At 38.8% G+C, this 72,089-nt stretch overlaps 3 protein-coding genes and 1 long non-coding RNA gene across 5 annotated transcripts in view; 2 read left to right on the forward strand and 2 right to left on the reverse strand.

Moving 5' to 3' along the window:
- Nucleotides 1–10,122: 10,122 nt before the first annotated feature.
- On the forward strand, nucleotides 10,123–11,016 carry LOC138895734 (uncharacterized). The gene is made up of 2 exons (XM_070180458.1): nucleotides 10,123–10,322; nucleotides 10,434–11,016. Exons 1-2 carry the CDS (start codon nucleotides 10,123–10,125, stop codon nucleotides 11,014–11,016), a joined length of 783 nt encoding a protein of 260 aa, XP_070036559.1.
- A 1,740-nt stretch (nucleotides 11,017–12,756) lies between these two features.
- On the reverse strand, nucleotides 12,757–40,892 carry LOC138896512 (uncharacterized). Its single transcript, XR_011409808.1, has 3 exons — nucleotides 40,316–40,892; nucleotides 25,302–25,348; nucleotides 12,757–13,099 (listed from the first exon to the last, which is right to left on the reverse strand). It is a non-coding gene; the product is annotated as an uncharacterized lncRNA (long non-coding RNA).
- Nucleotides 40,893–67,351: 26,459 nt separating this feature from the next.
- On the reverse strand, nucleotides 67,352–68,632 carry LOC138895735 (uncharacterized). Its single transcript, XM_070180459.1, has 3 exons — nucleotides 68,400–68,632; nucleotides 67,967–68,276; nucleotides 67,352–67,723 (listed from the first exon to the last, which is right to left on the reverse strand). Exons 1-3 carry the CDS (start codon nucleotides 68,630–68,632, stop codon nucleotides 67,352–67,354), a joined length of 915 nt encoding a protein of 304 aa, XP_070036560.1.
- A 2,904-nt stretch (nucleotides 68,633–71,536) lies between these two features.
- Nucleotides 71,537–72,089, forward strand: part of LOC104109478 (ubiquitin carboxyl-terminal hydrolase 5) — a 10,024-nt gene continuing 9,471 nt past the window's right edge. For both annotated transcript variants that reach the window (XM_009618800.4, XM_018775344.3), the window contains exon 1: nucleotides 71,537–71,902. In XM_009618800.4, the coding sequence (XP_009617095.1) occupies nucleotides 71,784–71,902 (119 nt within the window). In that variant the 5' untranslated portion in view covers nucleotides 71,537–71,783. The remainder of the gene's footprint in view (nucleotides 71,903–72,089) is intronic.

Consider the following 72,089-nt stretch of genomic DNA (forward strand, 5'->3'; position numbering starts at 1 on the left):
TTTGCGGCTGCACACAGTATTGTGCGGTCCGCACTATAAGTATTTTTTCCTTGTTTTGGTCTTTGTCCAATTTTATCTCTTTTTTTTAGCTGATTTTCACTTCTTCGGCTCGTTTTCCAATATTCCTGTAAGAAAGCTCATCTCATTAGTTCTCAGGAATACCTTTAAATATTTTTGAGCTAGAATGCAAGTAAAAGAGAGCAAATATGCGGTCAAAATTCCTACTTATCAATGGTCATATTTTTGACCACCGCATTTGCGAGATCATTCTCACTTTTGCGACTCTGGGCTGCTGGGGAAGGGACCTCATATTTGCGAGGATAGCATCGCATTTGCGATTTCTGGATGTTGGCTTTTACAGGATGAGTGTCGCTTTTGTGACGAGCCGCTGGGAGAGGGGGGGGGCTTCGTATTTGCGAAGTATGTTGTCACAAATGCGTCATTAGCAGGGACTGTCAGGGGTTGCTTTTGCGAACCTTTGTTCGTTTTTGCAGAGGCGAACCCGTGATCACAAATGTGACATCTGCAACTGGTTATATATTGTGTATTCCGGAACTTAGTCTCATGTTATCACATTCTGAGCCCTAGACTTGGTGGGAGGAGATTTTCACATCTAGATTTTGGGTAAGTGATTTTGGCTCAATTTCAATATTTTAACTTGAGTTCTTATGGATTTTAACATCAAGATCATGTGATTTGAAAAACAAATTTGGGGATGTTTGACTATGTTTTTAAATACGACAAATTTAAGATTTGAAAGTCGAATTGGACTTGGATTTGAAAACCAAACACATATTTGGACTCGTGGAGTTATGAGTCGTCAAGATCTACCCTTCGACTCGAATTTTGACCCGGCGAGCCCGGGGTTGGCTTTCGTTGACTTTTGAGGAATTGTGTAAATATCTTAACTTTATTAATCGAAAATGATTTTTCTTGCATTGTTTGATGATAATAAGTCATTTTTGGTTAGATTTGAGAAGAGCGAAGGTGAAATTTACAGGATTTGTTTTTTAAAGTATTGATTGAGGGATTTTGAGGTAAGTATCTTTTATAACCTTGTGTGGAAAATCACCCTTTAGGATTTGGCTTATTTGATTAATTATGATATGCGTGAAACAACGTGTATACGAGGTGACGAGTGTGTACACAGTCGTATATGTGATTTTGACTGGATTTGACCTGAGGTTGCTCTTATTGCCTTGTTTTGATTGTGAGACCTCTACACAACGTGTTTCCTCTTTGGATGATTACTTGAATTCATGTTCCATACTAGAGATCATGTTTATAGGATTTGCATTTCCTAAATTGGCCAAGTTGGCCGTTTGTGAGACTGTTGCTAAACTGTGTTAGCTGAATTCATGCTTAAATGTTGAACACCCATTCACATTCCCTTTATTGGTTTGTCCTTACGCACTGTGTTAGCAGATTGTGCGTTTATGTCTTGATGACAATTGTTGGCATGTTGTGTTATAATGATATTGGCACATGTGGACTTATTGGGCGGATTGTTTGGGTGTTTGCACGAGGTTTCTGCCGTGCTATTCTTATTGTTGGTATTGCATATGTGGCGTGACAAAGCAGTTTATGTCGGGTTTGCACATGTGGGCAGATAAGGTGGGATGATTATTAAAACATGTGTGGCGAGACAAGGAAGGCATATTGTTGCGCACACGGTGAAGTAAGAGGCTATATGGGGATGATATGTGATGGCCTGGGGGCGCTTTATTGATGATGTTCGTGTGTTGGTGAAAAGGGGTATTCTTGTTTGTGCTTATAACTTCTTTGTGTGTGTAATATATTTTACGTGATTCGGTGTATTGTTTCAAATGTGCTAATCTGTGTCTCTTTTATTACTTGATGATTTAATTGCCAAGATGGAGTTACCTACGTGGAGTCATTAAATCATATTCTGTTGAGTTGTTGGTAATATAACAAATTAAAGTAAAAGAAGAAAGTTTTTATCTTGCATTACTTTATTTGATTCTTGATAAATTCTTCTTGAACATTTTAATTATAACTGAAATGAGTACGATATTGTGGCACGAGAACCTTGCTGTGCAAGTGTGACTTATATTGTGGTACGAGGTCTTTGCCGTGCGAGGGTGATCAGTAATGTGGGCAAGAGGTACCAAATGAGTACGATTCTACTTGATGACTTGTTGTTGAACTGAACCTTTATCTATATTGAATTGTATCATTTGTTCTGATGAGATTACAACTATTGCTTCTTGTTATTTTTCCCGTTTCTAGCCTTGGTATTATTCCACATGTTATTTGATAAGTGTGTATCTTGACTTGAACCTCGTCACTACTCCACCGAGGTTAGTCTTGATACTAACTGTGTACCGATCGTGGTGAACTCATATTACACTTTTGCATATTCTTTGTGCAGATCCAGGTATTGGAGATAGTGGATCCAGGCAGTGAGAGCTTCTTGATCATGAGGATTCAAGGTAGAGTTGCTTTGCTCGTTGCAGTCCCTTGGAGTCCATTTCTTACATTTATACTGCCAATTCTCTACCCGAACAATATCGTATTTTGAGATATTTTTTTATGTATTCAGTTAGAGTTCGTGACTCTGTACTACCTAGTTATGGGATATGTCGTGATTGTCACCGTGTTGGATTGTATCACCTTTATTTTCACATTTATGTTTAACTCTGTTCAGTATATCATGCCTTTATGGTTTCAAAAATTGATAAGTAATCAGCTCACCTAGATTTAAAGACTAGGTGCCATCATGATCCGTAAGGTAGGATTTTATGTCGTGACATTTTTACATTGCATAATTCTTAAGATTCGAAGATCTGCACATATATTTTTCGTTGGACATAGTTCCCTTTGTGCATAAGTTATAAGAATTGAAGAATACTCATTAAAGTTTAAGTTTCATTTGATTCAACATTTCCTATAGCGTATTAAAGTATTTATGTGAGGCATATTGATTTCCTCACATAAAAAGTTACAATTACAGAGTTTTTCCATCAGTTCTGAAAGAATTTAATTTTCTAGTAGCTTTAAAATGTGTGTTTCGAGTTTAAATCTTTGTACATTTAGTTATAAATTTTTTAATAGTATTAGCTTTCTTTAGTATTTAATTAGTGAAATATGCATATCTTTTGAGATTTTAAATTTGAATAATTCTTTTATCTTTTATATGTAACATTAAAAATGAAAAAAATTAATTTTTGGTTAATTGTTATCTATAACAACCAAAAAAGTATTTAAACGTCAAATAGTATTACAAGTGCATAACAAACAATCACTATAAAAGCCAAAAAATATCGGAATAAAAGATGCTATTATAAAGAGGTTTGACAGTTAACACATAATTTCTGGGGAGTTCTTGCAAGAACCATAAATTCAAGTTTTGGGAATGTTTATCCTTACCGTCAGAGACTGCTTGCAGGAACCATAAATTTAAATTCTAGGGAGTGCTTTCAAGAAACATAAGTTCTAGGCTTACAAAAATTCAAGGTCTGCGAATGTCTAAATTTATCTCCTTGATGGATAATATTTTGCTACAGTTCTTGCAATTTAATTTATAATGTAATGATCCCGCCGATCGTTTTGTGTATTTGAGCCTCGTTCCCTTATTTGATGCTTCCATTATACTTATTTGTATTTATGTGACTTGTGAGGATAGTTGATTTTATTTAGGAAAGGTTTTGGATTGAATTAGAATACTTAGTTCCTAGTTTGGAAGCTTAAGTTGGAAGTGTTTGACCAAATTTGACTTTTATGTATTTGATCTCGAATCGGAGTTTTGATAATTCTGTTAGGTCCGGATGGTTATTTTGGATTTAGCCGTATATCCAGATTTGGGTTTGGAGGTTCCTAGGTTGATTTGGTGCTTATTGGCGGAAGTTGGGAAGTTGAAGGTTTAGAAGTTCATAGTTTTGACCCATAGTTGACTTTGTAGTTATCGATGTCCGTTTGGGATTCTGATCCTTGGATTAGGTTCGTATAGTGATTTATGACTTGTGTGCAAAATTTACGGTCATTGCGAGTTGTTTAGGCATGTTCGGCGTAAGTTTGAAATTTAAAAATTTGGATTAGTTCATTAAGCTTGAATTGAGGTGTGATTCGTGGCTTTGATGTTATTTTTTGTGATTCGAGGGCTCGAGTAGGTCCGTGTTATATTTTAGGATCTATTCTAATTGGAGTGGATTTGAGGAGCCCAATGAGTTTAAGATCATTTTGGCCTTGATTGGAATTCCTGTTTTGATATTTTCGCGCATGCGGACCTAGGTCAGCAGATGCGAGTTTGCAAATGCGGCAGTTGGTCGCAGATGTGGAGTTGGGGAGGGGGGGGGGGACAGCAAGGTTCACAGATGCGAAGGACCTTTGGCAAATGCGATGGTGCAGATGCGCATCCTTGACCGCAAAAGCGGCTCCGCAGATACGAAGTATTGTTCCGCAGAAGCGGAATATGGGGACTTACGTGGATTACGCATTTGTGGTGGTTTTCAGATGTTGTGTCGTAGAAGCGACATATGGGCTGCAGAAGTGAAAGTGGTGGGCAGAATATATCTTGAGCAAGGGTTTAATTTCATTTATCACATTTTTAGATTGGCAACTCAGATTTGGGCGATATTTTAGGGGATTTTCACTATTTGGATTAGGGTAAGTATTCTGACTGGGATTTGATTATTATTCATGATTCTATCTTTGATTTAGCATTTGATTGATGAATCTAAGTGAAGAAAATTAGAGATTTTGGTAAAACTTTTCTAAAATGAAAAATAGGGATTTGAACCCCGATTCGGAGTTGGATTTGGATGAAACTTATATGGTTGGACTCATATCCGAATGGGTGTTCGGAATTTATGACTTTTATCAGATTTCGGGAGGTAGTACCGGGTTAAACGTTTGGTTGAATTTTTAATTTTTAATAAAGATAGGAGCTTTATTAATTGAAATTGATTTCTATAGCCGTGTTTGATATTATTGAGTTATTTTTGGCTAGGTTTTACCCATTCGGTGGTCGATTTGATGGGAAAGGGCTTGTTAAAGCATTGATTTGGCTTGTTTGAGGTAAGTATCTTGTCTAATCTTGTATGCGAGAATACCCCTTAGGATCCAGCCTTAATTGTTTATTCGTGATATGTGAAAAGCAACGTGTACATAAGGTGACGAGCATGTACACGGGTGCTATGAGTGGCTTATGACCGGATTAGACCGTAGGCTATTAATATGTCTTAATTTGATAATGTACTTTATATGAAACATGCTTAGATCACTTTGTGACTACATGATCATGATCATGATCATGATCATGAATGATCACTACATTTGACTTAGCCATAGTCATGCTTTATTTGTTGAACACTCCTCCGCATTTTTATGCTATTGCCATGTCCTTATAAACTTGTTGTTAAGCTATGAGCTTATATCTTGATGAATTTTTGGTATTATTATTTTTTGATATTGTGGTATATGACGACATATTGTGCGGGTTGATTGTTGTTGTGTGGAGTATAAGAGTGCCATTTCACTGTTGATATTGTGCAGAATATAAGGTTGACATTTCACTAGTGATGTTGTGTGGACTATAAGGGTGGCATTTCACTGTTGATATTGTGTGGAGCATAAGGGTGATATTTCACTGTTATTGTTGTTTGTGGCATAATAAGGATGGCGATATGCGCATGTGACGAAATAAGAGAGACATTTCATTGTTATGTGCATGCGGTGAAGTAAGAGTGGATTATTGATGATGTTATGTGATGATCGGGGGTGTCTTTCTTGATGTTTTTTTATTGAAACGAGGTTGATTTTTTGATTTCATACATGTTTCTTAAAAGTTTCAGTCGTGTATTTTTTATGAGTTGTTAGTTGAATTTTACATGCTATTACATGCCCCACTTCTTTCGATGATTTGTTGACTCAGATGAATTTTCTCTTCATTGAGTTGTCATCACATGCTCTATGAGATGGTTGATATTGTTTTTCCTTATACATATTTTGTTGCCGGTTATTGAAATTTTGCACAGGTTTTTGACTAGTGAGTATCACACGACTTGAGCCTCGTTACTACTTCACCGAGGTTAGTCTTGATACTTACTGGGTACCGACTGTGGTATACTGATACTACACTCCTACACATTTTTGTGCAGATCCAGGAGTTGGAGGCAGCGGATCTAGGCAGTGAGAGCTTTTGACCGTGAGAATTCAAGGTAGAGCTGCATTGACCGTCGCAGTCCCTTGGAGTCCTATCCTTATATTTATACTCTCATTTTATTGTCCGAACAATATTGTATTTTGAGATATTCTTATGTATTCGGTTAGAGCTCATGACTCTGTACTATGTAGTTCTGGGAGATGTTTTGATTATCGACACTTTGGCTTATATTTGCTCTATTTCCGCATTTATGTTAAACTTTATCATTTCATGTTTTATTGATTTAAATGTTGATAAGTGATCGGCTTATCTAGTTTTAGAGATTAGGTTCCCTCACGACCCCATGGTGAGATTTGGGTCATGACATATAGATGAAAAATGCCAAGTACCAACTATGAGAGAGAGGAGAGATAGAAGAAGAAATATGGGGAGAGAGAGGGAGACGATAAAGAGAGGTAGAGAGGGGGTTATCGGGAGAGATAGAAGAGGCATGCAATACCCAGTTCTTCCTCCTCCTTTGGTCGTCGTCTGCTATTCACATTCTTCCTCTTATTCATTCTTTTCTTCTCCAATAATGCCACAGTTCAAATTCTAAGAAATTGTGTCATGAAGTTCAGATGTTATAAGTTTTTGCTCATTTTTGCAACTTTCTATTTCTCAATGTAAAATTGGCCATTGTAGGTCCAATGGAGAAGGTGCAACATACGCGTGGACTTATTTGAACATGTGCGGAGCTAGAAGTCTGAGTACGTGTTCGGTCGAACTTAGTAACTTTGACTTAAATAGTATATTTGAGTTAAAAATTTCAACAAACATGTACAACTAACTTTTAGAACCGATTTATTAATACTTGAAGTCATTGTTCTAAAATTAAGAACCCATAAAACTAAAATTCTGACTCTGCTTCTGTATTTGAAGGCTCAGATAAGTCACGCCTTAGTTACACCATAGTGTGACTAAGTCATGCGACATGGTTTGGGGTGGCAAAGAAGCAAGACAATAGTTTGGAGCCATGAATTGCTAAGGCCATTTGGCTGGAAATTACACCACAACACGTCTATTGCGCGAAAGACCTCAAGTACTATAAAAAGTTGGTGTTGGGTAGAATGGTCGAAACCAATGAGAGGAAGCTAGGGCATGATTACTAGAAATATTATTTCAAGATCAATTCCATCCACCAAGGTAAGACCATTAATGAGCTTCTAGAGTACTTATGATCCATTAATGCTAGTCTAACAACAAAATATTATTGATTTTCTTTAGATTTTCATTTCACCCAAAAATTACCCGCCATAAAGATGTAATTTTCTTCTTGGGGATTCATTTATGCGATATAATGGAGTGCTGACAGATGCTTTATGTTGTGTTATTTGAATTGTAAGGGAGTTTTAGATGAACCCTAACCCTAGGATAATAATGAAGGTCATTGGGGGTATTAAGATAGTTTAAATGGTAGTTGAGAGAATTTGTTGATATTGTATGATTATGAATGATGTTAAAAGCCATAAATGGAATGGGTGAGTTAGTACCTCACCTGGGTTATGAAATGAGTTTTGGGTGGCCTAAGACATTTCCCAAAAGATGTAAATTTTTTGGGTCATATATGTCGTGTTTAACATATGGTTGATGTGGATTGAATTGTCAAGACATATTGGGACTAGAGGTGGCAAAATGGTTGAAAAACAGTTATCCACCCATATTATTCATTACAAAATGGTTGAATAATGAACTTTTTAAAAACGGGTCGAATATGGATAATAACCATATTATCCATTTAGAAAATGGTTATCAAATGGATAACTAATGTGTTTAACTTTTATATTTATAAAGCCTCAAATGGGGGTTCCTCAAGTTTGGGAGACTAGGAATTCTCCCAAAAGTAATCATATTCAAGAAGTCATGGATAATATGGATATCCATATTATCCGCCGGATAACCCGTTTTTTATCAGTCTCAAATGCGGGTCGGATCGAATAATTTATCCGTTTTTAAATGAACTGTTTTGACCCGCTCATATCCGCCCCGCCCCGCCCGTTTGCCACCCCCAATTGTGACAAATAACGCTATTTGCATGCCAATGTCGAGCTAAGCGGAGACCTAAAGTTCCTTGAGAATTTTTTCTCAAAATTCATGCTTTAAATGCTTTTAATGAAAACGTGTTTAAATATGGACTCGTGCTCATAAGGGCGAGTGGATGCGTATCTCACCATGTGTTAAGGAATAAATGCATAATCATACGTTAAGCTAAAATATGTTTTAAATAAAAATTATATTTGTTTATTTGTTGATGAAATATTGTACATAATTTCATACTTTATGAACGTATTTGATATGACCTTGCACATTGATAAATGATAAAAAAATACATGGCTTTAAATAAGTTTTCGTATTATTTTGTATGTGAGTTGCGTGAGATCATATGCTTATAAACATGCAATATGCTCATTACGTGTTTATTGTGTGTATGAACGAGTTTTGATGAAAGTTGACGAAAATAGGATGATTTGATGCAAGAAGAAGTTGAGAAGCAAAAGCTGGGAGCGTGTCACAATTGGCACCTCGCGCAAAAAGCAGGCACGCCAGGGCCTTGAACGTGAATCACAACTAGTGAATGGAACTTTGGCACCAATTCTCTGTGCAAGAAAAAAAGAAGAAGAACTGGGAGCATGCCAAGGGGTCTCGTATCGCGCGAGCCCTAGGCATGCGACTTACTTTTCCTGTCCTAAATAGGAGAGCACAAGACCACAACATATCAATTCTATTCTGTATAAATACAACTTGGAGCCGTTTTTGAAGGGCCTCACAATATTTTTGAAGTCAAGAACAAGTAAGGAGAAAGACGAAAGATTCGAAAATGAGTTTTTATCTTTCTACTTCTTTTATCTATTACTAGTAATGAATTATATCTTTCCTTTCTCTTTTGGCCTGTCGCTCCTGGTGCCCTAGACCTCGTCGTCGGTGCTCTTTTTTCTCCTCATTTCTCTGTGTGTGGGTGTGTGCTACGACCAGCCCGAACGAGCAAGATTTCGATGATTGCTATGATTTTTCGGAGACCCCTATAGTGTATTTTCAATGACCCCTATCGCTCGGTTGGTTCTCTTTCTCACCCTCCTTCTTCTCTCTCTCTCTCTCTCTCTCTCTCTCTCTTTGTGTGTGTGTCTGTGTGTGCATTTGTTTCGTTGGACAAGTTTGCCGCTGTAGTGATTTTTCGGAGAGGTTCACTGATTTTTTGATGTGTGGACAGATTCTCGGTGAACTCCATTGATTCCAGCAACTTCCGGACAGATTATATATACCTCAAATTTTCTCTCCAGTTGCCTTGGTGTACCGCATACAACCCGGGTTCTACCTTTTCTTGTTTTATCGTAATTTGTTTTGCTTGATCATATTTGTTTGCCTGTCACTTAGTATTGACTCTTGTAAGTAGTATATTTTTAGTTTAACTGTTAGCTGATACTAGTGGTAGTGCTAGATTTGTATTCCCTTAGACTATAGTGGTTGGGTTAAGCAATGGTTGAATAAGGTCGTGTCCTCGGGTGGAGCGGAGGGCGGGGAGCTAGGGTAGGAAGGAAGCCTCAAGGCTGAGAGTTGGGTCTTGGAATGGAAGGACTTTGACAGGGAAGTCAATAGAGCTAGCAAAAATCCTTTAGAAGAGGAGGATTAGTTTAGCTTATGTCCATGAGACTAGATGGGTAGTGTCAAGGCACGAGATATAGACGGGTACAAACTGTGATACTCAGGAACTAGAAGCGGGAGGAGTAAGAATGGGATAGGTATTTTGGCGGATAGGGAACTCAGGGAGCTAGTGGTAGAGGTTAGAAGGGTGAACGACAGGCTGATGGCTATTAAGTTAGTTGTGAGAGGGTTGACTTTAAATGTAATTAGTGCTTGGATGAGGAGGTCAAAAGGCGCTTTTGGGATAAACTGGATGAGGTTGTGCTCGCATTCCACTAACTGAGAAGCTTTTCATCGGAGGGGACTTTAATGGACACATCCGGATGACTTTCGGGGGTTATGATAATGTGCATGGAGGCTTTGGTTTTGGGGATAGAAATAGAGGTGGAGCTTCACTGTTGGATTTTGCTAAAGCTTTTTATTTGGTGATAGCTAACTCAATTTTTCCAAAGAAGAAGGAACACGTGTTTACCTTTCGGAGTGCGGCAGCTAAGACCCAGATTGACTACCTACTCATTAGGAAGTGTGATAATGGTACAAAGCGTGGGAGTTAGGGGAGAAGTTGGAGGCTATGTGGCATTGAGAGTAGGGGGAACGCGAGTGGTATATGGACCACGACTGTGAACTGCATTAGGGAAGCTGCTAGAGAGGTACTAGGGGTCTCGAAGGGTTACTTTGGTCGCCACAAGGGGGATTTGTTGTATAATGGAGAGGTCCAAGAAAAGGTAGAAGCCAAGAAAGTAGTGTATTGGAAGCTGGTGGAGAGCAATGGCGAGGAGGAGAAAAGGACGAATAGAGAGTGGTACAAGAGGACTAAGAAGGAGGCGAAGCTAGCGATTATGGTAGCTAAGACTACAATATTTAGATGTTTGTATGAAGAACTTAGATACAAAGGTGGGGATAAGAAGTCTTACAAGCTAGCCAAGGTGAGAGAAAGGAAGCCCCGTGACCTGGACCAAGTGAAGTGCATCAAAGACGAGGAAGACAGAGTATCGATGGAAGAGCCATATATTAGACGTAGATGGCAAGCATACTTCGATAAACTCCTAAACAAAAAGGGGGAGAGGGATATAGTGTTAGGTGATTTGGAGCACTCTGAAAGTCATTGTGGTTTTGGTTATTGTAGGTGTATTAAAATTGAGGAAGTCAAGGGGGCTATGCATAAGATGAGTAGGGAAAGAGCGACCAGGCCAAATAAAATTCCTGTAGAATTTTGAAAGAGCGCATGCAGGGTAGGCTTGGAATGGCTCACTAGGTTGTTTAACATAGTTTTTAGGACGAAGAAGATGCTTGAAGAATGGAGGTATAGTATGATGATTCCGTTGTACAAGAACATGGATGACATCCGAAATTGCAACAACTATAGGGGTATCAAGCTGGTAGTCACACTATGAAAGTTTGGGAGAGGCTAGTGGAAGCGAGGGTGAGGTGGAGTGTATCTATTTTCAAAAATGAGTTCAGATTCATGCCGAGGCATTCGACTGCGGAAGCCATTCACCTAGTAAGGAGGTTGGTGAAGCTGTATAAGGATAGGAAGAGGGACTTGCATATGGTGTTCTTTGATTAAGAGAAGACATATGACAAAGTCCCAAAGGAGGTTCTATGGAGATGTTTAGAGGCTAGAGGTGTTCCTGTTGCTTACACTAGGGTGATTAAGGACATATATACTGGAGCTAAGACTCGGGTGAGGACAAGGGATGGGGTGGGGTGGGTGGAAGGAGGGGCTCGGATAATTTTCCAGTTGTGATGGGGTTGCACCAAGGGTCAGCTCTTAGCCATTTTTATTTGCCTTGGCGGTGGACACACTGACACGCCACATTCAAGGGGAGATGCCATAGTGTATGTTATTTCCAGATGATATTGTTCTGATTGACGAGACACGAGGCAATGTTAATGCCAGACTGGAGGTTTGGAGATAGACCCCAGAGTCTAAAGGGTTCAAGCTGAGTAGGACCAAGACAAAATACTTGGAGTACAAGTTTAGTGACAAGACAACGTAGATGTGAGGCTTGATACATAAGTTATCCCTAAGAAAGATAGTTTCAAGTACATCAGGTCTATTATCCAAGGAAATGGGGAGATTGACAAAGATGTTATACAACATATTTGAGTGAGGTGGGTGAAGTGGAGGCTAGCATCCAATATTTTATATAATAATAATGTGCCACCTAAACTTACATGCAAGTTTTATAGAGTGGTGGTGAGACAGACTATATTGTATAGGGCTGAGTGTAGGCCAGTCAAGAACTCGCATGTCCAAAAAATGAAAGCATCAGAGATGGGGGTGTTGAGATGGATTTGTGGGCATACCAGGATGGATAAGATTAGGAATGGAGATATTCGGGCCAGAGTGGGAGTGTCCCCGATGGAGGACAAGATGTGGGAAGCTAGGCTTAGATGATTTAGGCATGTGAAGAGGAGAAACACAGATGCCCCAGTAAGGAGGTATGAGAGGTTGGCGTTGGATGAGCTGATAGGAGGTAGAGGTATGCCAAAGGAGTATTGGGGAGAGGTAATTAGACAGGATATGACGTTACTTCATCTTACCGAGGACATGACCCTTGATAGAAAGGTGTGGAGGTTAAAAATCAAGATAAACAACTAGTAGGTAGTCGAGAGTGTTAGTGTTAGTCTTGTATTTTATTATTGTTAGATTTTATTCTTAGCATTACTTGTTGTTCCTTTCACTTTATTTTCTTACTATCTTGTTTTTGTTACTGCTTGGTGCTACTACTTTTCTTTTCATATTTCATGAGTTGTGGGTCTATTTTGGAGACAACCTCTCTACCTTCAAGGTGGGGGTAAGGTATGCGTACACATTACCTGTCATGCCCCAACCTCGGGGAGAGCGACCGATGCTCAACCGAGATAACCCGATCGAGCAAGCCTGCTAGATTTCCTTCTACCCAATTCACCTATAAATAAAGAGAAGGTAAACTTCATTAATTAATACCAAGAGGGTTCATGAACAACACTAATTCCATCACCATTAGTTACTTCATTTATAAAGTCTCAAAATACATACACTTTCATAGTTGAATTGGAATATGTAATACACATACGACATTACTATCTTGACCTTCCCAATACCAATACACAACCCACACCCTGTCTAGGGGGCCTCTAATAGATACAAAAGAGTACAATGATAGTGCCAATAACAAGGCTCTGGCTATACCTCAAAACATAATGCACATACAACAAAAGATGCATAACCCCGAAATGAAGTGGGGCTCACCAAGCCAACCAGGAAGAGAGTGTACCGCTATCACTAGTCAATGCCCTCCGCTATGGAACTACCTGCATCCATTAAAGATACAGCACCCCCGGAAATATGGATGTTAGTACATGTCGAATAGCACTAGTATGAAAACCAAAAACTTATGCAAGGACTTGGAAATACAACATGAATATGATGAATCATGGTAGCAATAAAAGGCTTAGTTATCCATTAAAGCCATAAAAATGTATTAAGAGCTTTCAATAATATTTATAAATTCTTAAGTCGGGGATCCTCTACAACTACCTTTATACAAAGCAGCCTTGTCGCCTCACCCCAATGTATGCAGGTGGAGGTACAATCACAATACCAGAAACTCTACACAAAGCGGCCCTGCCGCCTCACCCCAATGTATGTGGGTGGAGGTGTATTCACAATACCACAAACTCTACACAAAGCGGCTCTGCCACCTTACCCCAATGTATGTGGGTGGAGGTATATTCATAAGACCACAACTTTACACAAAGCGGCCATGTCGCCTCACCCCAATGTATGCGGGTGGATGTGTATTCACAATGCCATACTTCGAATTCCCAAAATGATAATAGTTGGTACAAAAGAGTTCCTTTTTCAAATCAACCATTTGGCACCTTTGGCCTTAGCAAGAGTAGGTTCATAAGGTTTCATTATATGAGAAATAATTGTTTAATCACATTGATTTCATATAAGATCTTCTTCCCTAAGGAGGTATAACATAATTAAGCCAAAAATAGCGAATCGTTAACACACGAGGGTTCTGACACGTTATGCCAATCAAAAATCAATTCTACTAGTTTGAATACCCCACATCAATAGCGTTCCATATTCGAACATCACACGATGGATTTTTGTAAGAACACGAGAATTCCAATACCAGAAAAATAGTTTAGCACTCATACCTCGCTTTGAGCTTTCCTTAATTCACTACACAGTTTCGAAAATCCTAGCAACTTTGATCTATTTAGAGACATAGCAAAATTGAACACAAATTAGGAATATATTCATGGTTTTATCGCATTTGAGCATTTTATCAAATACTAGGTGTGCGAATTTGATTACAAGGTTCTCCCACAAGATTTCCTTCACTCCACAACCAATTCAATACCAAGAGTTTACTCATACTAGTTCAATTACCTCCCCACCATCCTCATAGCTACATGCATGCATAAATAACAACTCTCATACTCAAGAATTATACTCCCAATTACCCATCTTCTACCTAAATTCGAAATTGAAGACTGGGGTTAGAACCTTACCTCTTGGATGAAAATCTTGTGAGATTTCTTGTTGAATTTCAAAGCTTGGACAAGATGTTGATGAACAAAGCACTTGGGATTACTTCTCTCTCTATAGAACACTCCCATATTCTCTCTAAAATGACAGGTTTTTGCCTTCAAAACGAGCCCCAAGGGCTTTTAATCAAAATAGGGTCGGGTAAAAAAATTAGAAAAATAAAGCCCCGACACAGATCTGTGGTCGTATATGCGGCCGCATAACGCTTCTGTGGTCTGCAAAATGGATTGTATAATGTACCTCCAGAATTGGGCACTTCTGCCTCACTCTACGACCAGTCTGCGGTCCGCAGACCAATTCTGCGGTCGCATAATGTGCCGTAGAACTTCCCTCCAGAAATTTTCATGCTGGATCTGTGATGGGTTGTGCAGCTCGTGAAATGATTATGCGGCCGCATACTAGACCGCATAATGGTCCGAAAATTTGCCCAGATTTCTACTTCAGTCTGCGGCAGATCTGCGGTCCGCAGATCGGTTCCGCGCTGCCCTACCTCAGCATCACGAAACCCTAGGTTTTGGGTGAAATATTTTTCGGGGCCTTACACTACTCTCCTTAGACCCAGCTCGTGAGATTAAACTAGGTTTGTTATTGTTATTTTTTTAATTCTAATATTGTAGTCATGCAAACTATCATGAGTAGCTAATCCTATTATCTAGAATTTTGATGGAACATTTTGAAGAATGAATATCTTGTTACTTTTTACTATAATCAAACTTCATACTTGTTCAATTATATGATTAATTTAGTTGATTGAATGATCCTCGATTGACTGTGCCTATTTATTATGTGTTGCTTGAAAAAGAACATATTAGATATTTTGTAATAACACAACCGGTTATTTTGAGCTTTAACATTTCGTTCGGCGGTTTGAGATCTTGAGTAGTTGTATGATGTATTATGTCTTGCATATATGGTTGGTTTTGATGTTCCAGAGGTTAGGGATTGATTTGGAAGAGTGATTCTCAATTTGGAAGCCTTAAGTTGGAAGAGTTTACCAAGGCTTAAATTTTAGATAAACGACCTCGAAATCGGGATTAGATGGTTTTCGTAAGGTAATTTTGGACTTGGGCATATGTTTGAATTTAAATTTGGATGTTCCTAGAAGGTTTTAGCTCTATTTATCAAAAGTTGGCCATTTGAAAAGTTAAAATATACGTATTGTGGTTTTGAGACCTTGTATAGGTTTATTTAGTTGATTGGAACTTGTGCGCAAAATTGGATGTGATCCGAAATGTCTAAGTGTGACACGGATGAGTTTGGCGAAGTTGGAATATCTGAAAGTTAAGAGAATGATATTGATCTTCGATTCGTGGTTTTGATGTTATTTGCGGTGTTTCAAACCTTTGGATAAGTTTGAATATTGTATTTGGATTTGTTGGCATGATTCGATGGGGTCCCGAGGGGCTGGGGCATGTTTTGAGGTGGTTCACCTCCGCGTTGCTTTGAGCAGACTGGTTTACACGTTCGGGTGTCTTTGGTCGTGTTCACATAGAGGGAGAGAGTAGTTGTTGTTTCTTCATCGGGTTCTCGGTTGATCAGATGCGTCTGTGATGTTATGGGAGCAGCAGACCTTCGCAATCGCTTGGTCTTTTATGCGATCGCGTAGAGTATTTTCTAGGGCAGCAACATTTTTGATTCATGAACGCAGCGCTTTTGCCGCGTCGCGAAGGGTACTTTCGGAAAAAATATTTAAGTTTCTATTTTTGGGGCTTTTACCTATTCTTTTATATTTTGAGCCCTAGAGAGGGGCGATTTTTCATGGAGAATTTCATACAAGGCACGAGGGTATGTGATGTTTATCTATTTGTGATTATATTTTAAGAATCTACATCGATTTCTGCATCTAAAACATGGAATTTTAAAAGGAAATTTGATATTTTTGTCTACACATTAAGAGAGTATATTTTGGGGAGTTTTACCATTAATGTTGACCCAGATATGGAAACTAATTAGAAATTTAGACTCGCAGGTTCTGAGTCATCAGATTTTGATATTGGTTTCGGATTTTGGGCACGCGCGCCTGGGTTTACTTTTGTTGAATTTTAGGAATTCATCAAAATCGAAACTTTATGGTTTGGGATCGCTTCCTATAGCATTGTTTGACTTCCTTGGATGATGTTGGGCTTGGATTTGCGTGATTGGAGGGCTAGAATGAGGTTTTGATGCAATTTGAGGTTGAAGCTAGCCCGGAAAAAAAGTGTCTCTTGGCTAACCTTGTTAAGAGAGAAACACCTAGCATTTAACTTGATTGCTATGTGTTTAAGGTATTTGGGGTAGTGTATATACGAGGTGGAGAGCGTGTATGCACATACCATGTTTATATCATGTCTGGGACGAATTGAGATACTTTATGCCTTGTTTGATTATGTGTTCATCTTGATTCATGATTTATTTGGCCTATATGACCACCTTCGCTCTCTTATTCATGAAGGCATGTGAGCTTATTCTTGATATATTGAATTGCTTGAATTATCCGTAGTCATATAGAAATTCCATGAGCACATATCCGCATGATTATTTTTAAGTCCTTGCGCATTTTTTTATCTATTAATTCTTGGGCATATGCATACGTATTGTATTTGGACACTTGATTTGGACTGAGAATGTGGCACAAAAGGCAAGGTCATGTGGTTAAAATACAGTTATGGCACAGGACATGATAAGCAGATATTTAATATAAGTGTGCTATCAAGCTCCTTTTGCGCTTCGATAAGGATCCATCCCTTTGGAGTCAGGTTATTACCTATGTTACTTCGGGCCTTGTGAGCGTGGTCGATACATGGACTATGTATTGAATCGATACGTGGATTTTCTATCAGTTTTTAGTGTTACATAGATTTTATATCGGGATACATGGATCTTGTACCAGTCATGGTAAAATATAGAGTCTTGAGCATGTATTGACATCCTTGATTCATTTTGAAGCATTCATTTAAATGCTAACTGTAGCATGTCACCTATATATGCTAGTTGGGAGCCTAGAGTCCATTGATTGAAACATGCCATCTTTAAATATCATATTTGAGCGGCGTTATGATTATCTTTGAATTGGAGAAATCATGCTTATTACCTTTCGACTGTTGATATCTTTGATACTTCTTAATCATGAGACTAATTACTGTTTCAGTTCTAAGCTCTGTTATTTATATATTTGTTGTAAGTATCATGATGCTTATAGCCTCGCCACTACTTGTTCAAGGTTAGACTTGACACTTACTGGGTATTGACTGTGGTATACTCATACGATGCTTCTGCATATCTTTTTGTGCAGATCCTCAGGTGGGTACTAACGTAGCCTATTGTTGAGCCTAGGTGTTTGCTCAAAGACTTGGGGTGAACTGTACCTCATGGATTCATTTTGCCGTGCCTGAGTCCCTCTCCTTATTTATCTCCTGTATATTTTCTTTCTCTCAAGCAATTTCGGTTATGTATTTAGACTTGTACTTATTCAATAGTTGCTCATGTACTTGTGTTACCTAGTTCTTGGGGATAGTACTGTTTTGGTCGTGTTCGGACCATGTTATGATTGTATCACATATTATACTATTTTGAAATCATTCCTATCTTAAGTTATGATATGACTCTTTAATTAAAGGAATATGGACTATATTCAACAGGAGAAATTCGAAAGTGAGATCGAGATGAGTGATAACCTGAACAATAATGGCCCGAACAATCAGAACAACCGGGTTGTGGAACCTCTTGTGCCAGAAGCTGCTCTTTATATCTGGGCACAACTCACTGCTGACAATCTGGCAACCGTATTACAGTCCCTCAGATATAAGTGGAGAACTTTCAAATTACAAACAACATGATGCATTTGCTGCAAAACATGAGACTGTTTTCTAGGTATTACATTGAAGATCCACTACAGTGTTTAAAAAGTTTTCTATCAATTTGTGTCACTTAGAGGCAGCAAAATGTGACACTGGAAGCAATTTGTCTGCCATTATTTCCATCTTTGGTGACTGGAGAAGCACAGACTTATCTAAATTCATTCCCCATCAACTCCATACCTACTTGGGAAGAATTGGTCAAGTAGTTTTTGAACAAGTTCTATCCACCCAATAAGACTACAAAGTAAATTGATGAGATATTGCAGTTCAGGAAGAAACCAACTAAGACTTTGCTAGAAACTTTGGAAAGGTTCTAGGGAATATTAGTAAAGTATTTACACCATGGTATTCCAGATCAGATATTAGGATAGAAATTCTATATGGGGTGTCTGATAGTCTGAAGGCTAATGTTAATGATTCAGCAGGTGGAACATTCTTGACAAAATAATTCACAAAGTGCAAGAATCTTCGTGAGAAAATAGCTCAAAATTCAAGATGGATGATGAGAGATACCATACTCACGCCTTTGTCCACTCAGTGGTCTTGATCTAAATAATTCGATAGTTGAGAATACAACGACTTTGATGACTCAGGTGAGCATTTTTACCAAAAAGATTGACAAATCAGACTAAATACTGATGGTAGGCTATACTTGCATATTTTAGTCGCTTATTGCACTCAAATTTACTACACTTTATTTGTGTTGAGCTTTAATTGGTAGTGATTTGCATTTATTGTGTGTTTTATGCCTTGTAGGGGTGATTTCGAGTTATGTAGATGTAGTAGAGCTAATTCGAGTTATTGGAAGCTTTGAAGTCTGAGAAAAAGCCCAAGTAAATAAGACGGGATCGAGTACCGCGTATGTATATAAAAAGTGAAAGAAAAATGCTCAAGGCCATGTAAATGGCCTATCACGGCTTGTTTGAAGACATGCACCATGAAGTGGCTAGCCAAAAGTCTCATAAGATGTTAAGGAATTGAATCCTCCAAATTGAGACATGCAAGTGACGTGTTCACATGAAGTGTCTGTCCAATTCATCATTACACAAGACAAAATAGTAGAATAATTGAAATTTGCCAATTCTCTGGAAAACATCACTAAAGCGACGCACTGTGCGATGCCCACCGCACCGCAGCAGTGTAATTTTGGCTGCCTGACAGATGTTGAGCTCTCTGGATTTCTCCACTAATTCCCCGCATGGTGCGTCGCCCCATGCGGCACGCCTATGTATTTTTTACAGAGTTATTATCCTATTTCGGCTAGGAAAAGGAGGTTTTGTCTGGGCCTGACCCTACTTGGTATAAATATATGGGAAAACGTTATTTTCTGGACTTTTGACACATATTTGACCTAAGGAGTCCAAGGAGGAGTTGGAAGAACACAAGCACAAGAATTTCATCATTCCTTTCTCACTCAAGACCCGAGTTTGGATTGAATTTATGTTTTCCTATACTTTATTTTTAATTGTGATGAATTGCTCCATATCTATGGAGTAGTTCTCTTTAGAGTTTGATGAATTTGGAGTATTGATGATTATTGGTGGATTATAACTCTAGTTTTATGTATTGAAGCTTTCTTTGGATGATTTAATTATTACATCTATATTCACTTGTTCATGTAATCGAGAGAGGCATAACTTGTGATATATTTGCATTATATTGTTGGTTGAGTTCATTAATTCATCTTAGTAATCGAAAGGGGCTAGTTGAATTATTGATTAAACCTAGTTAGGAGAATAATCGAAAGAAGTTTTCCTAAAGACCAATCCACTACGCATTCTTGCATATCTTCATATGCTTAAATTAGTTCATCTCGTGAGGTTAAGACTTAATCGATAGAGGAGTTTTTGCTGAATGTTTGAACTAATAATTGAGTGAATTCAAGAGACTCACTTGAACATTAAAAGTGAATTATCTAGAATTAGATCCCGAATAATTATCTTGCACCTATCCCATCAAAACCCTATCTTCTCCCATTGATAACTTTCTTTGCTCATTCCTTGTTTCGATTATCATTAGTCAATAACTTTAGATTCTTAGTAAATTTTAGTTATTAATCACATAAATCCCAACTGTTGATTCTCCTGGATAGTAACCAAGCTAGAAACTATGAGAATACTGTTTAAATCCAATCCCTGTGAATACGATATTATACTATACTATATTTGCTTAGCAAGTAAAATTTAAGTGTGTGTTCTGAGCTCGTCAAAAACAAGTTCATATAGTTGATACTACAAATGGAGGGTTATGCATACCTTGTATTATTGTAATGACCCAACCGGTTGTTTTGAGTTCTAAAGCCACGTTCCCTAATTTGATGCTTCCCGTAGGTTGCTTTGATATTTTATGACTTGTAGGGATAAATAGTTTGGTTCACTAGGGGTTCAGGAGTATTTTGGAACACTTAGTTCCTAGTTTGACATTTGAAGTTGGAGGAGTTGACCAAAGTTTAACTTTTGGGTAAACGACACCCGATTGATATTTTGAAGGTTCTAATAGGTTCATATGGTGATTTTGGACTTGTACTTATGTTTTGTTCGGGCCTCTGGTGGCCTGGGGTTGTTTCGATACTTTAGTCAAAAGTTGAAATTTTGAACATAAGAAAGTTTGAAGTTTTTGGTTTGATATGCAACTCTTGGTTTTGATGTTGTTCTTAGTATTTTGAGCCTTTGGATAAATTTGAATAAGGTATATTGACTTGCTAGGATGATTGGATGGGGTCCTGAGGGGCTTGGATGCATTTTGGGGTGGTTTCAAACTATTGGAGCTAAGATGAGATTGCTGATTTCTAGTGTCGGTGTTGTTCTTCCCGATTGTGTGGTGTGGCGTATGTCGTGATCATATAAAAGGATGGTGGCAGGTGAAGTTTTATTCTTCGTGATTGTGTGAAGGAGGTTCGCGATCACAAGGTGTTGTCTGTATGTGCTACGCGTTTGCATAAGGTAGGATGCGATCACAGTTTAAGAGTCAGGGGCTTGTGCTTCGCGATCACGAGGAAGGGTCCGCGATCGCGTAGGTGTGGTAGGTGGAGCTTCACGTGTGAGTGTGGTCGCGATCTCTTAAGAGGGAATTCAGGTGGTGGAGCTCAGTTCCTCATGATTGAGTGAGTAGGCATCGCGATTGCGATGTGTAGTACTGGTAGGGGTATTTGATGTCTAAATTTTGGGATTTAGCTTGTTTTTACCATTTTGAGTTTTGGAGAACGAGAGAAGGATATGTTGGAAGAGGGATTTCACTACAATCTTGAGGGTAAGTAATTTCTACTTAGTTTTGATAATATATTTTAATTTTTCATGAATTTCTCCACCTAAAATCTTTAATATTAAAGTGAAAGTTGGGGTTCTTGTCTACAACTTAAGAGAGTATAATTTGAGGTTTTGAATATTGATTTGGACTTGGATTTAGAAACTAATCACATATTTAGACTTGTGAAATTATGGATCAACGGGATCCAGTCCTAGACTCCGGTCTTGACCATGTGGGCCTGAGTTGAATTTTTGATAATTGATTAAAGATTGGAGCTTTATTATTTGGAATTGGTTTTTGTGATTGTTTGGCCTTATTGAGTATTATTTGGCTAAATTTGAGGATATTTCTAAAGGAAAAATGATTGCAGAAGGTTGAGGCGGTACCAGAAAGAGGTACATCTCTTGGCTAACCTTGTCAAGAGAGAATTCACTTAAAACGGACTTGATTGTCATATATTACTTGAATAGGGGGTATTACATATGCAAGGTGACGAGCGTATATATGGGGACCAAGGTTATACCATATTTAGAGTAGTTTTAGGTTTCTTTATGCCTTGTTTGATTATGTATTCTTCTAATATATGCTTTATTTCATTGTATGACTACGCGAGCCTTGATATTTTGAGCTATGTGATTTAGACATAATCATACCTTACTCTCATAATTACATACATCCGCATATTTATTTCTTATAACCTTGTGGACTAGACGTATATGCATACGTCTCTAAATTTGGATTCAGTAATATGAGCGGAGTTATTGACAAGATGGTACATTCTGTAGGGTTAAGGTGATTATGGTACTGTGAGATACTTTGGTACATTGAGATATATGAGTACATTGATGATTCTGATTATTGAGCTATTATGATATCGAGACATAGATATGGATCCGTCCCTTTGGAGTCAGGTGATCACCCATGTTACTTTGGGCCTTGTGAGTGTCAGACATATGAATTGTTTTTGTGAGGCACATTGTAACGACCCGGCCGGTCATTTTGTGTATCGTAGCCCCGTTACCCTATGTATTACTTATTATATGTTCACTTGTGGTTACATGACTTGTTGGGGTGGTTGGTTTGGTTCTGGGATAATTCAGAATAAATTAGGATACTTAGTCCCAAGGTTGGAAGTTTAAGTTGAAAGAGTTGACCAGATATTGAATTTTCTGTAAAAGACTCCAGAATGGAGTTTTTTTTGTTCCTATAGCTTCGTATGGTGATTTTGGACTTAGGCATATGTAAGAATTTGGATTTGGAGGTCCGCAAGTTGATTTGGTGCATTTTGGCGAAAATTGAAAAGTTAAAGGTTTGGAAGGATGAAAAGTTTGACCGAGAGTTGATTTTGTGGTTACCGGGCTTAGATTTTGGTTCTGGAAGTTGGAACATGTCTGTTGTGTCATTTATGACTTGTGTGCAGAATTTAAGGTCAATCGGAGTTGGTTTGATATGATCTGACATTAGTTTTAGAAGTTGGAAGTTTGTTTGTTCATTAAGTTTGAATCGATATGCGATTTGTGGTTTTGGTGTTATTTGATGTGATTTGAGGTTTCGAGCGAGTTCGTATTGTGTTTTAGGACTTGTTGGTATGTTTTGATGGGGACCCGGGGGCCTGGGGGCTGATTCAGTTCGAATCGGATTGTGAATTTGACTTATTGAAATGTTGTTGGCATCAGTTTTGTTGTAACCGCACCTGCGAGGTTTTGGCCGCAGAAGCGGCCACGTGCGCACAGATGCGAAGTATGCTGGGCTTGGCCTTGGTTGCAGATGCGATAGGCGATCCGTAGGTGCGAAAGCACAGAAGCGGGCGAGGGGCCACAGATGCGGTCTCACAAGTGCAGAGCATTGACCACAGGTGCCCTGGGTTGGTAAGTTAATGAAATCTCACACCAGCGATGGTGAGCCTGCAGGTGCGGCATCGCAGGTGCGACTCTGAGGGCCGCGAAAGCGAAATCACCGGGTTGTGATTTATACGGAAGGGTTTAGTTGATTTTTCTCATTTGTGGGATTTTGAAGTTCGGACTAAGGCGATTTTGGAGAAGGTTCCACCTAGATTGAAGAGGTAAGTGACTTTTAATCACTTTCGTCCACAAATATTGAATACCCATTGATTATTACACCTATTTTGCATGAAACTTAGTTAGAATTTGGAGATTTTTGGACTATGTTATTGGAGAGTGAAATTTGAGGATTTGGGGGCGATTTTTGGTTGGAATAGGATGATTTTGATATGGTTGGACTTGTAATTGAATGGATTTTCAAAATTTGTGAATTTTGTTGGATTCTGAGGTGCGGGCCCAGGGTTGACTCTTTGACTTGAGTTAAAGACCTTAGCTTTATCTTTTGGAATCACTTCCTATGACTTTTATTGATAGTATTACATTATTTCGACTAGATTCAAGTCGTCCAGTGATTGATACGCGCGGGAAGGGCTCTTTAGCGGAGTGATTTGGTTTGCATGATATAGGGATCTTATCTAAACTTGGTTTAGGCACTAGTTGCCTGAATTATTCGTAATAGCTACATGCTATAGGTGCGCACATATATGAGGTTTGAACCCATGTGCTAACACCGGGGTATTTATCCATACTCATGTTATGCTTAGGCTATGATATGCTTAGAATTGACTGTTAAGTTTTAAGCTATGATATTTCTCATATTCGTAACATTGTAGTGAACTATTTGAGCCATATTTGAGATTACATAGAGGCTAAATCCCTGAATGAACTTGATAATTGTTATCTCCTTGATGAAATAGCCAGTTTGAGCTATGATAGCACATTATGCACATGCCTACACTTTAGCATGCCACTCATACCAATCCAGGAGCATGAGATATGTTATTCGTTCATCCTATACATGTATTATTATATATTTGCTTCTGTGTGATACGATTTGGACCGGATGCTTGTGAGCGGAGTGAGTTGTTATGCATGTGACCACGCCAGGCGGATTATATTGTTATGCTTGTGACCATGCCAAGCGGATTATGTTGTTATGCATGTGATCACGCCGGGCAGATTATGTTGTTATGCCTGTGATCACGCCAGGAAGATTGTACTGTTATGTCTGTGACCACGCCGAGCGGATTATGATATTGAGCCTGTGACCACGCCGGGCCGGTGGCATATTGAATTGGTCGTGCTTGCGTGTGGATATGTATCCATCCCCCGAGGGTCACCCTCTCATGTTTCTATCTTGATGATGTACACATGGATATTATGGAAAAATGATCATTGGTTTGGTACGGATATTGAAAGGTTGAGGAAATAGCCAGTCTTTGTTTGGATTTTGCATTTCATCTTTACTTGCAATTTCTGTGGTTAGTTACTTGATTTAACTGCATATCATCTCTATATGATGAACATTGACTGGATATAATATTTTCTTAATGTACACCTACACATACATATGCTACTTCATGTGCTTTATGACTTGATTTCATTATCTGTCATGCCCCGATCTCGGGGAGCACGACTGGCGCTCAACCGAGATATCCCAGTTAAGCAAGCATTTACAATACCTTCTACCCAACTCACTTATGAATAAAGAGAAGAATACATTTCATTAATAAGTCAACAAAAAGTCATGTGAACAACACCAGTCCTTTTTCCATTAGTTACGAGATTAACAAGTCTCCAAAATAGTATCTTATACAATCATAGTTAAAGTGGAACAGATGATGCGATTATAACATTTTTAGTTTAACCTTCCAAAAAACAGATACAACCCACACTATGTCTATGGAGCCTCTAACAGGAACAAAAGAGTGTTATGACAATGCCGGCAACAAAGCCCCGGCTATACCTCAAAACGCTATGTACAAAGGATAAAAAGACATAGGACCCTGAGATGAAGTGGTGCTTACCAAATCAGCAGAGGAGAGGGTATGTTGCTATCATTGGTCAATGCCACCTGCTATGGAACCACTTGCATCCATTAAAGATGTAGCGCCCCCGAAAAAAGGGACGTTAGTACATATGAAATAGTACTAGTATGTAAAACAAAATTCCCTCTCAATAGAATGAGCAACAGTAAACCGAGAATAAAACATGAAATCAATAAGAGACTCAAGCAGTATCAAGGTGTCAAGTCAATGGAAAGGTAAATTTCAAATATGATTCAGTAATATAAGTTGGGAGATCTTTAGCACCGATATACCACTGTGTTTTATTACGGAGTCTGATCTCAGCCCGACCAGCTAAGCCATCTCATCCTGAGACATACACTCACAATACCACCATGTGTGCGGTATGGTGTCCAATCTCAGCCCGATCGGCTAAGCCGTCTCACTACAATGTCGTGTGGGTCGACATTACATCACATATAGCTAGTAATAATCTCATCCCATTTAAGGGAAAAATATCTCAACACACCAATCCCATCCCATATAAGGGGAAACAATCTCATCATATTAACACAGAGATTTACCCCTCAATCACTCCTACACCGGCACGTATAGTTTCAGGGTTGGGTTGTTCAGACTTACCCTTCCTCGGTGGCTAACCAATACTCCCAAAGCATTTGTTATTAAAAGTATTACCACTCAATTCATATTCTTTTACATGTCATTCATTTTATTGACATCATTGGCCATAATGCAATACCATTCTTGGAACATTGGTCGTACTTCATAATTCAATCTCACTATTCCATTTTCAATCATTATCACGGATAATCAATAACAAGGCCTTTCAGATTAAGACTTTAAACACATACTTTAGCAAATTAGGGTCTTAGGCATATATGATCTCTTATACAATTTGATGTGATCACTTCCATTTGGACTTGACTTGAAGTCACAACATTTTAATACATACTCATACTTCAAATACTCTCCCGAAGAATAGCACAATATAATAAGAAAATTTCGGAACACCTTTGAACATATTCATATATATACATCATCCGACGCCAAACGTATTCAGAAAAGTCAATTCATAATGGACAACTCGGGACTTACAAGATCATCATGCGAATTCAATTCTAAGAGAGGCGTTTAGCCAACATACCTTGCCTCGAGCTTTTTAATTTACTATAATATTTCAGAGATCCTAGACACTTCGATCTATTTAGAGATATAGCAAAATTGAACACAAATTAGGAAGGAGTTCATAGTTCCAGCTCACTTAAGCATTTTACCAAACACTAGGCGTGCATTAAGGTTTTAAGATCCTCCTATCGTGGATTCTTTCACCCCCACTACCCAAAGTTCACTCAAAAGAGCTCAACAATCTCCCTACTACCCTAGATGGTACATGTATGTAAAATAAACAACTCCCACACCCAAGAATTGCTTTACTAATTACCCATTTTTAGTTAAATTCTGAAATTAAGGGTTAGGGTGTAGAATCTAACCTTTTGGTTGAAGACCTTGTGAGTTACCCTAGAGAAATCTTCAAGGTTTGAACAAAGATTGATGAAAAAATGACTTAGAAGTCCTCTTCTCACTCTAGACCACCTTCCTCTCTCTCTAAAATGTAAGTTTGAACCTTCTAAAATGACCCTTAACATTGTTTTATAAGAATGGGGTCGGGTTTATAAAATCAGAAAAATGAAGCTCTAAAACACAATATGCGGTCGCATAGTGATCACAAAATGCATATGCGATCCGCAAATCGGCCGCACAATTGGTGCCCCTGAACTGGGATGTTCGGGCTGGGTCTGCGGCAGTTCTGCAGCTGCAGACCTATTCTGGGGTCGCATAATGCACCGTAGAACTTCCCTCCGAAAATTACCATGCTGGTTTCACGGTCGATGTGCGGCCCGCGAAACAGTTTTGCGATCGTATAGTTGACCGTACAATATCATCCAAACTTGGCCAGTTTTCTGCTTCACTCTGCGGCCCACAAAGTGATTCTGCAGCCGCATAGTGGGCCGTAGAAATGTCTTTTTCTGCCAAAAATTTTCCTTTACTCCCTAGCGCACTGTTCAACCCAAAAAGTCTGTACGTCAACACATAAGCCTACTTTGGCACCACGAAATCCTGGGTTTTTAGGCAAAATTTTACGGGGCCTTACATCCTCCCCCACTTAAGATCATTCGTCGTCGACTAAGGGCTAAAACCTGCCATTAGAAACCAATGTGACTTAGCTTCTATAACACACACCAATAATTCCCAAATTTCGACTTACTCCCCAAATTTCCAAAATTTTCACTAGAGTTTCCCCTGTAACTGGGCCTAACCACTTGTCAGAGAATCCCAGAAACCACTCCTAACAACATATACATAATCCGATGATGCAATATAACATAAAAAAACACAAATTGTGGCCTCATAAGCAATATATTACCAAAAAGGGAACACCCTTAACATCAACGGTATAAATGATACATAATTCATAGAAGATAACTCTTAGCATTTTCATAGAACACAACTTTCTAAATAAATGGCTATTCAAACAAATAAGGATACTTCTTCTTCATTTCTTCCTCGGCCTTCCAGGTGGCCTCTTCAACTTGTTGGTTCCGCCATAGTACTTTCACAGAGCCAATCTCTTTGTTCCTCAACTTTCGTACTTGCCTATCAAGGATGGCAACTGGAATTACTTCATAAGTCAATTCTTCATTAACCTCAATGGTCTCAACCGGAGTAATAATTGACGGATCTCCAACCACCTTCTTCAACATGGACACGTGGAACACCGGGTGCACCAAAGACATCTCTGGACACGTGGAACACCAGGTACACCAAAGACATCTCTGGGCACGTGGAACATCGGGTGCACCAAAGCCTACTTCGGCACCATGAAATCCCAGGTTCTTAGGCAAAATTTTATGGGGCCTTACATTATCGTTCTGTACTTGTTAAAATGATGAAACTGTACAGGTTATAGCTAGTATCAATTATAATTCGTGCTTCTTTTACCTCGCTGAGGTTAGTTACGATACTTATTGAGTTCATTAGGTCGGTTGTAGTCTACTACACTCTCCACTTAATTGTGCAGATCTAGATGTGGGGACCAGTTATGAGTAGTTGATTTATCTATTGGACCCAACTTCGAGAGGCAAGGTAGAGCTGTATCCTTGGTCGCAGTTTTGACTTGTCCTTTCTTGTGTACTGTTGTTTTAGTTCAAACAATAGTGTTATTTAGTTTTTCAGACTTGTACTCCGTTGTAGAGCGCATCACTCCGTATTTACCAGTTTCTTGGGGATTTACCTTGTATTGGTAGTACTTTATTACATTGAGGTTTCAGACTTATGCAATTTCTATAATTTATGTTGTTATGGTTCTTTACTGTTATGTTTCACCTTGCCTAGCCAGTGTTTTAGGCGTCGTCTCGACGGGTTGGGATTTTGGATCTTGATAAGTTGGTATTAGAGCCCTAGGTTCATAGTATTACGAGTCATGAGAAAGTTTAGTAAAGTCTTACGGATCGGTGCGGAGACGTCTGTACTTATCTTTGAGAGGCTACCGAACTATTAGGAAACTTCACTTTCTTGTATTCTTGTCATGCGGATATGTTATTTTTGAAATTTGAACTTGAATATTTTATTCTCTCACAGATGGTGAGGACACGTGTGACCGGATCAGGCGGACGGCCACCAGTACCACCAGCTAGGACCGCGAGAGGCCGGGGTCGTGGTAGAGGCTGAGGTATGGCTTTTACTACATCTAGAGCAGGTACCAGATATTGCTTCAGCTCAGGAGCAGGTACCAGATGTGGTTGAGCCGGTGGGACCAACTCAGGCATTAGGAGTGCCCATTGTGATTCCTGGCCTTCAGGAGGCCTTAGCCCAAATTTTGACTGTGTGCATGATTCTGGCCTTTAGGAGGAATTGCGTAGGCAGTTTGAGCAGATACACTAAAAGGGTATGAGAGTGACTTAGTATGAGATGAGGTTTTCAGAGTTGGCTCGTCACATGGTATTGTTGGTTTCCACTGAGAGGGAGAAGATTAAGAGGTTCATTAATGGCCTCGACTATGGTTTGCGCTTCATTATGGCTCGGGAGGTTACAATGGGTGTGAGGTTTGACAGGGTGGTTGATATTGCTAGATGCTTAGAGTTGGTTCGCAGGTAGGAGCGGGAGGCCAAGAGGCCTCGTAGTTTAGGTGGTTTCAGTAGTGCCTCATCTGGAGGCCAATCCTATTATAGTAGAGGCCATTCTTCTAGACCAGTTTAGGCAACTCGCCATGTTCCTTGTGGTTCTTCAGTTAGCCACAGTTCCTACAGTGCCTACCCAACTCACTCATCATTCAGTGCATTACCGGCACAAAGTTTTTATCGTGCCCCATCTGTTCAGGTTTCCACAAGCAATTCTTCGGGCTATCAGGTTCAACAGCATGTCAAGATGGTTTGCTATGAGTGCGGAGAGTTGAGAGTCATCTCAAGAGAGATTGCCCCAAACTACTGAGTAGGGTCCCAGAGAAGAGTTCTCAGCCTATGATCCCAGCACCAGAAGCTACACCACCCGCACAACCATCTCATAGTGGGGCCCAGTCAGCTCGAGGCCACCTTAGAGAGGGCGATCAATCAGGTGGAAGTCAGGCCCGTTGCTACGCATTTCTAGCCAGACTAGAGGCGGCTACCTCTGATGTCGTGATCACAAGTATTGTTTCAGTATGCCACAGGGATGCTTTGGTATTATTTGATCCTGGTTCCACTTATTCATATGTGTCATCATACTTTGCTCGTTATTTGGATATGCCCCATGATTCTTTAGTTATGTATGTTCATGTATCTACACCGATGAGTGATTATATTATTGTGGATGCGTACCGATCATATGTAGTGACTATTATGCAATAAGAGATGAGAGTTGATCTTTTACTGCTTAGCGTGGTTGATTTTGACGTGATTTAGGCATGGATTGGTTGTCACCATGTCACACTATTCTAGATTATCACACTAAGACTGTGACATTGGTGATGCCAGGATTGCCTAGGGTTGAGTGGAAGGGTTCTCTGGACTATGTTTCCAGTAGAGTAATTTCATATTTGAAGGCCCAACAGATGGTTGGGAAGGGATGTCTGGCGGCCTTCATGAGGGATGTTGGTGCTGATACTCCTACTATTGAGTTCGTTCCGGTAGTGAGAGACTTTCCAGATGTATTTCCTGTAGACCTACCGAGCATGCCACCCGACAGAGACATTGATTTTGGTATTGATCTAGTGCCAGACACTCAGCCCATCTCTATTCCACCGTATCGTATGGCACCAGCAGAGTTGAAAGAATTGACAAACTAGCTTCAGGAACTACTTGATAAGGGATTCATCAGGCCTAGTGTGTTTCCTTTGGGTGCACCGGTTCTATTTTTGAAGAATAAGGATGGTACTATACGGATGTGAATTGATTACAGGCAGTTGTACAAAGTTACAATTAAGAACAAGTACCCACTACCACACATTGATGACTTATTTGACCAACTTCAGGGTGTTAGAGTGTTCTCTAAGATTGATTTAAGGTCTGGGTATCACCAGTTGAAGATTTAAGATTCTGATATTCTGAAGATGGCATTTAGGAACCGCTATGGTCACTACGAGTTTCTTGTGATGTCTTTTGGGCTGATCAATGCCCCAGCAGTCTTTATGCACCTGATGAATAGTGTATTCCAGTCATATCTTGATTTATTTGTTATAGTATTCATTGATGATATACTGGTGTACTCACGCAGCCAGGAGAATCATGAGTAGTATTTGAGGATTGTACTCCAGACGTTGAGGGAGAAGAAACTATATGCTAAATTCTCCAAGTGTGAGTTTTGGATTGATTCTGGGGTGTTCTTAGGGCACGTGGTGTCCAATGAGGGAATCAAGGTAGATCCGAAGAAGATTAAGGCAGAGTAAAGTTGTCCCAGACCGTCTTCAGCTACTGAGATTTGGAGTTTTCTTGGTTTGACCAGATATTATCGCTGTTTCATGGAGGGTTTCTCATCCATTGCTGCACCTTTGACCAGATTGACCCAGAAGGGTGCCCCATTCAGGTGGTCTGATAAGTGTGAGGACAGCTTTCAGAAGCTCAAGTCTGCCTTGACCACAATCTCAGTTTTAATTTTGCCTTTAGCATCAGTTTCATATACGATTTATTGTGACTCTTCTTGGATTGGTATTGGGTGTGTCTTGATGCAGGAGGGTAGGGTAATTGCTTGTGTTTCGTGCCAGTTGAATACCTATGAGAAGATTTATCGTGTTCATGATCTAGAGTTGGCAGATATTGTCCATGCATTAAAGATTTGGAGGCATTATCTCTACGACGTGTCTTGTGAGCTATTTACATATCATCAGAGTCTACATCACTTGTTTAAGTAGAAGGATTCGAATTTGAGGCAGTGAAGGTGGTTAAAGCAGTTAAAAGACTATGATATCACCATTTTGTATCATCCCGGGAATGCTAATATGGTGGCCGATGCCTTGAGTAGAAAGGCGGAGAGTATGGGTAGCCTTGCATATATTCCAGTTGGTGAGAGACCGCTAGCATTGGAAGTTCAGGCCTTGGCCAATCAGTTCATGACGTTAGATATTTCGGAGCCTCGCCAAGTTCTTGCTTGTATGGTTTCTTGGTCTTCTTTGTATGATCGCACTAGAGAGTGTCAGTATGACGACCCCCATTTGCTTGTCCATATGGAAACGGTGCAGCATGGTGATGCCAAATAGGTTTCTATTAGAGATGACGGGTGTTGCAGATGCAAGGACGAATTTGTGTGCCCAATATGGATAGGTTACGTGAGTTGATTCTTGAGGAGGCCCACAATTTGCGGTATTCCATTCATCCGGGTGTCGAGAAGATGTATCAGGACTTGAGAACCACTATTGGTGGAGGAGAATGAATAAAGATATAGTAGATTATGTGGCTTATTTCTTGAACTATCAGTAGGTGAAGTACGAGCATCAGAGGCCGGGCGGTTTGCTTCAGAGACTTGAGATTCCCAAGTGAAAATGGGAGTGAGTTATCATGGATTTCGTTGTTGGGATCCCACACGGACTTTGAAGAAATTTGATGAAGTTTGGGTGATTATGGGCTGGTTGACTAAGTTCACATATTTTATTATTATTGTGACTACCTATTCTTCAGAGCGACTGGCTCAGATCTATATCCGTGAGATTGTTCGACTTCATGGTGTGCCTGTGTCCATTATTTTTGATCGAGGCACACAATTCACATCGCAATTTTGGAGAGCAGTGTAGCGAGAGTTAGGCACACAGGTTGAGTTGATTCAGCATTCCACCCCCAGAAGGACAGACAGTCCAAGCGCACCATTTAGATCTTCGCGGATATTCTACGTGCTTGTGTTATGGATTTCGGGGGTTCTTGCGATTAGTTTCTACCGCTTGCAGAGTTTCCCTACAACAACAACTACCAATTGAGTATTCAGATGGCTCCTTATGAGGCCTTATATGGGAGGCAGTGTCGATCTCTTGTTGGTTGGTTTGAACCGAGAAAGGCTAGGTTGTTGGGTACTGATCTGGTTCGGGATGCCTTAGAGAAAGTCAAGTTGATTCAGGATCGACTTCGTACAGCACAATCCAGGTAGAAGAGTTATGCGGATAGGAAGGTTCATGATATTGCATATATGGTGGGTGATAAGGTTTTGCTCAGAGTATCGCCCATGAAGGGTGTGATGAGGTCTCGAAAGAAGGGCAAGTTGAGCCCTTGGTATATTGGTCTTTTTGAGGTGCTTGAGAGGATTGGAGAGGCGGCCTACAAGCTTGCATTGCCACCTAGTCTATCGGGACTTCACCCAATATTTCATGTTTCTATGCTCCAGAAGTATTATGGTGATCCGTCACATGTTTTGAATTTCAGCATGGTTCAGTTAGACGGAGATTTGACTTATGATGTGGAGCCGGTGGCCATGTTGGATCGGCAGGTTCAAAGGTTGAGATCAAAGAATATAGCTTCAGTGAAGGATTAATGGAGAGGCCATCTAGTCGAGGAGGCTACTTGGGAGACTGAGCGGGATATGCGGAGCAGTTATCCATACCTATTTGAGACTTCAGGTATGATTCTAGACATGTTCGAGGACGAACGATTGTTTAGGAGGGGGAGAATGCAACTATCCGGCCGGTCATTTTGTGTATCATAGCTCGTTCCCCTGTTTATTGCTTATTCGATGTTCACTTGTGGCTATGTGACTTGCCGGGTGGTTGGTTTGGTTCTGAAGATGATTCGGAGTAAATTGGGACATTTAGTCCCAAGGTTGGAAGCTTAAGTTGAAAGAGTTGACCGGATATTGACTTTTGTGTAAACGACTCCAGAATGGAGTTTTGATGGTTCTGATAGCTTCGTATGGTGATTTTGGACTTAGTTGTACGTCTGGATTTGGATTTGGAGGTCCGTAGGTTGATTTGGTGCATTTTAACAAAAAATGGAAAGTTAAAGGTTTGGAAGGTTGAGAAGTTTGATTGAGAGTTGACTTTGTGGGTATCGGGTTCGGATTTAGGTTCCGAAAGTTGGAATAGGTCCATCGTGTCATTTATGACTTGTGTGCAAAAATAAGGTCAATCAGAGTTTGTTTGATATGATCGGCATTAGTTTTAGAAGTTTGAAGTTCGTTTGTTCATTAGGTTTGAATCAATGTACAATTTGTGGTTTTGGTATTGTTTGATGTGATTTAAGGCTTCAATCGAGTTCGTATGCTAGGCTTGGCCTTGGTCGCAGATGCGGTAGCCGATCTGTAGGTGCGGATGCGCAAAAGCAGGCGAGGGGCTGCAGAAGCGGTCTCACAGGTGCAGAGCTTTGACCGCAGGTGCGCTGGGTCGATAAGTTAATGATATCTCGCACCAGCGATGGTGAGTCCGCAGGTGCGACTCTGAGGGCCGTAGAAGCGAAATTGGTACGGTGTAATTTACACCGAAGAGTTTAGTTGATTTTTCTCATTTGTGGGATTTTGACGTTCGTACTAGGGCAATATTTAGAGAGGGTTCCACCCAGATTGAAGAGGTAAGTGACTTTTAATCGCTTTTGTCCATAAATATTGAATACCCATTGATTATTACACCAATTGTGCACGAAACTTAGTTAGAATTTGGGAATTTTTGGACTATGTTATTGGAAAGTGAAATTTGAGGATTTGGGGGGCGACTTGTGGTTGAAATTGGATGATTTTGGTATGGTTGGACTCGGAATTGAATGTGTATTCGGAATTTGAGAATTTTGTCAGATTCCGAGGTGCGGGCCCAGGGTTGACTCTTTGACTTGAGGTAAAGACCTTAGCTTTATATTTTGGAATCACTTCCTATGACTTTTATTGATAGTATTACGTTATTTTGGCTAGATTCAAGTCATCCAGTGATTGATACGCGCTGGAAGGGATCTTTAGCGGAGTGATTTTGTTTGCATGAGATAGGGATCTTATCTAAACTTGGTTGAGGCACTAGTTTCCTGAATTATTCGTGATAGCTACGTGCTATAGGTGCGCACATATATGAGGTTTAAACCTATGTGCTAACACCGGAGTATTTATCCATGCTCATGTTATTCTTAGGCTATGATATTCTTAGAATTGACTGTTAAGTTTTAAGCTATGATATTTCTCATATTTGTAACATTGTTGTGAACTATTTGAGCCATGTTTGAGATTACATAGAGGCTAAATCCCTGAATGAACTTGATAATTGTTATCTCCTTGATGAAATAGCCAGTTTGAGCTATGATAGCACACTATGCATATGCCTACACTTTAGCATGTCACTCATAGTAGTCCAGGAGCATGAGATATGTTATTCGTTCATCCTATACATGCATTCTTATATATTTGCTTCTGTGTGATACGATTTGGAATGGATGCTTGTGACCACCCCAGGCGGAGTGAGTTGTTATGCATGTGACCACGCCAGGGGGATTATATTGTTATGCTTATGACCATGCCGGGCGAATTATGTTGTTATGCATGTGATCACGTCGGGCAGATTATGGTGTTATGCCTGTGACAACGCCAGGCATATTGTACTGTTATATCTGTGATCACGCCGAGCGGATTATGATATTGAGCCTGTGACCACACCGGGCTGGTGGCATATTGAATTGGTCGTGCTTGCGTGTGGATATGTATCCATCCCCCGAGGGTCACCCTCTCATCTAGCCAGTGTTTGTTTGGATTTTGCATTTCATCTTTACTTGCAATTTCTGCGGTTAATTACTTGATTTAACTGCATATCATCTCTATATGTTGCACATTGACTGAACAGAGTATTTGCTTAATTGTACACATACACACACAAAAACTACTTCCTGTGCTCTATGACTTGATTTCATTATCGTTCTGTACTTTTTAAAATGATAAAATTGTACAGGTTATAGCTATAATCATTTATAATTCGTGTTTCTTTTACCTCGCCGAGGTTAGTTACGATAATTATTGAGTACATTAGGTCAGTTGTACTCATACTACACTTTGGAATTAATTGTGTAGATCCAGGTGTGAGGACCAGTTATCAACAATAGATTTATCTGTTGGACCCAGCTTCGAGAGGCGAGGTAGAGCTGCATCCTTGGCCGCAGTTTTGACTTGTCTTTTGTTATGTATTGTTGTTTCAATTCAAACAATAGTGTTTTTTAGTTTTTCATACTTATACTCCATTGTAGAGCTCACGACACCATATTTACTAGTTTATGGGGGATTTACCTTGTATTGGCAGTACTTTGTTACATTGAGGTTTGAGACTTATGCTATTTCTATAATTTATATTGTTCTGGTTCTTTATTGTTATGTTTCGGCTTGCCTAGACAGTGTATTAGGTATCATCACGACGAGTTGAGATTTTGGGGTCGTGACAGGCATTTATGCCAGGCACACATTATGCTCTCTGTGTGTGTGTATGAATTGGTACTAATTATGTGGAAAGGTTGAATCTGAGCATGCGCATATATCATGCACCCACGTAGAAGCATTTCCTTACATGCTGTTTCTGTATATTATTTATCTTAGGTGAACTCGGACTATAGATTATGCTTTGATCATTAAATCTGAGAAGCATGGTATTTATTTTCTTTGGAATTGTTGTTGGACTGTTCTTTCTCTGTATTTACACTTATTGATTATTATCTCATTATTGAAGTAAGTATCATCTTGGTTAGAGCCTCGTTACTACTTGTTCGACGTTAGACTTGATACTTGTTGAGTATATTGGGTTGGTTGTACTTATAATATACTTCTACATATTTTGGTGCAGATCCAAGTGTTTGTACTTATGAAGCACAACATGATGCTTAGTTACTAATTTTGTAGACACAAGGTAGTGCTGCTGGTTCGACCGCAAGCCCGTGAAGTCACCTTCTTCACATCTATTTACTATTATTTGATTCAGATAGTACTATACTTATTTCAGACCTTATATTTTGCTACTTTTAGAAGCGCACGTACTCAGTGACACCCAATCCGGGATTGTTTTGTTGTTTTGTACTTTTTTATTTTGATCGAGACTTATCTATGACAATGATCTTGTTTAGACTTATAATTTTCATGCTAGTGATTTGTTTAGAGATTATGATTGTTGGTTCGCCTAGCCGGCAAGTTAGGTGTCATCACAGCCATTGGAGGGTTTTAGATCGTGATAGCATGGTATCATAGTCTAAGTTGCATTGGTCCATGAGTCATGAGCATGTTTAATTGAGTCTTGTTTATCGGCATAGAGACGTCTATACTTATCTTCAAGAGGTTGTGGGATATTTAGGAAACTTCACTCTCTTTCATTCTCTATCGTGCAACTCATCCTGAATTCTGAATCTTATTCCTCTATTCTCTCATAAATATCGGGAACACGTGAATTAGCCGTAGCCAAGCAGGAGCTGGTACTCCAGGCCAGAGCCATAAGAGGAAGGGCCTGAGCAGGGTTGGAGCTCAGGCCAGTGCTCATACAGTAGAACCTGCCAGATGTAGAATATCTGCAGCGGCTTGTGGACGTACCAAAGCAGCATCTATTGAGCCTCAAATATCTCCAGTTAGAGAGCATGCCTAGTTTAGGAAGAGCAGTTAGGACCAACTCATGTCCCAAAGGGTTTCATCACTACTCCTGCAATTCAAGAGACTTTGGTCTGCATTGCGGGATTTTTCGAGAATATGGCACAAGCCGGAGTATTCCTAAGTGCACCAACTACTTCTCAGGCTGGCAGGAGGCTCAAACCCCTACTACCTACAAACTATAGCAGCAACATGCCCCAGTTTTCAGACTATCAGAGTTACCCCACATGTCACTGCCGCATTACAGCCAGTAAGTCAGAATAGTGTGACTGGAGAGATGAGAGAATTTATTGAAGGACTCAACTATGGCATTAGTCTTGGTATAGTCCAAAAAGGTAGGGATAGAGTGCACTATGGGAAGGCTAAGGAGAAAGCCTTGAGGGCAGAGCGCATGCGACTCCGTAGTTAGAGAAAAGAGGAGCGGAAGAGCATGAAATCCCACAGGCAGTTCCAGCAGTCTTTCTCAGCTATAGGTTATTATTAGTGTGGTGATTTGAGGCAAATGAGGAGAAATTATCCAAGACTTCTTAGTGGTGCATCTCAGCAAGGTACTCAAACTATAGTTCCAACCTAGTGACTACACCACTTGCACGGCCAGCTAGAGGTGGGGGTCTGGCAGGTAGAGGTCATCCCACAAGTGGAGGTCAGGCATGTGGCTATGCTTTTTCTGGTAGGACAAAGATGATTGCATCTGATACAGTTATAAAAGGTATTATTTCAATCTGTCATAGGGATGCTTCAGTATTATTTGATCTGGGTTCTACTTATTCGTATATGTTATCTTACTTTGTATTATGTTTGGGTATGTCTCGTGATTATTTGGATATTCTTGTTCATGTGTCTACACTTATTGGAGATTCTATAGTGGTGGATCATTTATATCGGTCTTTTGTGGTTACTATAAATGGGTACAATACTATGGTTGATCTCTTGTTGCTACACATAGTGGATTTTGAGGTTATTCTTGGCATAAATTGGTTATCCATGTATCATGTTATCTTGGATTGTAATGCCAAGACTGTGACTTTAGCTATGCCAGGGACACCTAGGTTAGAATGGAGAGGGACATTTGGTCATGCTACAGGTAGAATGATTTCATTTTTGAAGACTCAGCATATGGTTGAGAAGGAATGTTTAGCATATTTGGCTTTTATTCGGGATTCTAATGCAGAGGTTCCTTTTATGGATTTGGTACCGGTTATGATAGAGCTCCCGAAGGTGTTTCCTATGGGTTTTCTGGGTATGCCATCAGATAGTAATATTAATTTTGGTATTGACTTGGTGCCGGTTACTCAGCCTATAACTATTCCACCACATCACATGGCTCCAACAGTGTTGAAAGAGTTAAAGGACCACTTGTAAGATTTGCTTGATAAGAGATTCACTAGACCGGGTATTTTTCCTTGGGGTACACTAGTGTTATTTGCGAAGAAGAAATATGGTACTATGAGGATGTGCATTAATTATAGGCAGGTGAATAAGGTTATATAAAGAACAAGTATCCATTGCCACGGATTTGTCATACTTCCCTTTTTCGGGGGAAATAGGAGTTTTTTTAATTAAAGTGATATTATTTGAATATGAATTAATTTATAATATTTTAGGAGTCGTCACTTGGAATAGAGTATTTTTAATATTCCAAGTCACCAATTTATTAAATCTTTAATCAAGAAAATTTTATCTCCAATTTATGATTTGCGAATACAGAAGATCGGGTCAGGAATTTTGTTGAACAGGAAGAAGGTATGAGTCACTCCCCGAATCCCGTGGTTTTAGCACGTTCGCTTAATTAACTTACACTTGGCTTAAATTAATTTAGAATATATTGTATTTAATAGTTTTCACATTTTATCTATATTCATTTTTAATTGCTTGACTATTGGAGATATGAAAATTATCTTGACCAAGTCACACATACATGTCCTTGTCTTATTTGCGAGTTAAGAATCATGTTATGCATATGTGTGCATAATCAAAGAAAACTTATTATTATTTCGAATTAATTTAGTTAATTGCCCTTTAATTTATGGATCATAACTATGTTATGCAGGCGTATATATAGCCATGGTGTTAAAAACGTACCTAAAGCATGCTAGCGTGTGTAATTATTTTCCTAATTTGAGATCAAAATTAAAGCATAAATTTATGAATAAATTAAGAGTGCAATTATATTCGAGAAGTCAACACACTCTTTGTTATTTATAACTTAATAAGGTTACGACATTCTAGATCTTTGAAATAAATTTAATTACAAACTAGTAGAGAATTATTGAAAGAGTTAATAAATTATTGTAAGTTAATTAAATGTGACATCTGAAATGATTTTGGCCTTATTGGTACACTAGCATTTGCATTTTGAATTTTAAAAATGTGGGTAAAATGATTGATTAATTCTCAATAAGTGAATTTTATAATAGCAATTAGTCATCATATAAAAGAAAAGCATGAATAAGAATAAACTTAAATCACTTAGGCCTGGAGACTTGGCTTATTCATCGAAAAAATGACATTGATCCACAAAGTCACTGGGCTCTCGAAATCCCTATTAGAATCGAGGCAGACTGGCCTTGTATCTTTAACCTGCAGACTTAGTCTTTAGGTCTGAAATTTTGAGACAGACCCACTAATAAAGAAATCCCAAATTGAAAACCTTGAACCCTGAATCTCAACCTAAAACTAAGTTCAAACACCAAATTAAACTGAACAACTAATAAACACAGAAGTTAACAACAAACATGCTTAAAACTAACTATTATAAATGATTACATATGTCGTTAATTATCAACTAAGTTAACAAACAGTCATGCTATAATTCGAAACCCTAGTTGACTAAATATGCAATTAACTGAACAACTAAAATCATACACTAATCAAGAAAATCTTAATTAGTGAAATTGAGTTAATCATGCAATTCAAATGAGAAAGCAAAACGGAGCAGAAACTAATTAAAGAAGAAGTGAAAAAGAAAGGATCAAGGTTACCTCTTAAAATCTTATGCCAACCGGAGAAGAAGAATCCAATTGGAAGTTGCCATCATCACATTGAACTTTGCTTAGATTCTACATTCCAGTCTGGGTTAATGTGATGATGGCTACTGAGAGTCGGAGTACCAAAATAAAGGGGAGTTTTAGTGATTTTGTCCAGCCAACAGTAAGTTGACCGGAGCTGACCGCCATGAAATGACCTAAAACCAGCATCAATCAATAGATCTCAACAAGACCTAGTGACTGGTGTGAGTTTCAAGTTCACACGGCCTTTGGTCATGTCGAATTCCAAAAAGGGACACGGAGGCAAGGATTTTATTTCTATAGTTCGATTTTGGGCAATATTGAATTGGAATTGGAGTTTGATCTTAGCAGATTGGGATAGAGGATAAGGAGAGGAGTAATTTGGTGGAGATTCGAGGTGGATTGGCCATCACCGGCCGGCGAAGACGATTTTCGATCGGTGGTGGAGCAGTGGTGGACGGCAAAAAGAATGTGTTGAATGGCAGAGGCAATCTCCAGCCACCACGGAGAGGAGAGAGAAAATGAGGTCTGATTTTTGGGTTAAAATCCAACCTTTGATCCTTGCTCTTGTTTAAAGAGGCTGAGGGAGAAACGACGTGGTTTCATTTTGAGACTACGTCGTTCGGAAGGGCTCTCAGGGGCAGATATGGACCAGTGCTGGCCATTGGGCTTGGGTGACTGATTTACAAGTCTGGGCCAACGAAATTGGCCAAGCCAATCTATTTTAAAACAAAAACGGCTCCAACCCTCTTCCCTTTTCCTTTTAAAACTTAGCGACTTTAACCTAATTTTCAATTAGACCTATTTTGCACTAGTAGCCTATCTAATCAATCACTTGAACAATTGACCACATATATTATTAATCACTTAATTTAATTATCTATTTATGAATTAATCTATTATAAAATGCTTTTAGAAAATCTTTTTATGATTTTATATGATATTAATGCAACTAAAATGCAGAACAAATAGATAAAAATTCCTAAAATTCCACTAAAGTTAAAGTAACAAAATTACCAAAATTAAATTGTTTTTAGGAGCAATTTTAAGTAAGTCAAAAATTATATGCTCACACACTTAAGGATATTGTAATTCTATAATTACAATTAGTTTTTATTACCTTAATCCCCGTTTTTTAAAACTAATGTTCTTTATTGATGATGTCAATTTTCTTGAACTGGTATTTTTAGGTAGATTTATTTTCAAAGAATTGTAAAAATTTGTGGACTTTTCTCTACGATGGATTTTCTAGACAGTTTTCCTGAGGGATTAAGATCTGAAGAAAAATTCAAAAATATTTTTTCTTTTTTTTTTGTTGTAGAACTAATAATAAAACGGGAAGAACCTCAGTGTCTATGCAGTTTGACATGCTCTATATCTGGGCTTATATTCGAATAATTTGAATTGAGTACTTTCTTTATGATTTCCGTGATTTCGTGCCTTGAGAATATATGTAGCTTTCTTTTGACACCCAGGCTCACCTTTTGACTCATGCAATTACTTCTTGTAAGTTTAAATTCTATAATAATTATGGAAGTTGCTTTAGTTTGAGAGTCGGGTCGGTGCCGTCCTGAGTGAGTCATGCGCATTATGTGATGTGTGAATTTTATTGTACTTTGTGTCATTCCTTGCTAGTCTAGAACTTGTGTCGTATGTGAGTCGAAGAGAAATGATTAAGTCTTGTGAGTGTATGAGATGATTTAGGTATTTCTTTGATTGATCATTGAGCTTACTTGCACACCAGTATTAATATTATTCGTAGACAGCCCTTTTGAGCTTGTACACCTTTTTTTGGGCACCCGTATTACACTTCGAGTACCCCTTTTGTGATTAATCACATCTTGTTCATCCTTTACATCCGAAATCACTTGAGTCTCTAGAAGAGTAAAGAGAAAAATTAGGTAGCTTTCGAGTGGAACCATAAAAAGGCAAAAAGGTGCACTTGTGTTTGAAGAACTACTAGCCGAAAATAACTAAATATGAAAAGTGTGAAAAAAAAGAAAAAAAACAAAGAAAGAGAAGAAAAGACACTTCTTGTTTATCGTGATCCAGGCTAGTGAGTATGTAACGACCCAACTGATCATTTTGTGTATTTGGGCTCCTTTTTCCATTTTATACTTCTCGTACTTAGTTTTTATTTGTAAATTGGGGGATGATTGATTTGGTTCCGGAAAGGTTTTGGAATGAATTGAAGCACTTAGTTCAATTTCTGAAAGCTTAAGTTATATGAGTTAACCAAGGTTTGACTTTTTTTGTAAACGACATCAGATTCATATTTTGATGGATCCAATATAGTGATTTTAGATTTAGGCGTATGTCCGGATTTGTATTTGGATGCACCTAAAATGATTTAACTCTATTTATGGAAAGTTGGTTATTTCAAGATTTGGAAAGTTCATAAGTTTAGAGGCTATCGGGTTCGTATTGTTGTTATGGGACTTGGAATAGGTCCGTTTGTACATTTGGGACTTGTGTGCAAATTTTGGTTTCATGCCGAGTTTGTTCGGTATTAATCGGATGCTTGATTTTGAATATTTGGAATTCATAAACTTGACGGCTTGCATGGTGTGTTTTGGTATTTGATTCTTGGCTATGGATGTTAATTTGATGTTTCGAGCTTATGACGAGTTCCTATGAGGTTTATATACTTATGTAGATGTTTGTTGCGGGGTCCGAGGGGCTCGGGTGAGTTTCTGTTTGGTTTTCAGAAGGCTTCAACTTTTCTAGTGCTGCAAGCATCGCAATTGCGATGGTCTGCTCGTTATTGCGAATGTCCGAATTTACAGAGTCTTGATTGGATTTGCGATATTGCTCTCTGAAGGACAGCTTTGCGTTTGCATGTAAAGCTGGCGTCGCAATTGTAACATCCGTATTTGCGACACTTGGTCGAATTTACGACTCTCCTGGTCGGATTTGCGATGACTGCTGCTCAAGAGCCATGTTTGCATTTGCGAGACCTTTTTCACATTCGCGAGGGTCGCATTTGCAATCCCTGGTTGCCAATGTGACATTTGCAACTGGTTTTAATAAGTCAATTTTGGGACTTAGACCCATTATCTCATATTTTAAATTCAAATCTTCGAGAGATGGAGATTTGGGAGAGCAAATTCACTACTACATTGAAGGTAAGCAATTTTCACTTGGATTAGACTTTATATTCTAATTCCCCATGGATTTCTATACCTAAATAATGGATTTTTAAAAAAAAATAGATTTTTGTCTACAACTTAAGAGGGTATAATTTGGGATTTGAAGATCGATTTGGACTCGCTTTTGGAATCTAATCACATATTTGGACTTGTAAAATTATGAATAGTCGGGATCTACCCCTTAACTCGGATTTTGGTCGTGTAGACCCCGGTTGACTTTTGGGGGTTGGTGTAAAGATCTAAACTTTATTGTTTGAAGTTATTTTCTATGACTTTATTTGATGTTATTGAGTTATTTTTACTAGATTTGGGACATTTGGAGTTGAATTTGGACGGTTAGGCAATTTTTGCTTGATTTGAGGTTGTCAGACGGAGGTAAGTCTCTTGTCGATACTTGTAAGAGAAAATTTTCTCCATAGATAATGTAATTGCTACTTGATTTATGATTTAGGACCCACATATATGCGAGGTGACGAGCGTATATAGGTAGCTAAGTTTTGACCATCTCCCACATTGTTGACTTGAGTTGTGCTTCTACTGAATTATGTGAAGTCCCTATCTATGTACAAATTGATTCTATGATTACGTAATAATTTATATTTACGATTTATGAGCGTGCCTAGGTATATGACATGTTGATTTGACATGAGAGTTACTTTGCCATGTCGAACTTTATTATAAATTCACAGTCATATACTTGCCTTATTTGCTCCATGATTTAGATGGTTTCTATGGCCTAATTAACTCATGATCATGATGTAAGCTAGAACATGTTTAATAGCTTATTGAGCCATTGTGATAAATTGAGTTACATGATTTGTCATAGCCATCACTTAGCCATTTGAGCTTTTATCTGTATTCTTATTATCATGTCTTGTGCCCTTTTACTATATCGTTTCTTATGCATACACATGAGCGGAAATAGTGGTTTTTGAGGAAAGTTGAGGATTGGCACTACGAGCACTTGAGCTGATGTTGGTATTGATTATTTGATGGATGATATTATGATTGGATCGGGTTGTGTGTCACTACAATTGATTGATTGATGATTATTAAACATAAAATGATTGATGCTTGGATTAGGGATTGTCCCTCGAGATTGAGGTGATTACCCATGTTACTATGAGCCCTATGAGCATAAGCACCCATGGTTCTTTTGGTGTTTGTTGGACACGTGGCCTATTTCAGGCACATGAATTTGTATTATGAGTTGTTGAGAAAGGAATCATTAGCATGCATATGTATATTTGCTTAGACTCATGCTATGAATTGAAGAAGGTACCTTTGACTGGTATCTTGTTCTAGTCGAGATTTGGGATGCTAGTATCTTATTTGATTTCTGTTATTTGAAAAGCATGCCCAAATTTTGTATGAGCTGTATTTTCAGCCTTTATACTTGTTGATGATAACATTTCTAGTTTCATGCAGGATTATTCTCTCATTTGCTTATTTGACTTCAAATGAGTGTCGGAGTCTGTTACATCCCATATTTTTAAACGTCAAAGTGTGTCATGATGTAGTCGACATAAGCCCGTAGATAAAGACTACTCTCAAGTTCATGAGTTTATAAAAACATGCATAGCACATGTTGGACGGTTTAGAAGTTAAACGAATATAAGCAAATAAGTTTCGCCGAAAAGTCGGCAATTTGTGAATGTTATAACCCGTACTTTTGTCACGACCCAACTGGAAGGTCATGACTAGCACCCAGGCTATACTTGCCGGACACCAACGTACATTTTATCTAACCTTCCTTATTATATTTAAGGGCTGACAAGATCAATATAAATGGTAGACATAGATCATGAACATCCAACAATGAAAGATAATGTCATGAACATACATAACATGGGACGACAAGATTGTCAAGAAACTATATATAAGGTACGAGCTACCATGCTGCCATGAAAGACTATACAACAAAAATCAGCCGACAAGGCATTCCAAACCATACATGAGTCGACACCTGTCTATGAGCCTCTAAAGGAACATAAGTGCTACAACATTGCCGGAACAGGGGCCCGACATACCCATAATGTCTATAACAAAAATGCATACCAAGACCACGGCAAGTCCGGAGAAGGGATCTCGCCAATAACAGCTGAACCGGACAGCCTACTGTGGTGGGGGAGCTACGTCTACCCATCTATCAGGACCTGCAGCACGACATGCAGCATCCATAAATAAAAAGGACGTCAGTACGAATAAAGTACTGAGTATGTAAGGCAGGAAAGCATAAGTAAGAACAATAATGTAAACAGGGATAGAAAATATACAACCTGTGACATCTGGGTACCTCTGAGGGCTACTGACATGAAATAAATGATACATACATATATATATACATAAACTTTTAAAACATACGCCTTTGTGGGCATCATCATACTCATATCGTACCCGGCCGTAATAGGCTCGGTAAAACGTACCCGGCCATCATAGGGCTCGGTAGAATCGTACCCGGCCACGTGGAGCTCGGTAAAACCCAACTGATCAGTGGTTGCACAATAGGTGCCGTACCCGGCCGACTATAGCGTAGCTCGGTAGAGTAAAATAGATACATATATATGATGCATGCTGGACTCATTGGAATCACATTTTGAACCTTTCGGAGTGACGTAAGGTCGGTATCCTCCGTACACGTTATTAGGATTAACTCTTCATCAAGAATCTTATAAGAATCAGGAACTACCAACAACATTGATAATATAAGAATAAGAGAAGTAACATCAATATCAATCGTTTCATAAGAAGGGCAGCAATGTAAGTACTGCTAGCTTATAAGAGTAGAGTATCTTTGGGAGCTCGTTCATTACATTATGTACAATCGGAGTCGTGCAAAGGAATGAAGGGGATAGTCTCACATACCTTGTATATACTGCCCAACCTCGAGCTATGCAAATGTCATGACTCCTTAGTCTACAATAAGAGAAATGACACTATCATTATTGTTTAAGCGTCGTAACTATTATGTATCAACCGCAACCTATTTTACGATAAAACGGACAGAACCTCCCCTATTTATATGACTTCCCACAAGTAAATACAATCACCAAACAGCCCAAACAATATCATTAATAATCATATTGAGCCTCCAAAACAGTCCACCAACCAACAACATTACTACCAAGCCTTTTGATATATATATTTCACAAGTTCTAGCTTCAACGACTTAGCCACAACTTGGATAATCTTAAATATATATAGAGTAAGAGGTTCCTTACCTTTAAACAGAAAGAAAAACTCCAATTTGACCTTAATTTTCCATGAAATATCCCTTCAATTCTGCCACAAGAACAAGGAAGCGAAACTAGCAATTAATTCGGGTTTTTCGGCACTAGAATTACTTTAGAAGACTTGAAATCACCTAGGGTTGATATTAAAAACTTGAAGGTGTATTTACAGAACATAAAACACTTAAAACAACCTCCCACGTGAGCTGGAACAACACAAAAATCAGCAACAACAAGAAGAACAAGAAACTTACTAGCGCCACGGGATTCCCGACATTTGATTTGTGTTGTTTGCCCTTTGTTTGGGTCATGGATCATGAGAGAACCTTGAAAGACTATTTTTAGGGTTATAAGGTTTGAATATACTGAAAAATAATGACTTAAAAGGGGGTTGAGGTATCATATATATATCCATATGTCTTAAACCGCCTATGTGAGCCCCATAGAGAGCTGCTTGGCGCACTCTCGCGAAAACGCGAATATCTCTCTATTCAGAGATCGTATCGACTAACAGTTTAATGTGTTAGAAACTAGACTCATAGATCTTCAATTTTATAGGTATATCACCCATAATTCCAAGTACATTGGGAGAAAAATGCAGTAACATTTGACCTAAAGTTTAAGTAAAATTATAAACGTAAGTTGCGACAACTTTTATTGACTTTTGTTTCATAACTCGCTTGACTTCAAGACTTATGATACGGATATTATATGATTCAAATACATTAAAACATGACCTCTTGGTACAATTAATCAGCTTTAGTGTTACTCGAAAATACGGGTTACAACATCCTTGATTCATTTAACTTCTAATACTTGTTAATCACTCTTATACACCCTTGTATCGTTTAAGACCAATAGGATTAACTTCTTATCATCTCAAAGATAATCTCTTCTTGGATTTACGTCGACTAACTTACGGCGTGATCTAAGGTACGCGAATTTGGGTTGTAACAACTTTGGGATGAGACTGGGTGATTAACCTGATAAGATGGTGATGTTATGAGGTATTTTAGTCGTATGATATTCGTGTGTTAAATTTTGAAGTGAAATGAGTTATGAAATAAAATTCGACAAAAGTGGTCGCAAGTTACGTTCATAATTTTACTTATAATTTATGTCTAATATTACTAAGCTTTTCTCTCAATGTGCTTGGCATTATGGGGTTATCCACCCACCAAATAAAAACTTTACGAGTCTAGTTTCTAATGCCTTAAACCGTTTGACGATACAACATTGGAGTAGAGTGATATTATGTTTTTGCTAGACTGCGCAAACAGCTCCCTTTGGGACCCACAAGGTCGGTTGATGATTATGTTGATATATAAAGTTGCAGCCTTTGTGTCCAAGCCTTATTTTCGACCCAAATAAGACCTAATACTCTCTCTAGACCTCCTAAACATATTCTTAGGGTTTGAAAGCCAAATCAAAGGCGGAGAAGGTGAAACAAGTGGATTCAAACCTTAGGAACTTCAACTAGTCAATAGTTTGACGCTTTCTTTCTTCGTGGCTGATTGAGGAAGACATAGCAACGAATTAAACTCTAAAAATTGAGGATTTTTGTGCTATAAGGTATGTTCTTCACCCATATCCTTGGGTTGAGTCATGTTTAGGCCATAGCAAGTATAGATGTTGAAGGAAAACATGTTAGGAAAACATGTTAAACTTGAAGTTGGAAGTATGTTTGAGGTGTTACATGTATGGGTCTGTTTTAAAAGGTTTTTGAGCTAGGTTTCAGCTGGTTATTGATGTAGTAGCTTGGTGTTTTGTTTGATGTTGTTCTTGTCATTTTTGTTGTTGGTTTGAATGGGAAGGAAGTGACATAGGTGCTGCCCAATGTTTTTGAAAATCCTAGGTGTATTGTTGTTAATTGTTGGACTGTTTGGGAGGCTTAATACGAGTATTGTTGATATTGTTTGGTCTTTTTGGTGATTGTTGTAACTTGTGGGAAGTCATATAAATAGGGGAGATGCTACTCGTTTTATTGTAAAATAGGCTGTGTTCAATATATAATAGTTACGATGCTTGAACAATAATGATAATATCATTTGTCTTATTGTAGAGTAAGGAGCCGTGCATAGATTGAGGTTGGGAAGTATATACAAGGTATTTTAGGCTATCCCTTAATTTCTTTTGCATGACTCTGATTGTACATAACGTAAACGAACGAGCTTCCAACGATACTCCACTCTTAGAAGCTAGCGGTACTTACATTGTTTCCTTTCTTATGGAAAGAGTGATATTGATGTTGCTTCTCTTATTCTTATGTATTAAATATTGTTGGTATTTCCTAATTCCTATAAGATTCATGATGACGAGTTAGCTCTAATAACATATACGGGGGTTACCGACCTTACGTCACTCCAAAAGGGTCGGAGTGTGATTCCACGAGTCCAACATACATTGTATATATGTACTTATTTTACTCTACCGAGCCGTGCTATAGTTGGTCGGGTACGCCACATATTATGCAACCACTGATCACTTGGGTTTTACCAAGCTTCACGTGGCCGGGTACAATTCTACCGAGCCTTATGATGGCCGTGTATATTTTACCGAGCCTATTGTGGCCGGGTAGATATAATGATGATGATGCCCACAGAGGCAAATGTTTTAAAAGTATATGTGTGTAAGTATATGTGTGTGTGTGTATATGTGTGTGTGTGTGTGTGTGTGTCTATATATATATGTGTGTATGTGTGTATGTGTGTGTGTGTGTGTGTGTATCATGCATTTCATGTCAGTCGCCCTCAGAGGCACTCAGATGCTACAGGTTGTATCTTCTCTATCTCTCTTTATATTACGGTTCTTATTTATGCTTCATGCCTTAAATATTCAGTACTTTATTCGTACTAACATCTTTTTTATTTGTGGACGATGCATGTCATGTTACATGTCCTGATAGACAGGTTGACGGTCCTCCCAGTAGGCTACCAATTCAATAGGAAGTGTTGGTGCACTTCACTTGCCCTAGAGTTGACTTTCGAGTCATTATACTTATGTACATATGTTTATGAGTTGAAGGGGACTATCCCGACCTTATGATGTATATGTACTCCTTTGAGGCTTGTAGACAAATATCATGTGTATAGATGTTTTGTTCGACCTTGTAGTCCTGTGTATCTCATGTATATCATTTTTGGGTTGTCCTTTATCGAGAATTCTTTATGTTATGTTCAGGTTATCTCATGATGGACCTTCTGGACCATTTATGCATGATAGTATGGCTAAGGATACGTTACGTTGGTACTCGGTAAATAAGGCCTGGGTGCCCGTCGCGACCCTCTGGTTTGGGTCGTGACATAGTCGACCCCTCGCTACTATATGTTTTAGGCTAGACTTGATACTTACTGGGTACCGTGGTTTATACTAATACTATACTTCTGCATATTTTGTGTAAGTTCTGAAGCTGGTATGAGTGGCATTCATCCGGGTTAATAGGAGATCATCGATTCGCAATGCATGGAGTCCTCCTTCCTACTTACTTCTTATATCTATCTATTTTATTTAGACAGGAAATGTATTCAAATGATTTTATATACTCTTGATAGATGCTTGTGTGCGGGCCGCAGAATGGCCGCAGAGTGAAGCAACTATTTGGGCCATTTTTTATGTCAATTTCGCGACCAGTTATGCGACCGCACAACCATTTCGCGGGCCACACTTTGATCGCATAATCACCCTTAGAATCTTTGCGGAGGGAGGTTCTGAGGCGCATTATGCGACCGCAGAACAGGTCTGCGGCCCGCATAACTACCGCAGACCCAGGCATATTTTTTCTAGTTTTTTGCACCAAATTATGCGGCCGATATGTGGACCGCTTATCCATTCTGTGATCGCATATGCGACAGTAGATCCTATACCGGGGCTTTATTTTGAGGGGTTTTAAACCCGACCCTATTTCGTTAAAACATATGCCATAGTCTATATTTGAGCATATTTCTGATATTTTTAGAGTGATAAAGAGTTCTTAGAGTGGGGAAGTAACCTTCAACCTAATATCAAACAATTCTTTCTCAATCCTTCAAGATTATCAAGAAATTCCTCATCTTAAAGGTAAGAATCTATGCCCTAGCTCTTAATTTAGAAAATCTACTAAAAAGGGATAATTAGATAGACAATTATTGGGTGTGGGGGTTGTTATCTTGCATGCATGTATTCTTGAAGTATGTGGGAAGGTTGTGAGATAAAAATAATGGTAGAGATGGGTTGAGGAATGATAGAATCTTTCCTAAAAGGGCCTTAAAAATATTAATGCACACCTAGTGTTTGATAATGTGCTCAAATGAGCTAGAATCATGACCATCGTCCTAATTTTGGTCCAAATATTATATTTCTAAAATAGATCGAAGTGCTAAGAATTTCGGAACGTTTTAATGTTTAAAGGAAGCTCAATTGAGGTATGTTGGCTAAACCCCCTTCTTCTTAGAATCGAACACCATGGTGTTCATGTAATTGGTGTAAGTCCCAAATTGATCATTATAGAATTGGCTATTCCTAATGTATTTGTGTTGAAGGATGTATGTTCAATATTTATTCTATATGTTTCATCATGTCATCGTGCCATTTAAGGATGTGTTCAAAATATGGAATATGTGTTATAAATGTTAAGACTTCATGTCAAGATCAAAAAAAGGTTGTTATGCCAAATTGTATGAAAAGCCTCTATGCGCTTACGATTCCCAAATTGCTCATATATGTAGTAATGCCTTAAATTGTAGGCCTTATTGTTGTTGATGATGATAATGATGTTTGAATGTGGAAAGGGGAAACTGGAATTATGAAATACGGACAAGTGCCAAGAATGACTTTCTAATTGAGGCCACTCATGCCAATGAATTGAAAATATGTAAAAGAAGTATGAAGTGAGATGATTGATTGAAAAGGTAATATCTCGGGTGAGACGGCATGTTGGGTAGAAAATATCTAACAGGCTTGCTCGATCGGGTTCACTCAGTTGAGCGCTGGTCGTGCTCCCTGAGGTTGGGGCGTGACATTGTGATAATTGTGACATTTGGATTTTGGGCGGTATTGGCAGTTGTTGTCATATTTAGGCACTGTGTTCGATAATTTATCTATGTTGTTAGACTTGAGATTAATCTGTTTCTTGTCATATTGAGAATTTTGTTACAAGTTGATTAATCTGCTTTAGAATTATGAAATTTGCTTTAGAATTATGATTGTTATTGTATGGACTTGCCTAGCGAGCAGGTTAGGTGCCATCACGACCTTTGGGGGGATTTCAGGTCATGACATGTCGGTGTCAGATCCAGGTTCTAAGGGTCTCATAAATCACAAGCAGTCCTATAAGAGTCTTGTGGATCGATACGAAGACGTTTGTACTTATCTTCGAGAGGCTATAGGGCTTTAGGAAACTTGTTTTTCCTTGATTCCTCTTTGTGCATTGATTATTAACTTGAGTCTAAATCCTTCTATTCTATTCTCGCACAGATAGTGAGGGCTCGCACATCTATAGCTGCAGAGGATGCAAGGGTAGTACAACAAGTTAGGAAACTTGTTTTTCCTTGATTCCTCTTTGTGCGTTGATTATTAACTTGAGTCTAAATCCTTCTATTCTATTCTCGCACAGATAGTGAGGGCTCGCACATCTATAGCTGTAGAGGATGCAAGGGTAGTACCACAAGTTGTGACCGGGACAGGCAAAGGCCGGCTAGGGCCAAAGCCCCTATTAGAGGTCGTAATTTTATAGCTAGAAGTAGACCATCCACCAGGGCATGTGGCTAGGCCAGGGAAGTTATAGCGGACCCACCTGTGGAGTATGTGGAGGAGCAGATCATAGACGATCATAGGCTCTAGTGCACACCCAGTAACCAGAGGGTTTCATTGTTATACCGCGTCTCAGGAGGCTATAGTCAAGATGGTCAGTTTAATTGATGCATTAACCCAGGCCGTGGTGGTTCCAATGGCTCTAGCCACATCTCAGGTAGGAGGAGGAGCTCAGACCCCTGTCGCTCATACTCCAAAGCAGCTGATTGTAGCAGCTAGACCTGATACCTTGCCTATCATGTCTGTTGATAAACATAAGAGACTAGAGAGGTTTCAGAGGTTGTTTCCTCACACTTTGAGGGCAGTGCTTCAGAGGATGCCCAGGATTTTCTAGATAGGTACCATTAGATGCTACGCAATTTGTGCTTGGTAGAATCAAACGGAGTGGACTTCACTACTTTTCAGTTTAAAGGAGTGGCTAGGAGATGCATATGAGTTGGGCGGGCCAGCTGGTTCATCTCCTTTTACATGGTCTTAGTTTTCACATCTATTTTTTGAGAGGTACATTCTACTCACCACAAGGGACGAGTTGAGAGGCTAGTTCGAGCACCTTTAGCAGGGTCATTTGTCAATGATAGAGTATGAGGTGAGATGACAAAGTTGTCTCCTCATGCAGCTTTCTTGATCCCCACTGAGGTAGAGAAGGTGAGGAGGTTTATTGAGGGTCTCAATTATGGCATTGGGGTTACTATTGGTCGAGAGTTAGAGATAGGGACTACTTTTCATCAAGCAGTAGAGATAGCTTGGAGGATCGAGCGTGTCGGTAGCCAGGGTAGAGATGTCATGATGAGGGACAAAAGGCCTCATAGTTATGGCTGTTTTGGTGGTACCTCATTTGGAGGTAGAGGTCAGATTATTAGGGGCCATCAGGGTAGGCTAGCTCTGTTTACTCAACACGGGGCCCATGATACGGTGTCTCGATCATCTTTCAATTCTCTAGTTCTGACATCCTACAGTGCTCTTCTTGCAAGCTCATACCATACTCCGTCGGTTCAGGGTTCCCCTAGTAGGTATTCAAGTCCTTAAGGGCAGTACTAGTCTTAGTAACCTTATTCAGCTCGGGGTTGTTATGTGTGTGTAGAGCTTGGGCATGCGAGGAAGTATTGCCCTAGACTTATCAGAGTCCGGCCCCAGTTGCATCACCTATTGCCTAGACAGTTAGAGAGGGGCACACGGTGAGAAAATGCATGAGAGTAGGAGGTTAGGTTGGTGGTAGTCAGACTAATGGTGGCCAGCCCCGTTGCTTAGCTTTCCCAGGGAGACCTGAGGCGATGGCCTCCAATGTTGTGATCATAGGTGTGGTTTCGATCTGTCATAGAGATGCTTTTGTGTTATTTCATACGGGGTCTGCTTAAGCTTATGTGCATCAAACTTTGCTCCTTATTTGGATACGCTTCATGGTTCTCTTGATGCTCATGTGCATGTGTCTACACCTGTTAGTTATTCTACTCTGGTGGATCATGTGTATCGGTCTTGTGTGGTCACTATTAGTGGTTGTGAGACTAGTGTCGATCTTTTATTGCTTAGTATGGTGGTCTTTGATGTGATTTTGGGTATGGATTGGTTATCTCCATACCATGCTATCCTTGATTATCACGCTAAGACCATGGCGTTGGTTATGCTGGAGTTGCCAAGGTTGGAATGGAGAGGTTCTCTTGGCCACACTCCTAGTAGAGTGATTTTATTTCGGAAGGCTCAATAGATGGTTGAGAAGGGGTGTTTGGCATATCTGGCTTTTGTTCGAGATCTTAGTGCTGATACTCCTACCGTTGATTTAGTTCCAGTAGTGAGGGAGTTCCTGGATGTGTTTCTTGCAGACCTACCAGGCATGCCACCCGATAGGAATATTGATTTTGGTATTGATTTAGTGCTGAGAATACAGTCCATATCCATTCCTCCGCATCTCATGGTTCCAACGATGTTGAAGGAATTGAAAGAACAGTTGCAAAAGTTGATGGACAAGGGGTTCATCATACCTAGTGTATCACCGTGGGATGCGTCGGTGTTGTTTGTAAAGAAGCAGGATGGGTCTATGAGGATGTGTATTAACTATTGGCAGTTGGATAAGGTTACCATCAAGAACAAGTATTTGTTGTCGCGTATTGATGATTTAGACGGCTCTCAAGACTCGTTATAGGCATTATGAGTTTATGGTGATGTCTTTTGGTTTGACTAATGTCCCAATAGCTTTCATACATTTAATGAACAATGTGTTCCAACCTTATTTGGATTCTTTTGTCATTGTGTTCATTGATGATATCTTGGTGTATTCCTGTAGCGCCGAGGATCACGAGTAGCATTTGAGGATTGTGCTTCAGATTTTGAGGGAGAAGAAATTGTATGCTAAATTCTCCAAGTGCGAGTTTTGGCTGGACTCAATAGCGTTCTTGGGTCATGTTGTATCTATGATGGGATCAAGGTGGACCCGAAGAAGATTGAGGTAGTTCAGAGTTGGCCCAGACCTTCTACATATATAGAGATCATGAGCTTCTTGGATTTGGCTGGTTACTATCGTTGCTTCGTAGAGAGATTTTCATCTATTGCAGCCCCATTGACTAAGTTAAATCTGAAGGTCACTCCATTCAGATGGTCGGGTGCGTGTGAGGAAAGCTTTCAGAAGCTTAAGACTGCCTTGACTACGACTCCAATATTGGTGTTGCCTTCAGGATTGGGGTCGTACACAGTTTATTATGATGCTTCAAGGATTGGCCTTGGGTGTGTGTTGATGCAGGACAGTAGGGTGATTACCTATGCTTCGCGTCAGATGAAGCACCATGAGAAGAATTACCATTGCATGATTTGGAGTTAGCAGCTATTATGCACGCGCTCAAGATTTCGAGGCATTATTTATATGGCGTGTCTTGTGAGGTATATACGAATCATCGGAGTCTCCAGCATCTGCTTAAATAGAAAGATTTGAATTTTAGGCAGCGGAGGTGGTTGGAGTTGTTGAAGGATTATGATATTACTATTCTCTATCAACCGGGGAAGGCTAATATGGTTGCAGATGCCTTGAGTAGAAAAGTGGAGAGTATGGGGAATTTAGCATTCATTCCAGTTGGGGAGAGGCCTTTAGCTATGGATATTCAGGCGTTGGCCAACAAATTGGTGAGGTTAGATATTTTGTAGGAAAGCAAAGTCCTCGCTTGTGTTGTATCAAGGTCGCCTTTGTTTGAGCGCATCAAGGCTTGCTAGTATGATGATCCCCATTTGCTTGTCCTTAAGGACACGATGTACCGCATTGATGCTAAGGAGGTGATTGTAGGTGATGATGGCATGTTGCCACTTTAGGGTTAAGTTTGTGTTACTAATGTTAATGGCTTGAGATAGTTGATTCTTTAAGAGGCTCATAGTTTGCGGTATTCCATTCATCCAGGTACTATAAAGATGTATCATGACTTGAAGCACCATTATTGGTAGAGGAGGATGAAGAAAGACATTGTTGGGCATGTTCCTAGATGTTTGAATTGCCAACAAGTCAAGTATGAGCATCAAAACCCGGGTGGTTTGTTCAGAAGATTGATATGCCAGAGTGGAACTGGAAGCGCATTACTATAGACCTTGTAGTAGGGTTGCAGTAGACTTTGAGGAAGTTTGATTCCATCTGGGTCATCGTCGATCAGTTGACTAAGTCGAAGCATTTCATTCCGCTCATGACTTCCTACACTTCGGAGTAGTTGCCTAGGATATACATCCGGATGATTATTCGCATGCATAGTTTACTTGTTTCTATCATATCAGACCGCAACACTCAGTTTACTTTGCACTTTTCGAGGTAGTTCAGCATGAATTGGGAATTCAGGTTGAGTTGAGTACTGCATTTCACCCTCAGACACATGGGCAGTCTGAGCAGACCAATCAAATTTTGGAGGATATGTTGAGGGCATGCACCATTGATATCTGAAGCCAGTGAGATCAGTTCCTACCTTTACCGGAGTTTACCTGCAATAACAGTTATCATACAAGTATCCACATGGTTATGTATGAGTCCTTATATGGGAGGCGATGTCCTTCTCGGGTTGGTTGGTTCGAGCCTGGCGAGGCTAGGTTATTAGGAATAGATTTGGTTCGTGATTCTTTGGAGAAGGTGAATTTGATTCAGGAGAGGCTTCACAAAGCCCAGTCCAGTAGAAGAGTTATACGGACCAGAAGGTTCGCGATGTAGCTTTCATGGAGGGTCAGAAAGTTCTCCTTAGAGTTTCTCACATGAAGGATGTGATGAGGTTTGGGAAGAAAGGCAAGTTGAGCCCAAGGATAATTGGTCCTTTTGAGGTGTTAGAGAGACTTGGCGAGGTCGCTTATAGAATTGCTTTTCCTCCTAGTCTTTCGCGAGTTCATCCGGTGTTCCACATTTCTCGAAAATACCATGAAGATAATTCACATGTTTCGGAGTTTAGCATAGTGCAGTGGGATGGAAATATGACTTATGAGGAGGAGCCGGTGGCCATTTTTGATTAGCCGATTTGAAAGTTCAGATCTAAAGAGATCGCATCAATGAAGGTGTAGTGGAGAGGTCAACCATTCGAGGAGGTGACTTGGGAGACCGAGCATGATATGCGAAGCAGAAATCCTCACCTTTTGGGCATTTCAGGTATGACTCTAAACTCGTTCGAGGACGAATATTTATTTAAGAGGGGGAGAATGTAACGACATGTTAGATCGTTTTATATTTGGGCCCCATTTCCCCATTTGATGCTTCTTTTATGCTTAGTTGTTATTTTGTGACTTGCAAGGATGGTTGGTTTGGTTCCGAGAAGGTTTTGGAGTGAACTAGAACACTTAGTTACATTTTTGGAAGCTTAAGTTATAAGAGTTGGCCAAGGTTTTGCTTTTGTGTAAACGATATTGTATTTATGTTTTTATGGTTCCAATAGGTTCGCATGGTCATTTTGGACGTAGATATATGTCTGTATTTGTATTTGGAGGTTCCTAGAATGATTTAGCTCTATTTGTCGAAAGTTGGTAATTTGAAAGTTTTGAAAAGTTCATAAGTTTGACTGTGAGTTGACTTTGAGGCTATCAGGTTTGCATTGTTATTACGGGACTTGGAATAGGTCTGCTTGATCATTTGGGACTTGTGTGCAAAGTTTGGTTTCATTCCGAGTTGGTTCGGTATGAATCGGGCACTTGGTTTTGAATATATGGAATTCATAAACTTGAAGGCATGCATGATGTATTTTGGTGTTTGATTCATAGTTATGGATGTTATTTGATGTTTTGAGCTTACGAGCGAATTAATATTAGGTTTATATACTTGTGCGGATGTTTGGTATGGGGGCCGAAGGGCTCGGGTGAGTTTCATATTGGTTTTGGGAAGGCTTCAGGTTTTCTAGTGCTGCAGACATCGCAATTGTGATGGTCTGCACATAATTGCAAAGGTCCACATTTGCGGAGTATTGATCGCATTTTTGATATTGGGTTGTGAAGGTCAGCTTCGCATTTGCAAAGCTGGTGTAGCAATTGCGTCATCCGCATTTGTGAAAAGAGTATCACATTTGCAACACTTGGTCGCATTTTGTGACTCTCCTGGCCGCATTTGCGATCACTGCTGCTCGGGGCCATATTGCATTTGCGAGCCCTTCTTTACATTTGCGAGCCCTTCTTCACATTTTTTAAGGTTCGCATTTGCGAACCCCTAGTCATAAATACGATATTTGTAGCTGGTTTTAATAAGTCAATTTCGAGACTTAGACCCATTATCTCATATTTTGAACCCAAGACTTCGAGAGGTGGAGATTTTGGAGTGCAAATTTACTAATACTTTGGAGGTAAGGAATTTTCACTTGGATTTGACTTTGTATCTTAATTCCCTATGGATTTCTACACCTAAAACATGAATTTTTAAAGTAAAAATTAGGGTTTTGTGTACAACTTAAAAGGGTGTAATTTGGGGATTTAAAGGTTGATTTGAACTCGATTTTAGAATCTAATAACATATTTGGACTTGTGGAATTATGGGTAGTCGAGATCTACCCCTTAACTTGGGTTTTGACCGTGTGGGCCTAGGTTGACTTTTGTTAATATTTAGGATTGGTGTAAAGATCGAAGCTTTATTGTTTGGGGTTGTTTCCTATGACTTTATTTGATGTTATTTAGTTATTTTTACTAGATTGGGTCATCTGGAGTTGAATTTGGACGGTTAGGCGATTTTTGCTTGATTTGAGGTTGTCGGGCGGAGGTAAGTTTCTTGTCGATCCTTATTAGAGGGAATTTTTCCCATAGATGATGTAATTGCTATTTGATTCATAAATTAGGACCTACGTATATGCGAGGTAACCAGCATATATGTGTAGCTAGGTTTTGACCATATCCAGTATTGTTGACTTGAGTTGTGTTTTTATTAAATTATGTGAAGTCACTATCCATGTTCAAATTAATTCTATGATTACGTAATAATTTACATTCATGATTTAGGAACGTGCCTAGGTTTATGACTTGTTTATTTGACATGAGGGTTACATTGTCATGCCAAACTTTATTATAAATTCATAGTTATATACTTGCCTTATTTGCTCCATGATTTAGATGGTTTCTATGGCCCAATTAACTCATGATAATGATGTTATTAATCTAGAACATGTTGAATAGCTTATTGAACCATTATAATATATTGAATTAGATGATTTGCCATAGCCATCACTTAGCCATTTGAGCTTTTATCTATATTCTTGTTATCATGTCTTGTGCCCTTTTATTATATCGTTTCCTATGCATACACAAGAGCGAAAATAGTGGTTATTGAGGAAAGTTGAGGATTGGCACTACGAGCAATTTAGCGGATATCAGTATTGACTATTGATTGATGATATTATGATTGGATTGGGTTGCACGTCACTATGATTGATTGATTGATGATCATTTAATATAAAATGATCTACACTTGGATTATGGATCATCCCTCCAGAGTCAGGTGATTACCAATGTTATATTGGGCCCTATGAGCATACACACCCATGTTTCTTTTGGTGCTTGTTAGACATGTGGCCTGTGTCAGGCACATGGATTTGTATTGTGAGTTGTTTAGAAAAGGATCCTGAGCATACATATGTATATTTGCTTAGACTCAAGCTATGAATTGATAAAGGTATTTTTGATTGGTATCATGTTCTAGTCGAGATTTGTGATACTAATTTCTTATTTGATTTCTGTTATTTGAAAAAAATGCCTAAATTTTGTATGAGCTATTTTTTTTAGCCTTTATACTTGTTGATGATATCATCTAGTTTCATGTAAGATTATTCTCTCATCTGCTTATTTGACTGCTAATGAGTGTCGGAGTTGACCCCTCGCCACTACTTTTTTTAGGGTAGGCTTGATACTTATTGGGTACTATAGTTTGTTATTCATGTTACACTTCTGCATATTTTGTATATGTTTTGAGGCTGGTGTGAGTGGTATTCATCTAGGACACTAGGAGAATCCTTGGAAACTTCGTGGTGAGCTACTCTACTTGATCGATTCACAACACATGGAGTCCCCCTCCCTACTTACTTCTTATGTCTTTTTATTTTGTTCAGACAGATAATGTATTCAGATGATTTTACATAATCTTGATAAATGTTTGTGATGATTATGACATCCGGGTTTTGGGTAGTATTGACTGTTGTGGTCATGTTTAGACCTTATTTTGGATTGTTTTTCTATGTTGTCAGACTTAAGATAATTCTGTTTCTTATCATATTGAGCATTTTATTACAAGATGATTAATGTGATTTATAATTATGATTGTTATTGTGTTATCTTGCTTATCGAGCGGATTAGGCGCCATCACGACCTTTTAGGTGGATTTCGGGTCGTAACAGAGTATCTAAGTGATGATGTGCTTAAAGAATAAAGGCTTATTTGTGTATGGTTTCATGGCAAGACATTGAATTGGTTATGATGAAAGCATGCTTGAAAGTAAAGTGTAGTGTATTAAAGTATTTACGAGGGTAAGTTACTATTTTACACAATATATTCTACCCGTACCTTAGCCTACATTACAACCTATAAAGTCCTACTTGATTCTAGATTTTACAAGCTTATATTAGTCGAGTCTTGCACTACGGGCAAGCCTATGGCACGGACTTGGGTGGCGTATGAGTTTCTTTTCAAGAGTAAGTTGTTACCTCCTATATTTTCGTACATGAGAGTACATCATAAGTCATTTGATGTAAGCTCAGAAACGAGATCGTCTTTGAAAGTACATAGAGTAAATCAATCATTTTACCTTGGAGGTTACAAATCTCTAAGATCATGGATAACAACTACCAAGAGGGTTGAAAGGCTTAGGAGCTAAGCAAATTGAAGAAAATAAGTTTCGTCGAATGTCGACAAGTTGGGAATGTTATAACATGTAATTTTGGGGGTGATACTAGGGTTCTTAACGTGATAAGGAGGTTATGTTATGAGTTATTTTAGTCGTATGATAGTCGTGTGTTATATTTTGAAGTCAAGCGAGTTTTGGAACAAAAGTTGGCAAAGGTCATCACAAGTTACATTCATAATGTGCTGAATATTAGGTCAAATGTAGCAGAGCTTTTCTCCGAATATATTTGGAATTACAGGATGATACACATATACAATTGAAGATCTATGAGTCTAGTTTCTAAATCATTAAACCGTTTGTCAATACGACATCGGAGCAGAGAGATATTTGTAGTTTTGCGAGACTGCGCAGACTGCATAGGTGACAAGTAGGTGGGTCACTAAAGCTTTTTGAGCAATACCTTTCGCGTGTTATATGAGGTATTTTGGGACATATTATATACCAAATTCAAGGTCTTGGAATGTATATTCCAACACTTCTAACCGTTCGCTCATATGACATCCGGATAAAAAGATATAAGTATTGGAAGAAGGGCCAATATTAGGGTGCCAAGTAGCACCTTTTTGACTTTTCAACAAATTGGATATTTATATCCCTTATGTCATCTATTTCTTCATTTTTCTAAGACCACGACCAAATAAGACCTATAAACTTACCCTTAATCTCTCTACAAGGGTTTCAAAGAAGATTAACATCCTGGGTACGAAATCAAGAAGCGATAACATTAGAACGATTCCTACGACGTAAGTATCGCTATATCACCTATCTTTGTCTTTGTTGTTTGATTTTTGAAAGGTATTTAATAGTTAAGAAAATGAATACTTTCTGTATTTAAGATTTTAAATATCAAGGTTAATAAATTCATTTCCTAATAGTTAGAACTCACGGGACGATGATCGAAGCCGTGAGTTCGAGTTATTCGACTTGTAGTGGACTGTTTTGTGGGTTGTTTCATGTTGTTTTTGGTCTGTCTATTTCACTACTGTTTAATGGAGTTTTGGAGGAAAAATGGTGTGGATAAATACCACATAATGGTGAAATGGTGGATTAGTCATTCTTTGTAATATTGTTAGGGTATTTGATACTACTATAGTTGTCATTTTGGGTATGAAGTGATTGTGGTATGTTGGGTTGTTGTAAGCTAAATATAACATGTATTTTAACTTGAATCCACTATAGGAGGTAATTATATTGTGTTCTTGTATGTACTTAAGGTTATCTTGATGTTGATTAAGTTAAATGGATGGGCTAGACATGAACTAGTGAGTAAAGTTGCTAATTGAGGATAGTTGGAGTTGTGGATTATTTTCTTTGTTATAAATATATGGTATAAGGCTGGAATCATTGATAAATGAATTTATTATCATGTTAATGATACTGTTAAGTTAAATTAAGAAGTCTATAAGGGGTTATATGGGGTATACAGTTTCAATCGTAGCTTGTCGCTCGTCGTGAAGTAGTTGTGACTTGTTGTTGTTATATGGTGTCTTGTTATTGATAATTATGTATTGATGGATTGCTATGATCATTGTTATTGGTATATGGCATTGGAGGATGCTCTTGTTACAGGGGAGATGCTGCCCAAATTTACATAAACGAGTTACTAGTTTAAGTTGCGGACTTAGCCTTTACTCAGCACACTGATTTTGAATCTCCTTATGCTATAGTAGATTGAGTTGAGTTGTTTGAAGAATTTCTTGGAAGGTATTAGATCTCAATGGAGTTAAGGTATGTTAAGGCTATCCCTTCTTTCCTTTTAGCATGATCCATATGATGTAACAAAACGAGCAAGCATGAAACTTTCACAAATGATTATATTCCTAGAAGTAATAGTTTTGCCTATGTTCTTGATTCCCCATATGTCCTAGTATCATATCGCATATTCATGGGTCTCATGATATTTCGAGAGATCTTATTGACTTACTTCATTATGCATTGCATTCATTTATACATGTATATTGACCCTTGACCAGATGGCGTTATATACGCGTATAATATATATATATGGTGTATGGGGAAATGTTATGGTGTTATATACGCACCTCCACCTGATCACTATGTTGATGATTTCGCCCACAGAGGCTAAGATGATATGACGAGATGCCCTCAGAGGCTTAATGATGTTATGTACGCACATACCTAAACATGATGTGACATTTATATGCATATGCATGACATTATAAATGTTTCATGATTCACAGAGCTATTCAGACTTACAGGTTGAGTTATTTACTCCCTGTTTCTTTCATGTCTTTTATATACTGCTTTCATGCTTTACATACTCGGTACTTTATTTGTACTGACGTTCCTTTTGCCTGGGGATGCTGCGTTTTATGCCCGCAGGTCCCGATAGACAGGTTGAGAGTCCTCCTACTAGGTTATCAGCTCAGCGGAAGGTATTGGTGCACTCCACTTGCTCCGGAGTTACCTATTTGGTCAGTATGATTTGGACATATATTGATTGGTATGGCAGGGCCCTGTCCCAACCTTTATGACGTTTATGCACTCTTAGAGGCTTGTAGACATATGTGATGTATATAGATGATTGTATGGCCTTGTTGGCCTATTTTTTGAGTGTACAAATGATCATGTCGGTCTTATAGGCTCGTATGTCACATGTATAAGTTTGTATTCCATGTTGGGTCATCCTATGTCGAGTATTCCCTTATGTTTTATTCTGTTTATATAATTACGGCCCTTCTGGCCCATTTACCCATGATGGTATGATAAGAAAGATACGTTACGTTGGTGCTCGGTTAGGTAAGGCACCGGATGCCCATCGTGGCCTATCGGTTTGGGTCGTGACAAAAGTGGTATCAGAGCAGTTTTGTCCTAGGGAGTCTACTGGTTGTGTCTAGTAGAGTCGTCTTTATGGGTGTGTTATGCACCACACTTATAAGCAGGAGGCTACAGGGCATTTAGGACTGTCACTCTTTCTTCTTACTCTAGATCTTGTGGTAGAGCTCAGTTGTAAGAATTCAAACACCTAAATTCTATTTTATTTGTAATACAACGATATCTACATCTAGAAAGACAGTTGGTAAGAGATTGAATATGGATGTGGAAGAGTTGAGTAAGAGGAGATCGATTTTGCATCATGCTTATAATAAGTAAATGTAAGATCTTCAGTAGATCATACGTGTACTAAGATGTGTAAGTTTTTTGATAAGGAACTCTATCGACCCATATGGTAAAAAGCAACGAGGGAAGAGAGAAGGTAGATACAAGTTTCAACAAGTAAAAAAATCAAAGTGAAGAAGGATACGAGGTACCCAGTTAGTGAAGATTATTAGTATTTACAATTCAGGCAGAGAAATATAAGCATTCTCAGTTACTTTCAATAGTAATAAAGATATATACAATTGACCACACATATCTCAATTATGCCCTATGAGAGCTAAAAGATATAGTTTAAGAGAAGGATGGGATATCAGGATCCAGCTGGGGTTAGAGTAACCCAAAATTGTGGATGTATTGTTATCATTAGCTCACATTTCCAAAGGATATTACAAACGTGGTAATAGTTCTCCTTGTGAGACACCCAGATGGTGCACTCTAGAGTAGTACAGTCAGATATGAACACTAGAATGTTCAGAAATTTCAGAAGATAGGCAGTGGAATCCTAGAAGGGATAAATATTTACCTTAGTATGACTCCCGTCTCTAGAAAACAAAAAGGAGAGAGAATGTTAGGCGTCCCGAAGAGCAAGTGAGATGAAGCAAGGGGAGCTATAAGTGAAAGAATGTTTTGTTGAAGTTTTCTGAATAAAGTGATAGACAGAAATATTAGCGGGAGAATAAGAAGAGAGTAAATGAAGCATTATAAGTAAGATGTGATAAATTAATGATAACGGTAAATCAAAATATGACAAGATTACAGATTATATAGTCAAGTGAAGGAAAAGACAAGAGGTGACATGCCTTGAGACAATAAAAGAGTATAAGCCATAAAGTCATGTCCCCATTTCGAGAAATGAGTTGGTGACTCGTACGTGATTACCAGAAGGAAAAGTTAGACCCTCGGAGTAATAGAAATTAGTATGGGCTAGTGAATAAGATAAACTGAACATGAATTCGGGACCGAAGGATTTGATAATAGTCGACATCGTGAGAATTTCAGAGATCGCGTTCGGGCGATAATAGAATGGACAATAGAAGAATAATCTTTAAATGTCATTCAGGAAGATGCTTCCCTCAAGCAAGCACTGTGAGCAGAGTTAAGCTTAAGGGACTAAGTGTGCCAGTTACACTAGGTGTCACCCTCGTGCAAAAATAAACAGTTATCCTTGGTACAGAAGGGTTACCGCAAGATGAGTAAGATGTCAGTGAAGATGTGAAAAGATGGAAAAGATGATAAGGCGAAAGAAATGAGATTGCATTTGTTCAGATCCCACGGATATGTTACAACTCCAGAACATTATGCAAGAACGACACCGGGGAGAGAAAGTAAAGGTTCCCTCCCAGGATGTTATTGATAAATAAGTGCAAATGAACACTTGATACATAAGGATCCAATGCGAGAGGTAAGTTCAAACAAAGGACATATCCCAAGGGAGATTACGCAGAATATAGATATGAGAATAGACCAACGAGTAATTAGTAGTTGATTCACGAAGAGTCTAGTTATGGCTAGACAAGAAGAAACAGACAAATCAGTATATTGTGCAAGATAAACATAGTGAAACCCAACATAGGGAACTCAATCTCACAAATATGATGATATCATAATCCTTGAGAAATATTCAGATAGGGATTGGGGTAGTTAAAGGTACCGTATAAGTGTTACGAAAATAAAAGGCGGCGCCACTGAGAAGACAATCAAAAATTTCAGTTAAGAAGCAACCCTAAAAGTACAAGGGCGCAGAGGTAAGTAACTAAGGATAATTATAGGCGAGTAAGAACATCAAAAATTCTTTCGGGTATACGATGTAATAAGCTCGCAGCTTTACAGGAGTCAACGGGTCTCCCTTAAGTACTACAAAGAAAGACTAGCTGAGGAAATAAGGAAGAAGGCTTCAACTTAAGCATAGTGACATAAAGAAGAAATGGTCTTGTAACAACAGTCTCACTACAACATTGTATGTACTCTATAAGAAAGTGGCACCTATCGTGGCTAATGAACGGGAAGAAGAAAAAAATCAAAAGGTGATATTTGAGATCATATGAGTTATAGGAAATTCCAGTATTCGTGGGCAATGAGATAAGCCATGTATTCATGCAACAAGTGGTAGAACAACCAGGAAAAGTAATTGCTTATGTTTAAAGGTAACTAAGAAGGCACGAACGGAAATCTATGGTGCTAGCAAGGTAAAGGAAGGTTGTGAGGTATAAATAGATATGTGTAGGTCGAAAACTAAAGTATGTAGAGTGACAAGGTTTTAGGTAGATGGGAGTAAGGATAAGAAAAGGTGAGTGAGAAGGTGACAAGAATAGGTAAGGCCTCAGGATTAAGCCCATCAAAACAAGAGAGTTGATGGTTTTCGTAAATTATAGAAAGCTCAATATAGATTGAATTAACTCGGATGAGTGTAAGACTATGAGCATTTAGAAGACATTGGCTTAACATGGAGGCTTGCCCCCTCTAAGTCATATGAGATCCAAGATTCGACAAAAGAATGATATTTTAGCCCAATTTTCAAGTGCTGGTTGAATGAATTACTTCCATAATACTTCATTTGGACGACGATTGGGGCAATATGTATCTTTTGAACTTATGCGACTGAACTTAGAATGAAACTCTAAGCTACCTACGTACCTCGGTGAAGAGGATCAAGTCATACCGTAGTTCAGAATGGGTGAGTTTTTTATTTTATTATTTTTTTAATGTCCTAACTTTTGCCTAGGCCATCTCTTTCGAGGTTTTCAACCTAGTAGGCTCTTTTTTTTATATCCTAACTTTTGCCTAGGCCGCCTCTTTCGAGGGTTTCATCCTAGCGGACCCTTTCTTTTTTCCTTTTTTTAGTGGTGGGCCGTATACAATTTAGACTCACGCGGGCCAGGAGTGACATGCAATTTATGCTCTTGCATTAAGGAGTGTTGTAACTTCAAGGATAATACTTCTTTAAGAATTTGCCATTGATAGGGCCAATTTTCATGCCATCTGCATCAACCAGTTTGTGAGCTCCACTTGAATAAACTTCTTGCATGACATATGGCCCATCCCATTTTGAAGTGAACTTCCTTACAGGTTTATGGGAAGGAATAATGTATCTTCGTACGACAAGGACTTAATATCCTACTTGAAAGTATCTTGGGCGAACTCTTTTATTGAAGGCGCGAGATAATCGAGCTTGGTAACATTCAAGACTCGATTGAGTTTCCAACCTCTTCTCATCAAGAGCCTCCAACTCTGCTAGTCGAAGTTGAGCATTTTCTTCATCAGCGATCCCTTCTTGAATAGCTAATCATAATGAAGGTATTTGATGCTCAAGAGGCAAAACGGCTTTGACTCCATAGACAAGTGAATAAGGGGTCGCTTGTGTTGGTGTGCGGTGAGTTGTCCTATATGCCCACAGAGCTTCTTCCATACAGTCATGCTAATCTCGTTTGGATTTGGAGACAACTTTCTTTAACAAGTTGCTTATAGTCTTGTTGAATGCCTCAGCTAGACCATTGGCGGAAGCATTATACATAGAAGAGTTACGTTGCTTGAAGCCAAAGAGATCACAAATCTTGTTCATCAACCTATTGTCGAATGGCTTACCATTATCCGTTATTATGTAACGAGGACCAAAGCGATAAATTATGTTTACTCGGATGAAACTTGCAATATTTTCCTTCTTTACTTCCTTAAGAGCAATAGCTTCGACCCATTTTGAGAAGCAGTCAGTTGCAGCCAAGATGTAGAAGTTTCCACCAGAGGATTTTGGCAATGGTCCAACAACATCTAGTCCCCAAGCATCAAATGTCTATGATGCAACAGTCGGATGTAACACTTCAGGAGGATGGTGAATAAAATTTGCATGGAATTGACAAGCCTTGCATCTTCGAGCGTAGTCCAAGCAATCTTTTACCATCGCTGGCCAATAATATCCCATCCCTTTTATATGGAAATGGAGATTTGGTCCAGACTGGTATGACCCACATACCCTAGAATGTGCTTCTTGCAAAGCTTGGGGTATTTTATCTTCCCCTAAGCATCACAAGAGTACTCCCTCAAAGGATCTTCTGTATGGAGTATCTTTGTAGTAAAGGAAATGAGGTGCACGACGACAGATTTTAGTCCTTCTCCTCAGATTTTCTGGAAGTATCCCATAGCTTAAGTAGTCGATTATATGTTGTCGCCATTCTTCCTTCTCAGCTCCAGAAACCGCGACCAGATGCTCGAGTTCATTTTCTTCACTTTCCACCTCATTTGGTGGCGGTACTACCCATTTTTGGTAGATAGTAACTTGCGCTTGATCAAGTAGGGATAACGATGAAGTTAGGGCAGCTAAAATATCAGCCTTCTTGTTTTCTTTCCTAGGCACATGTTACATAGTCAAGTCACCGACCCACCCCATTAAGTTTTTAGCATAATCATGATATGGGCGTAGTTTAGGTTTCTTGACCTCGTAACTACCTAAAAGCTGGTTGATTACTAACTGAGAGTCACCAAAGACATGCAATTGCAACTGCTTCATTTCGACAGCCATTTCAAGCCCAAGTATTAATGCTTGATATTCATCAACGTTGTTGGAGCAAAGTTGCATCAACGTAAAGGAGTACGACAGAAACTCACCTTGAGAAATGACAAATACTACGCCAGCACCAGCTCCTCCACAATGTGCAGCACCATCAAAGTACATCTTCCACGGAGGTTGAACTTCAATGACCATTGCGTCCTCATCAGGTAGTTCGTCAGTTAGCTCTTAATAATCAGGTATAGGGTGATCTGCTAAAAAGTCCGCTAATGCTTGTCCTTTTATAGCCTTTTGAGGGATGTACACAATTTTAAATTGTTGAAACTGGAGGTACCACCTTGCTAGTTGATCACTAAGGATAGGTTTTGACATCATGGACTTGATGGGATTTGCTCTAGAAACAAGTCGAACGACATGATCTTGAAAGTAGTGCTTCAACTTTTGGATTGAGAAGACTAGCGCCAAACATAACTTTTCAATTGGCGAATAATTCAGCTCATTTGGTATCATCATCTTACTTAAGTAGTAAAGGGAGTTTTCTTTCCCTTCACTATTTTCTTGGGCCAACAACGCTCCAACAGACCTTTCCTGTGTTGAAATGTATAGTATCAATGGTTTTCCAGGTATAGGGGCTACCAAAACTAGAGGCTTCATCAAGTAAGTTTTAATACTTTCAAAGACATTGATGCAAACTTGGTCCCACTTGAAAGGAATGCCTTTCTTCATGAGGCGACTGAATGGTTGGCACCTTCTAGCTAGGTTTGAGATAAATCTCCTAAGGTACGCTAGCTTTCCTTGCACACTTTTCAATTCATGAATATCCCGAGGCTCAGGTATTTTCAAGATTGCATCTACTTTGGCTTGATCAATTTCAATCCCTCGATGCCAGACAATGAAACTAAGGAACATTCCAGAAGTAACTCCAAAGGCACATTTTAATGGATTCATCCAAAGTTGGTACCTCCGAGGTAACTCAAACACCATTCGCAAGCGATTGTGGGTTCGTTCCAAAATTTGTAGACAATAAATTACGTCGAGAAAAAAAAGCAAGATCGAAAAATATTGCAACAATCGTAGTATTTGATTTCAAATAATATGAGTGTACAATCTCTATGAATCCTTTAATTCTTCTTTCCAATAGTAAATAAATTCAAGGGCTTTCGAGCTTGATCTTGAATATGTAGTTGTTGCCATGAAAGATGATCTTGAATTCAACTAGCACGAACTTTGATCTGAACTCGTACTCCTTAAATCTTGATTTGTTATTCATTCTTGAGCTTGAACTTGATTTTTTGAACTTGAACTTGATTGCTTGAAGCTTCAAACTTGTAGAGAAATTTGCGGTGTTTTATCCACGAGCTCTCTCTTGCTTCTTGTTATAACTTTTAGTGTCTTTTCTGTGTTATGAAGACCCCTATTTATAGTTGTGGGAGGGAAGAGTTATGATAAGAACAAACTCTTTCCAACCAATTAAATTAAAATGTGACAATGCCGCATTTGATTGGTCAGAACATGTCACTTGCACACGTGGCGCAGTTTCATTGGCCTTTTAATGTGACTTGGCATGTCATGTCATTTTGACACGTGGTATGATCCTATTGGCTCTTCCGCTTGACTTGGCGTGCCACGTCATTTGACACGTGGCATCAAACTGGGCCTCTAGGAAGATGGCATATTGGGCCTAATAAAGTGGGCTCATCACTTGTAGCCCAATTAAATGGGCTAGCCTAGTAGATTTGGACCTACTTATTTAACTCATATATATTTAGACTTATATAATTAATCTAATTATATTAACTCAAAAAATTTATTTGAAAAAAATATATTCGAGATTAAATCTAAATTTCTTATGAATATAAATTTAATAAAATTTAATTACCTACAACTTTATTTTATTTTATTATGATACCTAAAAAATAGCTCAGTACCCGTCCTTTATTTTATTGATATAAATTTTATCTGTTAATTTTTCTTTTGTGATATTGTGTTTCTTCTGTATTTTCAGATTTTTTCATGTTTGATGATTATTTATATCAACAACAATTAGTTAAATAAATCATTCAACATCATGAAAAGAAAGTACTTACTTTGTTGAAATGAAAAAAATATTTTTTATACGTCATGAAAAAACAATACTCATTTTGTTGAAATGAGAGAAAATACTTTTCTTACATCATGAAAAGAAAGTACTCTAAATAATATTTTCACATATTTAGGGTGGGGGTAGGGGTAGAGTTGGGTGGTACGTGGGTGAGAGTGGGGGCTGAGGTGGGGATGGGGTAGGGGTTTTGGGTGGGGGTAAGGGTTGGGTGGGGTAGTGGTGGTGGGAGTTGGTGGAGATGAGGAAGGTTGAAAAATAGTTTTTAAAAATATTTTCCCTCCTTTTGATACGAAAAGTATTTTTCTCTAATCGGAGAAAAACGAATTCATAAAAAAATATTTTTCAAACATTTAAATCAACCAAACATGAAAAAATTAAAAAATATTTATTAAAACATGGGTCAAGATAGAACTCTAAGATTGGACATTTTTATGGCTCAAAGTTGGGCATCATCATGGATCCATTTTGGCTGATGATTTTTTATGGGTTAACTTGAACTAGCCCATTTTTAAAATTATTCTAGCTCAAACCCATTAAAATTTGAACGAATTGGACGGGTAAAATCGATTTGGATTAGTTTTGACACCCCTAATCGTAACACAAATAGTAAGAAACTGAACCCATGTCAAATACAATACATTTCTATAGGCATAACTAAGCTATAAGCCTTGGTCTAGGGTGGTTTAGTTGAACCTTGTTAAAATTGTGAAGAGAGAAAAATATATATTTACTCCGTTCCAATTTATTTGAACCTATTTCCTTTTTGGTTCGTTTAAAAAAGAATGACCTCTTTCTAAATTTGAAAATAATTTAGCTTAAACTTATAATTTTACCTTTAACGAGAATTTTTTATAATCACACAAATAATCTGGGCCCCTTTTTGGACTTGTTTCTGATCACAAATTCCAAAAGCCGTTTAATTTTTTCTTGCCAGTCAAACCTCTTAACATAAATTAGAACGGAGTATTTAGTTATTAGGAGTACACCTTGCACTTGGCTCAATTTAGTTTAGGCTGTCCCTCTCAACCTGTGTTGCTACTATTATTATCAACAGTGCCACTCTGCCCAAAGAAAGAAAAGAAGAAGAGCAGAGAAAACAAAGAGCACAGCAAAAGACTCGATCCTCTCTCTGCTTTCAATTTTTCCGACGGAGAAATCTAATTCTTCTCCCTTTCGCATTCTTCTGATTTGTTTTTGTTAGTATTTAGTTTCCTCAGAAAAGAGGAGGAGGAGGAGGTAGAGGGAATGACGGTGGTTAAAAAGGAGCTGACGCTGGAGGAAGAGAAGCTCACTATCAGAGATATATCTATTGCTGCCGAAGCCCAAACCAAACAAGGCGATACTTTCTTTTTAATCACTCAACGGTACCTTACCCCCTTTCTTATACCCATTTTTTTATTTATTTTAAATTTATACATGCTGCTCTAATTTATGTATTTTTTCTAGGGTTTTTTTGTACTTCTGTTTAATCAAGCACCATTATTTTTGGCCTCTTGCTCCATAATTTACCGTATTCTTGGGGTCATTGTGGACAAATAATAGCTTTTAAGA

This window comes from Nicotiana tomentosiformis, chromosome 7, assembly GCF_000390325.3.
Source record: "Nicotiana tomentosiformis chromosome 7, ASM39032v3, whole genome shotgun sequence".
NCBI classification, from domain to species: Eukaryota; Viridiplantae; Streptophyta; class Magnoliopsida; order Solanales; family Solanaceae; genus Nicotiana; species Nicotiana tomentosiformis.

What these genes read in the sequence shown, in the direction of transcription:
- LOC138895734 (XM_070180458.1), top strand. Translation starts at nt 10,123, where the DNA reads ATGACTTTCGGGGGTTATGATAATGTGCATGGAGGCTTTGGTTTTGGG. An exon ending in GACTACCTACTCATTAGGAA is followed by an intron (nt 10,323 to 10,433) that starts GTGTGATAATGG and finishes GAACTGCATTAG; the next exon opens with GGAAGCTGCTAGAGAGGTAC.
- LOC138895735 (XM_070180459.1), bottom strand. Translation starts at nt 68,632, where the DNA reads ATGGTCATTGAAGTTCAACCTCCGTGGAAGATGTACTTTGATGGTGCT. An exon ending in CATGTCTTTGGTGACTCTCA is followed by an intron (nt 68,277 to 68,399) that starts GTTAGTAATCAA and finishes ACATGTGCCTAG; the next exon opens with GAAAGAAAACAAGAAGGCTG. An exon ending in ACAGAAGATCCTTTGAGGGA is followed by an intron (nt 67,724 to 67,966) that starts GTACTCTTGTGA and finishes GTTGCATCATAG; the next exon opens with ACATTTGATGCTTGGGGACT.